This window comes from Cervus canadensis, chromosome 18, assembly GCF_019320065.1.
Source record: "Cervus canadensis isolate Bull #8, Minnesota chromosome 18, ASM1932006v1, whole genome shotgun sequence".
Lineage (NCBI taxonomy): Eukaryota > Metazoa > Chordata > Mammalia > Artiodactyla > Cervidae > Cervus > Cervus canadensis.
Window position 1 is genome coordinate 27,066,486 of NC_057403.1, and position 67,049 is coordinate 27,133,534.

At 53.1% G+C, this 67,049-nt stretch overlaps 5 protein-coding genes across 24 annotated transcripts; 1 reads left to right on the plus strand and 4 right to left on the minus strand.

Moving 5' to 3' along the window:
• Nucleotides 1-710: 710 nt before the first annotated feature.
• FXYD5 (FXYD domain containing ion transport regulator 5) lies at nt 711-12,217 on the minus strand. Of its 6 annotated transcripts, none has more exons than XM_043437486.1 (8): nt 11,953-12,217; nt 11,208-11,268; nt 9,304-9,378; nt 8,598-8,696; nt 5,350-5,463; nt 4,223-4,252; nt 4,071-4,145; nt 711-1,005 (listed from the first exon to the last, which is right to left on the minus strand). In XM_043437486.1, exons 2-8 carry the CDS (start codon nt 11,266-11,268, stop codon nt 956-958), a joined length of 504 nt encoding a protein of 167 aa, XP_043293421.1. In that variant the 5' UTR covers nt 11,953-12,217; the 3' UTR covers nt 711-955. The 6 variants fall into 6 exon arrangements, with proteins under 6 accessions (XP_043293421.1, XP_043293418.1, XP_043293416.1 ...); XM_043437483.1 differs by having other exon boundaries at nt 12,012-12,214; XM_043437481.1 differs by lacking the exon at nt 11,953-12,217 and adding an exon at nt 11,586-11,677 and having other exon boundaries at nt 8,628-8,696.
• A 351-nt stretch (nt 12,218-12,568) lies between these two features.
• Nucleotides 12,569-21,784, minus strand: FXYD7 (FXYD domain containing ion transport regulator 7). 8 transcript variants are annotated; one of them, XR_006263487.1, is made up of 7 exons: nt 21,509-21,784; nt 16,893-16,922; nt 14,867-14,941; nt 14,692-14,725; nt 14,480-14,520; nt 14,147-14,259; nt 12,823-12,959 (listed from the first exon to the last, which is right to left on the minus strand). XR_006263487.1 is itself a non-coding variant. In XM_043437527.1 (7 exons), the coding sequence occupies exons 1-6, from the start codon at nt 21,531-21,533 to the stop codon at nt 14,152-14,154; spliced, it is 291 nt and encodes a 96-aa protein (XP_043293462.1). In that variant the 5' UTR covers nt 21,534-21,774; the 3' UTR covers nt 12,823-12,959; nt 14,147-14,151. The 8 variants fall into 8 exon arrangements, 6 of the variants coding, with proteins under 6 accessions (XP_043293466.1, XP_043293465.1, XP_043293462.1 ...); XR_006263486.1 differs by having other exon boundaries at nt 14,683-14,725; nt 21,509-21,773; XM_043437527.1 differs by having other exon boundaries at nt 14,147-14,237; nt 21,509-21,774.
• A 44-nt stretch (nt 21,785-21,828) lies between these two features.
• On the minus strand, nt 21,829-28,163 carry FXYD1 (FXYD domain containing ion transport regulator 1). Of its 6 annotated transcripts, none has more exons than XM_043437537.1 (8): nt 28,009-28,163; nt 27,665-27,744; nt 24,946-25,010; nt 24,456-24,488; nt 23,804-23,878; nt 23,280-23,316; nt 22,317-22,366; nt 21,829-22,125 (listed from the first exon to the last, which is right to left on the minus strand). In XM_043437537.1, the coding sequence occupies exons 3-8, from the start codon at nt 25,004-25,006 to the stop codon at nt 22,103-22,105; spliced, it is 279 nt and encodes a 92-aa protein (XP_043293472.1). In that variant the 5' UTR covers nt 25,007-25,010; nt 27,665-27,744; nt 28,009-28,163; the 3' UTR covers nt 21,829-22,102. The 6 variants fall into 6 exon arrangements, with proteins under 6 accessions (XP_043293472.1, XP_043293469.1, XP_043293468.1 ...); XM_043437534.1 differs by lacking the exons at nt 27,665-27,744; nt 28,009-28,163 and adding an exon at nt 26,185-26,338 and having other exon boundaries at nt 21,829-21,961; nt 22,074-22,125; XM_043437533.1 differs by lacking the exon at nt 28,009-28,163 and having other exon boundaries at nt 27,665-27,800.
• A 195-nt stretch (nt 28,164-28,358) lies between these two features.
• On the plus strand, nt 28,359-38,970 carry LGI4 (leucine rich repeat LGI family member 4). Of its 2 annotated transcripts, XM_043437387.1 has the most exons (10): nt 28,359-28,646; nt 30,669-30,732; nt 31,133-31,204; nt 31,458-31,529; nt 32,875-32,946; nt 33,053-33,124; nt 33,360-33,529; nt 35,593-35,757; nt 35,841-36,346; nt 37,994-38,970. In XM_043437387.1, the coding sequence occupies exons 1-10, from the start codon at nt 28,598-28,600 to the stop codon at nt 38,306-38,308; spliced, it is 1,557 nt and encodes a 518-aa protein (XP_043293322.1). In that variant the 5' UTR covers nt 28,359-28,597; the 3' UTR covers nt 38,309-38,970. The 2 variants fall into 2 exon arrangements, with proteins under 2 accessions (XP_043293322.1, XP_043293321.1); XM_043437386.1 differs by lacking the exon at nt 28,359-28,646 and having other exon boundaries at nt 29,909-30,732.
• A 1,012-nt stretch (nt 38,971-39,982) lies between these two features.
• FXYD3 (FXYD domain containing ion transport regulator 3) lies at nt 39,983-46,121 on the minus strand. 2 transcript variants are annotated; one of them, XM_043437540.1, is made up of 8 exons: nt 46,026-46,121; nt 42,976-43,038; nt 41,573-41,605; nt 41,443-41,466; nt 40,803-40,877; nt 40,682-40,718; nt 40,324-40,361; nt 39,983-40,190 (listed from the first exon to the last, which is right to left on the minus strand). In XM_043437540.1, exons 2-8 carry the CDS (start codon nt 43,013-43,015, stop codon nt 40,171-40,173), a joined length of 267 nt encoding a protein of 88 aa, XP_043293475.1. In that variant the 5' UTR covers nt 43,016-43,038; nt 46,026-46,121; the 3' UTR covers nt 39,983-40,170. The 2 variants fall into 2 exon arrangements, with proteins under 2 accessions (XP_043293475.1, XP_043293474.1); XM_043437539.1 differs by having other exon boundaries at nt 42,976-43,168.
• Nucleotides 46,122-67,049: the final 20,928 nt, after the last annotated feature.

The window sequence follows — 67,049 nt, forward strand, 5'->3', positions numbered from 1 at the left end:
AAGTTTGTGAAACACTGTTATGCAACCACTTTGAACCGGACCTTGTCTCTTTGCTTTGGCATAATGACCCTTGACCCTGGACAGAGGTCTCCACTCCCAGCCCTGTGATTCCAAGGGTCTACTTTTGACTAACCTGGTTGAGTCCCTCCCCACAGGCGACATAACCCAAGGGTCTTCAGGAAGTGCCCACTGGGGCCTATACCCCTTCTCAACCATGCTCTGGGTCCCCAGGGCCCTGGAATCCCCCACCCAAACTACTCTGAGCCCTAGTGGCCTTCTTGTGGACACATCCTAAACCAAGAGGGAACCAGGAGTGTGGCTGGAGCTTGGATGTGCAGGGTGGAGTGTCCACACTCACGTGCGGGAGGTACCCAGAGTGGGGAAAAAGCCAGTTGCCATGGGTCTGGGGCCTCCATTTGTCATTGCCCAGTTACCAGCACAGCCTCCCAACATCAGGGGCCAAGCTGGCTTTGGCTCTGTACACCGGGGGTCTCCATCTACTGTGGGCGGAATCCAGCACTGACCCTCTCATTGGTCAAATTCTTCTGAGGCCCACCTCTCATCCCTCCCACCTCACCCCTGCTGGCTTGGTTCTCCGTATCCCCCACCTAGGCTCTGGAGTCTGTGACCCCCCCATCTTACTCCTGGGGGCCCTGCCCCAGCCCCCGCCACTGTTCCACGCCCCGGTCAAGAATGATTAGAGACCAAGGGACAGAGAACGCAGGGCTTTACTTCCTGTCTGAACACAGGGGATAAATGGGGGGTGGGGGGCAGGCAGTCCTCAGCAGGCAAGGCTGGGAGAGCAGGGGCTCAGGCCATCAGTCCTGGCTCTGGCTCCATCCACCTCTTCTCTCTCAGGCTGGGCTTTGTTGTAGGTCCTGCAAGGTCACAGCGAGCCAGTGGGGGCTCAGTCTCGGGGTGCCCATCAGGTCGTCAGCCCCTGCTTCCTACGGACTCATCTGTCACGATTCCAGCACAATCTGGGCAACTGTCTGCACTTGCCACCTGTGGGAGAAAGAAACAGTTCCGTCGTGAGTCAGACAATCCCGATTATTACGTGTGATCTGGATGCTGGAGGATGAGGCCCATCCACCCTGCCCCTCGGAAGGCTCCAAGGCAACTCTGAGCAAGTGACAAGAAGCTGATGGGGAAGAGCTGGCGCAAGGGTCCCCAGGGGTCATTCACATGTTCAGCAAATATTTACTGTGCACCTACTCTGGGCCGGGCAGTGACCTAGGCACTGGGAACATGGCCAGGAGCACAAATGGAGGAAAATCCCTGCTCTGGGAGTACTGACTTGCCAGTGGGGGAGATGGACAACAAGAAAAGACCTAAGTCAAGTGTATGGATGGTGATGAGTCAGTGATGAGTGCTATGAGGAAAAAGAAAACAAGGACGGAGGCAGGGAGGCCCAGGAGTTGGGGGCATCCTCATGGCGATGACTAGATGTGCCTCACTGGGGAGGTGATGTTTGAGCAAAGACCTGAAGGGGATGAGAGGGAAGCCACGTGGACATCTGGAGGAAGGGTGTTCCAGGCATAGGGAACAGTCAGTTCTAAGGCCCTGAGTGAGGGAGGAGTAGACAGGAGGGATTAAAGGAGAGCCGGAAGGCCAGGGGGTTGGGCCAAAGGAAATAAGGGGGATCTTAGAAAACAAAGAACGGGGACTTCCCTGGAGGTGCAGTGATTAAGACTCTGTGCTCCCAATGCAGGGGGCTCAGGTTCAATCCCCGGTCAGGGAACTAGATCCTATGTGCCTCAACTAAGAACCTGCATGCTGCAGCCAACTAAAACCCAAAATGTGTGTGTTAGTCGCTCAGTCATGTCTGACTCTTTACAACCCCATGGACTGTAGCCCATTAGTGTCCTCTGTCCATGGAATTCTCCAGGCAAGAATACTGGAGTGGGTTGCCATTCCCTTCTCCAGGGGATTCTCCTGACCCAGGGATCTGCACTGCAGGCAGATTCTTTACCATCTGAGACATCAAAGCAGCCAACTAAATAATTTTTTTTTTAAAAGAAATAAAACAAAGGGAACTTCAGAAAACAGCCCCTCTCCATCTCCCAGCTGCCACCCTTACCTACCCCACCTCCCACCCTGGTCCCTCTGGACTCATCTCCTACTCCTCTTCTCTCACACCTTCCCAGCCACTCCGCCTCTTCCCTTGGTTATTTTAACAAGCTCAGCTCATTCCTGCCTCCAGGGCTTTCCACTTGCTGCTCCCTCTGCCTGGTTTTTAAAATCATCTTTCTCATCATCAGAATCCATTCTGCTTTGACCTCTTAAAAGGAAGAGCCTCTTCTCATCTTTCTCAGTCTCATCTTTATTTTCCTCTTGGCAAGTCTCTTTTTCTGTATTCACACTGCTCATGAAAGCAGTGACCTATTTATTGTGATCTCCCACCAGCTGTGAGTTCCCTAATGGTGGGGACCAGGGTCCCAAGCATCACAACACAGGAGGGCACAGAGAGTGTGTGTGTGTGTTCAGTCATGTCTGACTCTTTGCCACCCCATGAACTGTAACCCGCCAAGCTCCTCTGTCTATGGGATTTTTCCAGGCAAAAATACTGGAGTGGGCTGCCATTTCCTACTCAGGGGGATCTTCCCGACCCAGGGATTGAACCTGTGTCTCGTGTGTCTCCTACATTGGCAGGCAAATTCTTTACAACTAGTGCCACCTGGGAAGCCTGGGCACAGAGTAGGTGCTCACAAATGTCACTGGAACAATTTATAGCCCTAGAGGTAACATTCAGGCTCTGCCTTCACACAGACATAGGTCCAGCCCTTCCCTGATTTGTATGTGCTGTGTGACCTTGGGCAAACTGCAATTCTCTGAGCCTCCCTTTTCCCACAGGGGAGAGAACAGTGCCTGGCACAAAGTCAGGATCTATAAACATGAGTTGAAAAATTGAGGCAACAGTGCTTGACCCCCTTATTCAACACCGATCAGGCACGTGTCAGTGATCTCTTTTTAATTCTATCCACGTTCTGCCTCCCACCTTAAGGCAAAAAAATATGGCTGTGCCCCTTTTCCTGATGAGGCAGCTGGACAAGAGAGGTCATAAAACTTGGCGTGGGTTATACAGTTTAACTGAGAGCTTGCAAACTGGTGGCCCTTGTATTATATTTAATCTGTAGCATTATTAAAAAATTAGTTTCTCTGCTTGAGATCCTCCCTTTGTCCCCCTTTTCTGCCTGACACTGGGCCCTGGGAGGCTGAGCACAGCCTGGTGGGAGAGACAAGGGCACAAAGGAGAGAGAGGTTGAGGTGTCTGATCCTCTCAACCCCTGCCCTGCTCCTTCTGGGGAGCTTACCAGGAAGCAGTGGTTGGAAACCTCTCTCTGGAGCCACAGCTCCTGTTTGGGGCCCCCTCCTCCAGCTCCACCTCTCACCAGGCCCTGGTGCAGCTGCTCCTTCCCCTCACCGCCTCAGGCTGCAGCATCACAGCTCCCAGGTGTTGCTACTCCTGGGGAGTTGCACCACTGCATTCCCCTGCCATGTGAACAAGCCCAGGCTAGTCTGCTAGAGAAGACCACCAGGTGAAGACCTGAGGTTCCCATTCAAACAGATCCCTGCTGACCCGCAAATGCCCTCAGAGGCATGAATAAACCCAGCGGCAACCAGAAGAACCACCCAGCTGAGCCCAGACTATGTTTCCAAAGTGAAGAAATGACAGCTCAGTAAATGGGTATCATCTTAAACCACTGAATTCTGGGGTGCTTTACATGGATGTGCATTCTCAGTCACTCAGTCACGTCTGACTCTTTGCAACCCCACAGACTGTAGCCCGCCAGGCTCTTCTGTCCATTGGATTTCCCAGGCAAGAATACTGGAGTGGGTTGCCACTTCCTTCTCCAGGGGCTCTTTCCGATCCAGGGATTGAACCTGCGGCTCCTGCATTGGTAGGTGGATTCTTTACCACCGAACCACCTGTGAAGCCTGGTTTACATGGATATGTCTCCTTTAAAATGACCTTGTTAGGGGCCTTCAAGTCCCGTCCGGTCAGAGTGTAAGCCAAGGTCTCCTCCCTCCCAGTCCTGATGCCTCTCCCACCCAGCCCCCATTCTCACTGGTGAGGATGACGATGCCTGTGATGAACAACACTGCTGCCACCATCAGCCCCCGTTTCCGGAGAGTGTCCTCGTCTGCAGAGAGAAATGGAGGGGTGTGATGAGAGGGGCCTTCAGCCTCCTTCCCCCACAGCCTCCAAAGAGTAACTTACCATAGAAGAAGGGGTCATCCTCCTTTGAACCTGGAGGGGACAGAAGGGAGCAAAAGTTTATGGAGCGAATCGGTGTGTGAGAGAGTCAGAGAGGAGACACCTGGATCTCAGCCTTGGTGCACTTAGGGCAAAACCTGAAGTCCTCACAAGGAGCACAATCGGGTTCCCATTACCTCTAAACTCTTCTCCTCGCTTACCCCCTTACTCACTGTGCTTTACTCCCACCCCCATTCCCCATGGGTGAACTGTGTGAAACCCTGCTCACCCCAGGGCCTTTGCACTGGCTGCTCCTACTGCCAGAAGCTCCCTTCCCCAGGCATCCACGCGGTTCCCCTTAGCTTCTTCTCAGTGAGGTCTCCGTGGCCTTTTACAGAAAATACTCTCTGACCACTCTCTCACCCTAACTCTGTTGCATCTTTCTTTTTTTTCCCCCCTTCATTTTTCTTGACAGCAACTTAATACATGGTTATTATTAACTTATTATTTATAGTTATTAGGATCCTTATTTATTGTCTCTCTCCCATGAGAACATCTGCTCCATGAAGGGAGAGATTTTCATCTGTCTCACTCACTTCTGTACTCCTGGCACCTAGAGGAGGGCCTGGCCCACAATAAGTGCTCAGTGAATATTGTGTGAATGAATGAATGAATGAACTCTCTATGTGATCCATGGCTGTGTCATTTCCATCTGTTCACTGCGGCTGGCTGCACAGTAAGTGGAAGATAAGGCCAGGAGGGGAAAAATCAAGGTGCCCCTATACACAGAGCTCTCTGCTGACCCCAAACTGATCTCCAATGCACAGGTAAATCCAGCTGAGACCAGAGAAGCACCCAGCCGAGCCCAGACTAGACTTCCAAATTGCAGACCTGAGCACTAAATAAATCTTTGTCATTTTAAGCCACTGTGTTTTGGAGTCATCTCTATGCAACACTCATGCATTCATTCATCTATTCAGACATTTACTGTGTGCCCACCCTTTACTCACTCACAAGAATACCAGCCCTGAAGTCAGGTATTCACCCAACACCTGGTTACTGAGCGTTCTGTGCTGGGCAGCATTGAGGTGCTGAGAACACACAGTGAATAAGAAATAGCCTGTGTCCAGTCTGAGAAGGGAGTTACTGACCAGGCTGTCTGAGGATGGAGTCCCTCCTCTCGTCTCTGCTTGGGGATTGTGTCTTGGAGGGCGTGGAGCCGTGAGTAGGATTGGCAGGGGATTTCGTCTTGGAGGGCGTAGAGCCTTGAGTGGGATCAGCAGAGAGAGCGGCCAGAGAATGGTGGAGGGCAGGAGTGAACCAGGGAGAGAAACAAGAGACACCATTGATCATCTTTGTCTGGGAGTAGCCCCTCTCCCAGACCTACATTCAGTGAGCTGGCACAGGTTTCCCCCCCAACCCACAGAGGCAGCCAGGAATGGCAGGTGCTCACCCTGATTAAGACCAACAGCCCAGGCTAGCTTGCTAACCCCCGAGGAACCCCTGGTCCCTCTCTGAGGACCTTCTGGATGGCCCCATGATCAGGAATAAAGGGTAACGTCTGTCAGACACAGACAAGGGCCTCCAGGATCTTGACCCAGTCACAGAACTTGGAGATACTGGTTAGAAAACATGTTGAATATCACCTCTGCTCCCAGACCAAATACATCAGAGGGTTCCTCTTTGTAAAAACATGAATATCCCCAAGGAAAGTCCTGCCCCTCTGGCACTGAGAGCATCTCCAGTTAAGGTGGTCACCCCTGACGGATCCCCAGATGTGAAGCCAGCAAGCAGAGAAACTGCCTTGTGACTGGCTCCCCAGGCCAGCCTCAGCGTCTTGCTTCCTAAACATTCCTAAAACCAACAGCCAAAGGTTACGAGATGTTCAGGAAAGCTTTTTCCAAGAAAAGGGAGCAGCAAAGTCATGGGCAAAGATGGAAGGATCACAGGAAATGTAAAAGGACAGCCTCAGCAGTATGTAGGGCTCATCGTCCCCTCCCCCAGTGTGAGGGAGCCTGGGCTTAAATTTTGGTTCTGCCATTTTGCACTGTGTGGCCTATGGCTTGCCAAGTAACCTCTCTGGGCTTCAGTTTCCTTCCCTGTAAAATGGGGTACCAACAGCTCTTACCATGTAGGGTAGTGATCAGCACTAAATGAGTGATCATGTAAAAGCTTAGCACAGTGCATGGAGCAAACCCTCAGCACATTGTTGTATTGTCTACTTGGCTCCAGCTCCCCCCTTCTTCTGTGAACAGTCCCCCTTTCTCTAGGGAGAATTGTTGCTGCTTCCCCAGACCATCTTGGTCTCCTATGGTAACCCAGCCACAAGGGGGAGCACGTGACCCAGTCTCATCCTTCCCTGTAGCGCTCAGTGGCTTCAGTCGTGTCCAACTCTGTGCTACCCAATGGACTATATAAGCTGCCAGGCTCCCCTGTCCCTGGGATTCTCCAGGCAAGAATACTGGAGTGGGTTGCCATGCCCTTCTCCAGGGGATCTTCCGACCCAGGGATCAAACTTGCATCTCTTATGTCTCCTGCATTGGCAGGTGGGTTCTTTACCCCTGAGCCACCTGGGAAGCCCCATCCTTCGCTGGGACCTTTCAAATTCCAAGCTAAAATTTTCAGCAGATGCTGGGTGAAACTCAGAAGTTCTGAGCCTGCAGGTGATGGAGCCACTTCCTTGCCAGGTGAAAGACAAGCTCCAGCACAAGAGAACAAAGACGCAGGAGGGAGAGAGGCTCTGTGAGGGCTGGGCAAGCTTGAGGTTCAGCAGTGCCTTTTACCTCTTGGCTCCTTGATCCCCTCGGCCCAGCTGAATTTTCATCATGTATAACCAGGGATATAGAAGAACACATAGAGTAACCTAGGTCAGCAAGGACTCAGAGTAAGAGAATCCAGAAATACGAAGATGTTTTCTCAATTGGAAAATGTGGAAACAGCTGCTATAATCCCATCCCCATGGTTGTACAAAATAAAAAAAAAACTCCCTTCCCCCAAGACACCGTATTTCCATCTGTTGTAAAATTGTTTTAATAGACAGACTCTGTCAGCAAGAGATGCTTTACTGTCATCACTGGGAAGTTGCAACAACGATAATAACAAAAACTATCTACAGGGGGAGGACTTTCCACGTAGTGCTCTTGTGCAGTGCCCAACCTGAGCAACCATGCATGCATTCCAGCCTGTGAGTGGCCTAAGCTATAGGACTTTCCAGTGGGGGCTGCTTCTCAAATACGGACCATCACACAGGCATCAGAAACCACCTATTACCTTTATTTCCGCTCATCTCCCTTCCCCAAATGTTACCTCTGGTAACAGCGACTCACTCGTCCTGTGATGAGTCATCTTTCCCCTTACTCTTGGTCTAAGTGGTTCAGACAGAGTTGACCGGGGCACAAGACTCAGCCCTGACCAATCGGAGCTGTTCATTTCCCAGGTTCCCATTGGTCAGTCATGGGCACGTGACCCCACCTGGGCCAATGAGAGTCAGCTCTAGGCCTTCCAGCTAGAGAGGCACTCTAGTTGCTGAGTTTGTAATTGCAACTTAGAACTAGTGGACCACCTTTGCCACTAAGGGGGTAAAGACCTCTTCAGAAAGAAGACAGCAGAGCTGAGAGGAAGAAAGTCGTGATGACAGTGCTTGAGCTCTTTGACCCAGCTGTGCCTGACATTAGTGCCTCTGTACTTAACAAAGCATATATTGCTAATAATTTTTTTTTCTCAGTTGGGTTTTCTGAATTTTGTAACTAAAAAGCTCCTGCTCTAACATTAAAAAGATCTACACCAAGGATAAACCCACAGGCACATTTCCCGCACCAGCCCTATGAAGGGACCTGAATAAAGAGGGTCTCGGAGGGACTTCCCTGGTTGTTCAGTGGTTAAGAATCCACCTTCCAATGCAGAGAACACAGGTTTGATCCCTTGTCCAGGAAGATCCCACATGCCTCAGAATAACTAAGCCCGAGGGCCACAATTATGGGGCCCAAGCACTCTAGCGCCCATGTTCCATAACAAAAAGAGAAGCCCAAGTACTGCAACGAAGACCCAGTGCAACCAAAATAAAATTAAGTAATTAATTTAATCAAGTTACTTAAAAAAAAAAAAAAGAGGGTCTCTGAGTCTATCAAACTTCAAATTCTGCAAACCAGATAGTCCCTCTTGAGATGCCTGCTGCAAATAAGCTTTATTATGGCTCCGAGAAGTCCCAGCAGATAGAAACGTGTTTAACTCAAGAGTTTCCCAAATATCTTTAACTGCAAACCAAAAAAAAAAAAAAAAAATTGGAAAAATGTATTAATTCCCCAAATGGATGCTCTGAGAAACATACTCAGGGAAATGCTGCCCTAGATAGAGAATTAAACACAACTCAAGTATGTTGCTGTTCTAGTCCCAGGTCTACCTTGCGTCGTGCTCTTGTCTGTCCCCTGACCTGTTGTTAGAAGCACCTCCGTTTCTGTCGTTTGCTGGGTCTGAGTCTCTGTCTGCTTCGGTGTTGCTTCTACTCAGGGCAGAAGAGAAAGGCGGGGAGGGTGAGAAAGGAGTGAATCAGGGACCTGCAGAAAACAGCAAGGGTCCTTCTCCCTGAACCAGGCTGGCTAAAATCAAAGCTGTCCATGGATAAATGTTGCTGTGGGGGTGAGAAAGGGGGACTGTCTCATGTGCTGCTGGTGGCAGGGCAAGTCTGCGTTCCTGCGCCCCACAGGGTCATGGGTAAACTTCAGAGCCAGGTTCCTGGGCCCTCATCCCAGGCGTGTCACTGACTTTTGGTGACCCCTTGGGCCAGTGACTCTGAGCCTCCTGTAAAATGAGGAAAGTGCTCATTTCTTTCTCAGAGGGTTTGTGTGAGGACTGAGTGAGTGAATGCAGGTAGGTATTTAGAACCATGACTGTCCCTTCATGTGTGCTGTAAGTGCTCAAGGAGGAGGGGACAGATTTTTCACTGTGGTGCTGTGAGCAGCAGGATGAACTGAGCCTAGATGGAGTCATGCCTGAAGGTGTATCCCTGGACTTTTCAGTTACACAAAACCAAAAACTCCCATTTGGTTCAAGCTTGAGATTTTTGTTGCTGTGATAGAATGTTGACAGACCCATTCCTTGTTCCTCACCTAGGGCTGGAGTAAGGACATCAATGATTTCAGTTGCTGGATCTGCTGGAGTTACGGCCTCCTTTGATATCTGTCCTGGAAAATCAAGAATGAGAAGTCGGGGGGAGCCTTTGGTCCCCCTTCTCTCACCAACACTCCCACCCTCCCCTTCCTTCTGCAACCTTGGTGGTCTGCTAGTGGAAGTGTTTTAAGAAATGCTAACACCGCACACCCTACCTCCAGCTGCCTCTCCCTGTCCATCCTTGTGGGATGAGAGAGGCAGTTAAGGCAAGTATGCCCAGGCACTAGAGTCAGCCAGGGGCCTGATCTCAAATTCTGTCCCCAATAACTTCCTTGCTGTGTGTCCTGGAGCAAGTGAAACCCCTCCCTCTGAGCCCCTGGTTGCCTCCTCTGCAAAGTGGAGATAATTCTTGAAGCTACCTCTCAGGACTGTAGAGAGGGTGAAATGAGATGGAGGTGGGAAGAGTCTTGCCTACTGCTTAACATGCAGTCAGTGCTGGATATCAGATATCATATCTATCAATCGCCACTGCCCCCAGCCTGGCCCCGCCTCCACCCTCTCCCTCCAGGACCATCACACAGCCTCCTCCCTGGTCTCCCTGCTCCCCACACAAAGCCAGAGGGAGCCTGTGAACCTGACTCAGATCAGGCTGCGGGCTGAGTGCCTCCTCTGGCTCCACCTTGCTCTGAGTAAGAGCCAAAGCCCTCACCTGGCCCATAAGTGTCCCCACCCCCCACCAACCCGATCTGTCACCTCTCTGACCTCTCCTCTTTCCACCCCACCCCTTGTTCATCCCAACCCAGGCCCGGCCTGCCTGCTGTCACTCACACTCTCCAGATAGAACTCATATTCCTCACATACCTGCTTGGCTCATCCCCTCCTCTCCTTGTATCTGCCCGAATGTCACTTTCTGGTGGATGTCACTTTTTGGTGAGGTCTTCCCTGATCACTCTATTTAAGCAAGCCTCATTTCTCTCCTCTATTTTTTTTTTCCATAGCACTTTTCACCTTCTAGCATATAATATTGGGTTGGCCCAAAAGTTCGTTTGGTTTTTTCCATACTATGTTATGGGCCAACCCAATATAAGTTACTGATTGCATTTGGTGTCTGTCTTTCCAATTAGAATGTGAGCTCCTGTTTTATGCCTTGCTGTTTCCCCAGTGCCTAGAATAAGATCTGCTCAGTGAACGCTTGTTGAACGACTGAATGAACACACAAAAACCATTTTATCCCAGAGAAATGGGGCAACTTCAGTGCAGAGTTTGCTCTGGGTTCCGGGGTTAGAGCCCAGCCCCTCCACACACTAGCCTCTGGCACAGGGCACTTTCCTTCACTGACCCTCAGTTTCCTCATCTGTAAAATGGGCATAATAGCATCATCAATTACAGCAGAAGCTGAAACAAGCACCTGCCATGTAGAAAGCACCTGCAAAGATCCCGCATAGATACTGTTTTCAGAAAACACTTCGCAGGCAAGGGTGAGACGTCTTCAACTCCTGGACTGGCCTCAGCTCACCCCCTTTCCCTAATCACATATCACCCGAGGATCCAGGAAGCTCCTGTGCTGTGAGTCGAGGGTTCCTGGTTGCCAAGTAGAAAATCTACACCCATCTCCCCGCCAAATCAAACTCTGTGAGTTCTTCTTGGAAGTCAAACGGAGGATGCTCAGCAGGACAGGCCCTGGCCAGACTCACTGGAAGCAGCCACCCAGGTCTGAGGTATCTAAACAGGGTGTAACCTTGGCCCCCTTACTGGGGCCCCCACTTCCTGGTGCCAGCTCAGTAGAAGACTGAGGACACAGGAGAGAGAACCCAGATTCACCAGGCAGCCACCCAGCAACACATGCACTCGAAGTGAGGCTGGGGGCTCTGCAGCAGGGTGGAAAGAAATGGTTGGGCCTTACCTCTGGTGGGGAGAATCAGGCCAACGGTGATGAAGAGACACAGGCGACCAGAGGGCGACATCTATAGAGCAAGTCAGAGCTGGGGTCAGCCACGATGTCAGTGACACAGGCCCAGGGCAACCCCTGGGACCCTGCAGCCCCCTTCCTTACCCTGAGCAGGCCCCTCTGGCTTCAGAGACCCCCGCTAGGGGCTGATGGTTGGCTGTGGGGAAGGGGGCCAAGGGGAGGGTCTCAGAAGTGAAGGTTCCCAGCCGTCAATCCCTCTTTCCCTCTGCGGGTCCCCAAAAATAACAAAAAGCATCAGTCTACACCAGGCTCCAAGAGGCAGCCACTGCCCGGGGCAGTCCCCTCTGCCCCAGGAAGCGGAGAAGCACTCACGTGGCCGGCTGGGACTGACCCTGCGGGCAAGGAGAAGGCGCTGGGGTGCAGGAGAGGAGATAGGAGGGCCTCGGCCCTCCCTCTGGGGCTGTCCTCAGAGCGAGGAGCCAGCAAGGAGGGGGAAAGAGGAAGAGTGAGTAATGTGCTTCTGATCTCAGAGGAAAAAGTGAGTTGCTGTGAGGGCCTCCCAGCAGGGACAATAGAGCGGGATGCTGGGCAGATCTGGGCGGGTGAGAGGGAGGGAGGCGAACTGGGGAGACTGAGGCAGGAGGAGCCGAGTGGTGCCCACGCGGCGGTGAAGAGAGCCGGACGGAGAGTGAGCATGAATGGGGGGCGGAGAGGCGCCGAGAGGATGGTCTCTACCCACCTGAGCCCGGCGCCTGGGCAGAGGGGAGCGGATAGAGGAGGGTCGGAGGAGACACTCACGTCAGAGCCGGGGGTCCCGAGCCTGCAGCCTCGTGAGGAGAGGACAGCGGCGGCGGCTGCGTCCAGGCGGAGGGTGTGGCCAGGGGAGAGCGCTGGCGGGCGGGGACCGAGACGGGCTCAGTCATTTCCTCTTGGGTTTCCTGGCTTCAGAGCCCGGGGTGGGAGCAGGAGGGGGAGACGTTGAGGGCGATGCTGGGGCCTGGGGTGAGAGGCAGGGCGGAGGCCTCCACCCACCCCGCCTAGGGGAGGCTGGGGGTGGGAACCGCGGGGCGGGCAGGTCTAGGCGGGGTGGGGTTTGGGGAGGCGAGGGCAGCGGGGGGGGAGGGGTCTACTCTGGGGTCTCAGGGATGGGCAGCTGGATTAGGGGGGTGGTGGCGTGGAGGGAAGGGAGGGGAAGTTTGAGGGGTTCCGAGAGAGGAGGAGGCCACTAGGGGGCTGGCAGAGGGGAAGGAGAGGAAGTGGGCAAGTCTGGGGATGGGGTGATAGCTCCCCAGGTTCGATTTTGCCCCCTCCCCCGTTTCCTCCCCACAGATGAGGACACACAGACAGAAGAGGGGGAGAAACCAAACGCAGATTTATTAAGCTCAAGACATAGACACCGAGGGTGCAGGGGACCGGATCTCCTAAGAGGAGACAGGGTGGTCCCGGGGAGCAGCACCCCGGGACGATGGGGGGCTGAGCATGGACTCCAGGACCCCAGGAGATGGAGGCCTGAGTCTCCGGATCTGGGATGCAGACGGGCTCTTTGGGGGGTCGTCATTGCCAAGGCCTAGGGAGGTGCAGCGGCTCCAGCCTTGGAGTGGGTGGGGCGGCTCATTCAGGGGAGTGCTGCCAGGGGGCCAGGCTGGGGTCCCCACCGCCTCCACCCGATCCTCAGGCTCCCGCTCTCAGGCAGGGACTGCAGTGGAGGTGACCACGACTGGTTCTACACGCCGCCACCTCCGGGGGCTGGGAGGCCAGGGGGGTGGGAGAGAGAGAGAGAGAGACAGAGCCGGGGAGCTTCAGTCGGTGACAAGAGGGGTGGCAGTGGGCCCTTCATCCCCAGCATTGAGGTCAGGCCTCCAGATTGTCACCCCTGAGCTAGCCTTCGGATGTTGTCTTGCCTCCCTGCACCCCAATGTCTAGTCCATATAGAGACACTTTGGTGGCATTTGTCCTATCCCACAGGACACCTGTGATGAAGCTGGGGACCCCTGGCCCACCCTGGGCTCTTCTGGGGTGTCCCCCTGCCAGAAGAAGAGTCTCCATCCCTCTGCCAAGCCCCCAACCTCTTCCTACACCCCAACACCCCATCTCTGGAACTTGTGTATACAACAGGAATTCTCCTGTCTCCCACCCACTTGGGACCATTATTCAACTGTCATGGGTCAAAATCTCATATATACTCTTAGACTGTGGTCAGGTGCCTGGGCCAACCCCTCTATCATTCACAAAATGATCCCTTAAAGTTCTTAAATCTCATGAAACAAACATGAAACGAAACACATGAAATTCAACATCAAATCCTCCAAATGTTGATTACCCCAAGGCCCATTTTTTTTTTTTTTTTTTAGTTCTAAAAACAAGAGCCAAAGAGATTCCCATCTCTGGTTTTTTAAAAGTCCCTGGAAAGGACACAGTTCCACCAAAAACAGGTCGAGATATTTTTACATAATTAAAATGAACACCCCCAAGGAGTCACAATCTTTCATTTACATGCTTATCCCTGCTCCTACATCCTACATCTCTCTCCACCTTCCCTTATAGCCTTTATGCACCTGCACTCACTTTCCCCCTCCTCCACCCACCACCCCCTCCACTCTCCACCTCCCCATCCTCCACCCCCCTTCCACCCTGCACCCTCCACCCCCCACCCTCATCCTCCACCACCCTCCACCCTACTCCCTCCCATATTCTCTCTTTTCTTTTCCAATATCAATTTTTAAAATCTGCATTCTATATGTCTCTTCTTTGGTTTTTTTGATACAATTATTCTTAAGCCCTTCCTTCCTTCCTGCCTGCTTGCCTGCCTCCTTCCCTCCCTCCATCCCTTTTTTCCCTTGCTTCCTTCCTTCTTCCCCTCCTTTTTCTCAGTCATTTCATCCTTGATCGTCCTAACTGAACAGGAAAGTCAAGAAATCATTCTATCTTCCTACCTTCTCTAGTGCTCAACTTTGCCTTCATTCTGATTGCCAACGTTCTTTTCCCACGTGGGACCCCTCTCTTCACAGGCTGTGGCTGTCTCCTCTGGGGAATGAGTTCATCCTTGCTTTTATAAGATTAGATACTTGTTTCTGGGCAGCTTCAAGGACTCTATAGGAGTCCATGTCACATCCCACTAACTTTACGCTTTAACAGGTTTGATGTGTGGAATCTTGGCCGCATTGTTGGCGGCCCCATTCTTAGGGACATCCAGCACAACAATCCCCTTGGACTCCCCTCCCCACTCCCACTCACCCTCCCAGAACCACACTCTCTCACATCCTCACCTGAGGAGGGAAGCTCCGACTTACAGGATTTGCATGTTGGGCTGTGGAAGCAAAGATGAGAGAGAAAGGCATCAAGAGACTCAACTGAGCAGGCTTTCTGGGAAACACCTGACTGGCTCTGGGGTCCCTTTGGTTATGGCAGCACCCCTGGGGGCTCCCAGGCTGTTCCCACCCCTCCCCTTCTCTCCCTTCTGCTGCCAGACCTCTCAGACCTGGAGTCCGCCTTCCTGCACTTCACCTTCTTGCCTGTTAGGAGAGACAGAGAACAGAACAAGGAGACAGGACATAAGGGTCTGGACAAAAGCCAGTAGGGGAATTGTAGGTGCCTGGGGACCCCAAGCAGCCCTCTTGGAGGGGCTTTGGAGCCCAGGAAAGGGTCACACTTACTGAGGATAATGAGGATGCCCAGCAGGAACAATATGGTAGCCAGAGTCATGCCCACCGTCTGCACAGTGTCATAGTCTGGGGAAGACATTGGAGGTCATCAGAGTGGGGGCAGCTCCTCAGCTCCCAACCCCGGAGCCTTGGCCTCAGTTCAAGGCTGCAGGTTCCTCCCGTGGGTTCATATGAGGATCAAAGACATGGCCCTCGGACACCAAGTGCTCCCCTTAGACCTCTCCCCACTACCCTTCTCTGGATTCTTTGGCCATAGATATAGATAGGACCTTCTTCTCCTGCAGTGGTCCCCAGCATTTTGGGCACCAGGGACTGAGTTTGTGGAAGACTATTTCTCCACAGACAGGGGTTAAGGGATGCTTTCGGGATTATTCTCATAAGGGGAGGGCAACTTAGATCCCCCGCGTGCACAGTTCACAATAGGTTTCCTGAATCTATTAGAATCTAAGGAGGTGGAGCTCAGGCAGTTATGCCAGCGATGAGGAGCAGCTGTAAATAGAGATGAAGCTTCACTCGCTTGCTCACTCACCACTCACCTCCTGCTGTGTGACCCGGTTCCTAACAGGTCACTGACTGGTACCAGTCCTTGGCCCAAGCATTGGGGACCCTTGTTCTACTGCATATATTTACTTTTTTCAGCAAACAGCCTTTTCTGTGGTCTCTCCATCCCTCATCCCCCAACTCAGTGCCTCAGCCACAGGGATCTTGTTAACACTAGAGTCCAATCAGTGTCCTCCTGAGCTCAAGGCACACCACTCCACCCCCTTTAACCTCCACCTCATGGCAAAGAAAAGCCCAAGTCCCCCCCACAGCCCATGAGGCCCTGTACCATCTTGTCCTGATCCCTTCTCAGACCTCATTCCACTTCATTCTCCTCCTCAATTCCCTGTCCAAGCACACGTGTCTCCCTGCAGTTCCTGGAGCCTATCAGGCATGGTCCTACCTCAGGGCCTTTGCACTTGCTGGGCCCTCTTCCTGAAAGCTCCTCTCTCAAATACCCCTCCCTTACCAACTCCTGGACTTTATTCAAATGTTAGTGATCCCTTCTCTGGCTGTCCTATTTAGAATTTCCCATCCTCTCCTCAACATTTCTTAACTTCAGTCTTTCTTTTATTTTCCTTCATAAGAATTATTCTTATCTAATGTACCATAGTACATATCTATAGAAATATTCACTCTGGACCAGCAGTGGTCCAGGCCTCTGCCCTCAGGGAGTTGTCTTTCATATTGTGATAAACAAAATAAAACCAAAAAACTCAGTCATGGGACCATGCCTAGATCTATGTGTGGCTTCTCTTGTTGGGGACTCAAGAAGGCCTCTCCTGACATACGGTTCCTGACAGTCATTATTTGATCTGAGGCTTGAAGAAGAAAAGGGAGCCTTAGCTAGCTGTGTGGAGAGCTAGAGGAAGCGTATTCCAGCAGAGGGAACAGTAAGTGCAAAGGCCCTGAGGCAGGAGACAGCTTAGAACATGGAGAAGAGTATCAGTGAACAAAGGGAGAGAGCGGGAGGGTATATAGAGAGGGAACTGGAGTCAGGTATGCTAGACCTGGAGTCACTTTTTGAGCTTCAGTGCTATGGAAAGATTTAATGATATCCGAGTAAATCTTTCCCAGAGTCTTTATGGGTGAAAACGTAGTGTTCTTTATTTACAGAAGGGCCCAGAGAGACAGAGTTGCTTGCTTAAGACCACACAGCTAGTGAGTGGATCAGCCAGGATTCAAATTCAGCCAGCCTGGTGTCAGAGTGGTTGGCTTCTCTGATGACCCCAGCAAACTAGCCCAGAGTGCTGGTGAAGCCTGAGGAGGGTCCCTAGAGGGTACCCCCTCCCCAAGTCTGATTCAACCCTCCATAGGCCAAGCTGATGTCAATTATATCCACATGGTCATGTGGCCAGTGACCCAGCACATAACATGTAAGCCAGAGCTGAAGCCACTTCAGCAGTGACCTGTGGGGATCTACATCCACCCCTCCATCCAGCCCCTGGGTACCCTCGTCACAGAATCTGCCACTCACCATAGTAAAATGGGTCAGGATCCTGAGGAACTGTGGGAAGAAGGCAGAGAGAGAGAGAGAGAGAGGGGAAAACATTTCAACACTGGGCTTTTTAATTATTTGAGGATCCTAATGGGGCCACTGACCCAGTGGTTTCTGTGTAGAAATCAGATCATTGAGACCCTTTGCTCTGGACAATGTAGCCTCATGGCAGGACACAATACTTAAAGACTGGAGCATAAGCTGGATTCCAGCCCCAACTCACTCCATTTGTCTATACCTTCCCTTATACAATGCCCAACCTACCTAACTGTACATGGCAGTCCTGATCTTAGACCCCTGTGGAAGTCTAAGGCAAGCATGGACTCATTTCTTGAGAAACACATATACACTCTCTTTTGCATATGATACTGGGAGTATGAATCCCACTGGAGAACCGCTCAGCGTATCAGCTTCCCCTCAACACTCCCTACAACTTCTCGGTCTTCTGAGAGCTCCAAAAAGTGGGCACTGTGACCGCTGCTGTCTTCCACTTGTTCCTGCCACCAAATCCAGCAGAGAGGGACTGTCCAAAAATTTATATTGTATTATTCCTATATTACTTATTTCTTGGACACCATCAAATTAAAGATTCAAAGTTGATTTTGTGGTAACTTTCCCAGTGTGTGCATGTATGCATGTATATGTATGTAACTGTACCACATAAAAACATACTGATCCACTGGAAGACTCACCCTAATTTCTAAATGTTAACTTGTGGATAACGTCAATGGCGGCTTCCTTGGTGGCTCAGATGGTAAGGAGTCCACCTGCAATGCGGGAGACCTGGGTTCGATCCCTGGGTCAGGAAGATCCACTGGAGAAGGGAATGGCAGTCCACTCCAGTATTCTTGTCTGGAGAATTCCATGGACAGAAGAGCCTGACAGACTGCAGTCCATGGGGTCGCGCGCAAAGAGTTGGACAAGACTGAGCAACTCACACTTTCACTTTCACTAATATGTGTATGTATGTGTGTGTCTTTGTGTGTGTGTGTGTGTGTGTATTTACTTTTCCCTATCTCCCACCTCCCTGTCTCAAATAGTATTCTCCTCCAGGAGAACTCAGAACACCTTTCCCATTCACGAAACCCATCCTGCTGCTTCCCTAATACACTGACAGCTTTTAGTACACCTTGCCTTGTTTAGAGTGAAATTCTGCAAAACATGCCCCACTAGGAGAGGAGGGTGTACTGGGAATGCAAGGGTGACGCCAGATGTTGTCATTAGTGTCCTTCCCCCAACCAGGCTCAGGAAGGATGGCTACCTTGAGGTTGGGAAGGAGAACATGTGACTAATTCTGGCCAATAAACTGTGAATTTGTTCTGCAGCATTAACTGCCCATGCAAGAGCTCTCTTTTGCCTTTGGCTTGGTGACATGAATGCTCAAGAGTGTGGCTGCCCCAGTTTTCTTTGGGAAGTAGAGACCCCTAGTCAACCCATGGTTGGACACATGGTCTAAGTGAGAGATTTACTTTGGTTGTCAGAAGTCACTGAGATTTTGGCACTCCGTTTGCTGTTGTTTAGTAGCTCAGTCAGGTCTGACACTTTTATGACTCCATGCCCGCCAGGCTCCTCTGTCCATGGGATTTCTTCAGGCAAGAATACTGGAGTGGGTTGCCATTTCCCTCTCCAGGGGATCTTCCCGACCCAGGGATCAAACCTGTGTCTCCTGCATCTGCAGGCAGATTCTTTATTGCTGAACTACCGGGGAAACCCTTGGTACTGCATACTGTAGCTTAAACTGACTGATGCAAGACCCTGAATAGCACTGATTCACCGTAAGTTCACCCGCTTCAGTTCCCTGTCCAGTTTTCAATGAGACAGTCTTAAAAAGGAGCTGATATATCTCTACACCTTCCAACCCTTGTTAATCTCTCAAGAGAAAACAGGCCTTGGGCTCAGGGTCTTCAGCAGGTAATAAAAATATCTAAGTAGACTGTTATGACATTATTTGATTTTCTCCTTTATTTATTTATCTAAGTAGCATTTGATAGCACTGATTCCATGCCAGGCTCTCTTCTAAGCACTTTACAGATATTACTACACTTAATCTTCACAGCAGTTCTCTGATATAGGCACTATCTTCATTCTCTTTCCACTAAAGAGGAACACTGAGGCCCAGAAAAGTGAAATCAGTTGTTTAAGATAATTTTAATACTTGCTTTCAATGTAAGACAAAAAAAGTCCTGATTTTCCATTTGTGGAGGTGATATAAAATAAAGCTAACAACGTTTTTTAAAAGTTAATCCTTTGAAGGAAAAAATGTTAAATGTCAGTGTGGGGAACATTTGGACAGAGCAAAAATCATGAAGGTGGTACTCATAAGCATCAGGATGGGAAAATATTATTTTAGAGTCATCTCTGCTCTGTCTTAGCTCCCCTACCAGATGGAGAGCAAATTTATTTGACTCATCTCTGCTGTTAATCCTGGCATTTATAAAGTTGTTCAAAAAACTTTTCTAGAATGAATGGATGAATGAATGAATGAACCCCTGTTAGGCAGCATCAGAGATGGAATGCTGAATTATCCTGCTTTTGTCTCCTTTTTTTCCACACGTCCTGCTTCCCCAAACTTTCTGAGAAGCCCTGCCCCAGAAGGTGAGCGCCTGCCCCAGAATCCTCTCTGGTTCCTCTCTGGTTCCACCCTCCTGGGGTGCTCCTTGCTCCATGCAGAAGTTCTTCTCTAGTTCCTGCTGTCCCAGCAATCTGGGTCCTCAAGGCGAGGCTGAGCTAAGGGTGGAGCCAGTAGGCAGGAGAAGGAATGTGCACCACTCCTGGCCAGTTGCCAGGGAGAATCAGGAAGGAGGTGGTTACTATGGCAACTGGAGCATCTTGAGAGGTGAGGAGAGGTGATGGATCCAGGTACCCCAGGCTGGATGGGGTCCTGTGTGGGACTTGAGGGTTGGGTTTCTAACTCTGGGGCCAACCCTGATTCCCTCTGCTCCCTTGTTACCTCCTATTGTCGCCCCTGAACAACTGGCTTGTGGCCAAGCTGAGGGTCCTTCTTAAGGATAGGGACCCAGCCCCAGTTGTGCCTTTCCATCTCCTTTCTATTTGCCCCCAACACACCCTCCTGCTCTCTGACAGGGGGAAGGTGGAGGCTAGGGGTGCAAGGGAGCCGTCCGCCTCCCTAACGATCTGTTAATTAATTTCATTAAGCGGTTTACGACAGGCAACATGCAGTTTCTCCACCCCGGGTTTCCCCAGACCTGCGGTCCCCTCTCCTGCTGTGACTGGGGAAAGGGTGTTTGGGGGGGAGGGGAGGCAGGGCATCTTCCTCCCACTTCTGCCTGTCTGCTGCCATCGATCCTGCTAACCACCATCTCTGCAAAAAGAAGTGCTGGGCTCCCGCCAGGGCTGCTGGCTCAACCCTGCCCCCTCTCCCTAGGGTGGCTTCCAGCCTCTGCAGCCGCCCCCCCACGGCCCCCCCTCCCCGCCCTGCTTCAAATTCTGCAGATATGGTTCAGTGCAGCAGCCCCCGCCTGCCGGGAAAGGGAGTAGGGAAGGAGAGAGAGTGGAATTGGGGTTCCCTTCGGTGCCAGAGGCTCCTCAGCAATGACGGCCTCTTGCCTGACCCTGCTCTCAGGGCTGGAAACCCCCTCCTTGCCCACCTCTCCCCCACCATGAAAGCATTCTGCCCCCTTGTTCCTCTGCAGAAGTAAGCTCAAGAAAGGGGGACTGTTGGGGGGAGCGAGTATTTCAGGGGGTGCCTAATCGGGCTAATGTTGTGAAATGTCCATCTCTGTGTGGCTGGAGGGAGGTGGGAAGGCATCTGTGTGCACACCCAAATGCACCTTTTGGACAACACCCTTGAAGAGGGCTGGGAAGGAGGGTCCTGCCACCCATCCCAGCCCATGGGGGCTCACTGCAGTGGTGCAGGCCCCACCCTGTGCCACCCCCCCTTCTTTTTCCCATTTCCGTCTCATGCTGTGGGTCCTTCTTTCTCTCTCCCCCTCGTGTCTTTACGCCTCCCTCTGTCTCTCGGTCCCTATCTCTTTCAGGCTCTGTCTCAGTCAGTCTCTTCTTATATTTCTTACTGTCTCCCTCTCTCTTGCTCTCTCCATCTCTCCATCTCTCACTTCCTACAGCTCCTGTCTTTCCCTCTTTCTCCTCGCTTCCCTCTGAACCTGCCTGTCAGAGATTTCAGGAAACACCCACCACAGGTGCCAGCACTAGAGAGGGGGGGTGGGAAGAGGGACATGGACCCCGTCCCCTTACGTTCCGCAGGGACCAGGAAATCTGGGCGAACCTCTGTGGCTGCAAACCCAGCGGCTCCCACCCTCGAAGCCCATTTCTCCGAGTCCACTACCACCGCTGTGCTGGACCAGCTGCACGGTTGCTATAGCTACCGGTCCGCGCATCGTTTCTCCCGGGACTGCCGCTCTCCAACCACGGGTCCCGCACAGGAACCGAGATCACCGGGAGAGGGTGCCCGATGGGGTACCGAGGGGTGCAATGCAGGGGCCTCCGCCCATGTGAGGAGGGGACATCCCCTTCCCCATTCCCCTCCCCTTTCAGTACTGGGCTCTCCCCCAGATCCTCTGTCAAGCTCTAAGATCCCGGAGCCCCGCTGCGCCCTCTCCCCAGGCGACGCTCACCCTTTGTGGGGACCTGGGTCGCCATGCCGGGCCGGAGCAAGGGGTGGCTGGATGTAGAGGCGGTGAAGGAGCGCTGGCTGCAGCAGCTGGAAGCCGGACCGACTGTTGTCAGGGGTAGATGGTGGGGAGCCCTGGTGTTCGGGGGGCCGTAGCCAATGGGGACCCGGAGAACCCGCCCCCGTCCAGGCCACCCCCGCCCCCGCCCCCGCCCACTGCCGACGTCCCCGCCCCTTCCCCAAGGGTGGGGGCGCCCTCTGCCGGGGCCAAGGGGGCGCCCAGGCTTTCCACCGCGAAGGGACTGACAGATTCGCACAGCACTGTCAAGAGAGAAAAGCACGTTTTATTGGAAATCTGAGCGGCAGAGTCTGTGGGGGCAGGGCTAGGGAAGAGGGCAGTCCGGGTGGCGGTGGGAGTGCAGAAGGTGGGTGGGAAGCGTCAAGTGCCAGGGGAATCCTGTGGGGGTGAAAAGGGTGAGGGGCAGGAGAGCCCTCCAGACCCGCTACCCCAGCCCTTTGCCCCCTCCTCCTCTCTCCTCCCTCCCCCAGCCTAGTTAGAGCTGCGGGACCTGGCTGGTGTCCATCGCGCCAGGTGTCTCTACCGCCGGCGGGTGGACAGACCTGAGAGGGAAGACAGAATCCGGAAGTCAAGAGGGGCACCCCAGCTCCTCTGAAAGGTGGGGGCACGGCAGGGCAGTTCAAGCCCCGACCCCCGACCCCACCCCCCCGCGCCCCGCGCCCAGGGAGGGCCAGCAAACGGCTTCTTGGAACCAACTCGCATTCCCAAACACCCGATGTCTCCCCAAACTCACGGCGGATTGAGCTGCGGAAAGTTCCCTCCTCTTCATCAGGTTCCCCAGTCCTGGGAAAGGAGATGCATCAGGAATTGGGGGTGGAAAAGGAGAGAGACAGCTACACTCGGAAGACCCCAACGCCGGCCCCATTTCACAGACCAATCCACTGAGACCCACAGATGAGCAAGGAGCTGGTTGGAGCCGCCAGAAAATCCAGTGCACCCCAGGAGCAGTTTAAGTGTTTGGCAGGAGGCGCTCCAAGCCGATAACAGCGAGTACCTCCCAGAGTGCTGAGGAAGGAACTAGAATTTGGAAGAGGAGGTATATAGCCAAAGCGACTTGAGGGCAGATTGCCTGGAGACAGCCTAGGTTAGAAACCTAGAGCCCTCATCTTCCAGTTGAATGACCTGGGGCGTGTGAACACCTTCCTATGTCTCGGTTTCCTCATCTGTAAAATGAGGTTAATAACAGCACCTACTTTATAGAGATGGTGTGAGGGGTAAATAACACATAATGAAACAGCATCTTGCACGTGGGACACAATAAAATACTACCTTTATTTAGAATAACATCTACAAATCTTAATAGGAAGAAGATATTCATACGTTGCTTGGGCTTTAAAATTTTATTTAACGATGAATCAAAGAGCTAGGAACAGGACTCTGAGCTAAACTGGGCCGCCAAGTGAGGTGATCTCATTTCGCCGCGACTCTTTCACAGCACTTATCACGCTTTGTGGTTTTATATTTGTGGGTCTGTTGGAACCCATGGCCACCGCCCCCACTTGGCTGGAAGCTCAGGCATACAGAGAGGGCAGTTAACTCGTGGCTTGGTGCCAAGGCCTGGCTTGGGGCTGGGCACGTAGTAGGTGCTTAATACATATTTGCCGAAGGGTCTGGCTGTGGATTGAGTGGACTTCTGGCCCCACCCCCAACTCTCCTTTAGAGCGGGAGGAGATGAGGGTCCAGAGAGGCTTCTTACCTCTGTTGCTGGTTGAATTTGCACCGGCATCTTCTGCCTGTGGGTGGGGCCGTGGAGAGGAGTGCGCTGAGATTCCGCTCTAAGCCTCACAGCGAGCCACAGATCTTGCTCGCCCGGGCTGGAGTGGCTGAGGATAAGGGTGGGGCAGGGACAGGGGTAGGGGCGGGGCCGGGGGCGGGGATAGAGGTGGGGGCGTGTCCGGGGCGGGGATAAGAACTGGGCGGGGCCGGGGCGGGGATAGAAATGGGGGCGGGGCCGGGCGGGGGTAGAGGCGGGGCGGGCCCAAGGGCAGGCAGGATAAGAATGGGGCGGGGCCGGAGGCGGGAATGGGGGAAGGGCAGAAACAGGGACGTGGCTGAGGGCAGGGGCAGAACAGGTGCAAGGCCGAGGGAGGAAAGTGGGGTGGGTAGAAACAAAGGCGGGGCCAGTGACACAGATAGGGGCGGGGTTGAAGGCGGAGTGGGAGGTTGGGCGGGGCTGGGGCAGACACCGGAAGCGACTGAAGGCAGAGTAGGGGGACTCACTCAAGACGATAAGTATGCCCAGGATGAAGAGAATCCCGGCGATTATAAGGCCTCCGATCCGCAGGGATTGGTAGTCTGTGGGCAGCAGGGAGGCGGGTGAATGCAGGGAGGAGGGTGAATGCAGGGAGAGGAGGAGGAAGGATAGGAAAGGGGCAGAATGGGGAGGAAGGGGCCAAGAGGAAGGATGGGGAAGAGGAGAGAAAGGACATCAGTGAGAGGAGGAGGGAGCGATGTGGGAGAAGGGGGACCAGGGAGAAAAGGGAGGAGGTGGACAGGGCAAGGAGGAGGGAGGAAGCAATCGAGTAAGGAAGGATGATGGAGCGGGTGAGGGGGGCAGGGGGAGGAGAAAGGCAAGTGGCAACAGAGAATGGGCCGTGGGATACTAAGAGGTAAAAGGAGAAAGAATCAGAGAGACAGAGAGGGACCAAATAGAGAGACAGAGACCCACAGAGAGACAGAGACAAAGGGAGATCGAGACAGAAAGAGTCAGAGAGCCAAATCAAGAGAGAAAGACTAAGAATGACAAAGATATAAACACCGAGAGTCTAGAGAATGATGGAGACAGAAGCAGAGAGAGGTGGGGAGAGGGGAGGAATGAGGAGAGGGCAGGCTAACCAAGCCCAGCACCCAGAGAAAGATGCCCCTCCCTCACCATAAGTGAATGGGTCATGTTCCTGTGGTGCTTCTGGAAAGAGAAGAAGAAATCAGGGTTGGATGCTTCCTAGGACCCTGGACAGAGAGTGGCATCATGAGACCCTGTGGGGATTTTACATTCTCGGGGCTGGAGTCTGGGGACTGTTGGACTCAGTAGGCTGTCCACCCTCTCTGGGTCTTGGCTGCCCCTCTGCACTGTCCAGGGTGGGGCAGGAGGCACCTGACTGCCTCAGCTCTCCATCTCATTCCAGGTTGTCTATGATTCCATCATTCACGGGAAGCCAGTCTCCATCCCACCCTCCTCCTTTGCCCGACCTGGGGCATCCTCTCCTCTCCCCCAGATATCAGCCTGTGACTGGACCCCACGTGAGACCCCAGTGAGACTCAGTTCAGACTGGAGGCTCCAGCTTGGTTCTCTGGCAGCATTTTCCCCTACCCTTGCCACCCCTGGGGCTGAGGTGGTAGTGGGCTGCCTCCCCCAGACTCACCTGCGTTGACCATGGCAAGGAGACCCACACAAAGAACCAAGATGTAGCTGAGAGATGCCATTGTCCTGGGGAATACCAAAGGTCAGGAAATGCGTGCCCTCATTCTCCCACTACTGGGGCCTGAACCCAAGCGGTTAAGTCAGAGACAGTCCAGGGACTTAATTCCAAAAGCATCTATCATCCGGCTTGGTCACCCTGAGAAACAGAGGCGCCCCCTGCTTCACCAGGACACAGCGTCACCAAAACAACCCACACAACGGGGGTCACCCAGCAGCAAGGACAGGGGTGAGGCACATACAGTCCACAAGGATCTCCCGCAGGCCGGGGCCTCCCCCACTGCAGGCCCCAGGTTCCCCGCACCTACCCTGGCAGGGGAGAGCAGATGCCTCACCCCACCCAGGTGGAGAGACAGACACTGCCAGGGACGAGACAGCCAGGAAACGCCCAAGGGCCACCTGCCCGCACACCACGGCCTCGCTGTGTCCGTAATAGCCCGGTTCTCCTGCCCTCGGCCGCTGGCCCGCTCTCTGCCTGACCCTGGGTATAAATATCTCCCACTTCACCCTGGAGGAATTTGCCTCACACAGGCCACCATGGCAACAGCCTTCCTCCCCCCACTCGGGGGTCATGCACAACCCTGCCCGGGTGAGGCCGGGCTGCCACACTGCCACCAGCTGCCCCCGTGGGAAAGGCCACCCCTTCTCCTCTTCTGGAAGCAATGAGAACAGGGAAAACATCCCCTGGCCTGCCTCTGGGTGACATCTTTCACCAGCGGACAGCACCAGGCGAGTGACATGAGGCCCAGGCCGGTGGGGCTGAGATAGAAGACAGATGCCAGGGGCGGGGACGATGCACGCATGCGCACATGCACACAGACGCACAGTGGGGCTGCAATGGGGACGACGCCCGCTCCCCAAACTTCTGGTTGGAGCAAGGCGTGGGGTGGAGACACAGGCACATATTTGTCCCCATCTGGACCTTCGGTGCCCTCAATCAGTGACGCAACCCGACCTACACCCATGAGTGTGCGAAACCCACACCCAGCCAGTGTGCACGCGCCACAGCAGGGGCAGGGCGGCGCTGCACCCACACTTCCACCCCTGAGGGAACCCCAACGTCCCAACCACACTCCCTTCCTCTTGGGTCTGGCCTGCCTGGGAAGCGGCTCCTGCTCCCAAAATAGGCGGCCCAGCCAGGCCAGGGGTGAGGCCCTGGAGGGGAGGGGCGGGGGACGCTCACCCCAGTCAGACTGTCCCCTGCCGAAAGAAGGCCCCCAAACGTCCGGCTGTGCCCCGGGGCCGAGCACTTTGGACCCCCTGGCCCAGAGCTGGCCGCGCTGCCCTCAGCGGTCTCCCCTCCCAGCCCCACCCCACCCCTACCCTCCCCAACCCGAGGCTGTAACTGGAGCCGGGCTGGAGGGGGGCCAGGGGGCGGCCCCCAGCCCAGACCGCCCTGGCCCGCTAGGTTAACTCTCTCAGCTCGGAGGGAGGAACAGTAGGCAGTCAGCGGTGGGGAAAACTGGGGAGAGGAGGTGCTGGCAGGCAGGCTGGATTACAGGCAGGCACACACACACACACACACACACACACACACACACACACACCCCAGCCTCACACACACACACACACACACACACACACACACCCAGCCTCACAAACAGCTCAGAGAGCTTCTGAACTAGGATGAGACGATGGGTGTCACTGATTTTCTGTGCTGCTCCCTAGGAACTGGGCCCAGCCTGGGCTTAAGGTCACCTGTCCTAAGAGCTTAGGAGTCCACTGACCCTTGACCCCAGTACCCTGCAGGGCCCTCATCAGCACCACAGGGCTGTCTGGGGGGCATTTCAGCGTGTGCGTAACTTGTCTGCTGCTGACTGTGAGGTCTCGCAAGGATACACACACACACACACACACACACACACACACAGAAACCCAAAGACCCAGATAAACAGGCACAAAACAAGACAAATACATGTACATAAATACATACTCAGAATTACACACCCAGGGAGAAGCCCAAAGACACACACACACACCAGCACTTCTTACACCAGTCACAAAATATCAGGACAGACACATCTGGATACACACACAACACATACATATTCACTAAGGTGGTGCCCATACAGAGACACAATCAAAGACCCAGCTGGCCACACAGCTTTAAGCACACTTAGAAATGGTCACAAAGATACACACTGTCTGTACAGAAATACACCAATGCGCACACACTACACTTGAATACATTCAAAGGTGTGCTACAGCTTCTGAGCTAGGGTGAGAGGGTGGGTGTCAATGATTCTCTGCGCTGCTCCCTAGGAACTGGGCCCAGCCTGGGCTTAAGGTCAGCACTCCTACACAATCTCAGGCATGTGAAGGCACACAAACTGCGTCCATTTGTACACACACACACACACATATTTATGTGGGCTCACAGAGAAGCAGAAACACTGTCAAGGACACAGCCATACAAGCAGCTATGCTGTGGTTTCATAACCATAAAAACAGACACACACACACACACACAGATGTTTGTGTTCACATCCTCATGCATGGGCAAACAGGCACACCACTGGCCACACAGTGACACGTGAACTGGCTGACGCACTGTGCTCACGCACTCAGAGACACCACCAAACCTGCGTTGATCTGTTTAGCCCCAAACCACCCTGTCCCTGAGCTCCTGTGGCACCCCCAGAATCCCGTGGAGGACATCGCACCTGGCATCCTCATGGGTGGGCTGGGCTCACAGGCTCTGGTGACCGAGAAATCAGGGAGCAGCTCTGGACTCTGCCATTCCCTGTGGAGTGAGAGAGTTTGAGCAGTCCAAGAGACTATTCCATGCCTCGGTTTCCCATCCTACAGAAAGGAGACGTCACTAAGGCCACACGTATCACTCTGGGCCAGGCTCAGAGGTCTCTGAACCCGACCTTGTCTTATTATTAACCCCATTTTAGAGATCTGCAAACCAAGGGTTAGCAAAGTGGAGATCCTTCTCCCAAGGTCCCTCTGGTGGTTAAGGGTAGAAGTTGCCCCTGCATGAAAGAGACCTGGGCTCAGGTACCTCACTCTGCGGGACACAGATCAGCAGCAGGTAGATGTACTCACACTCAGGCACAAGTGGCCCTCACACACACACAAACACACACACGCATGCCTGTGCACATGTGCATGTGGCCTCACAGGACCCTGGCAACTTCAAAAAGCTCTCTCATCCCCATCTGTCTGGGCCTCTGCCCCTGATGGCGCTGTACCCCAGGGTCACCAGCAGCCCCGGTTAATGATAACCCTGATGTTTACGTAGCCTTGGGGAGGGGTGGTAGAGGAGTCAGGGGGACGGGGGTGGGGAGGGGACACCTGGCCAGCTCTAGCCAGCGCCCAGTTTCCTCCCCTCTCAGAACCAGCTGCTCCAGAGAGGAGAGGCCCTGCTGCCTTCTAGCTGGTGATGGACCAATGACTTAACTTCTCTGTGGCTCAGTTTCTCCTTCTGTAAAATGAAAATAATAAGTGTATACGACTCTTATATATCCGGAGGGAGGTCCAGATGATTATCTGAAATGACCCATGGAAAACATTTAGAACACAGTTAAGTCTGGCACACAGTAAGTGATCCATAAAAGAAAAAAAAAGCTCTCACCATCATCATCCTTGTGATGCTTCTTATCGTAAACAGGAGTAAGAACCCAGCTGCGCTGAAACTCAGTGAGTATGGATTTAAGCCTGTCTGTCTTTACTCTGTGTCCCTGGCCCTAAGTTCTTTATTTAGCTTTTCATAGACCCTGTACAGAAGTTTCTCATCCTTGCTTTACATCTGAAGTACCAGAGACTTGAAGGGCCTTGCTCAAATCACAGAGCTCCTCGGGTGCTGGATAAGTGCTTGGTCCAAAATTCACCCCAACCTGTTGGGTGCCCACTTTGCTATAAACCCTCTCTGTCCTCTCCCTGAATTCTCACACATCTGAGAAGTAGGTGCCACTACTGCCCCATTTGACAGATGGGCAAACTAAGGACTAGGGGCCCAGATCTGAGTGGCCCCGCCAGAGCAGATGCTGCTAAGCCCCTTGTCCTCCAAGCGTTCTGGGTGTGTGCAGCAGTGCCAACAGAGGCTGTGTTCTCCTCATGCCTTAGTTTTTCCATCTGTAAAATGGGGGTTAGTAATACTACCCACCTCACAGGCTGTTGGCGGGGGCGGGGGGCGGGGGGGGGGAAGAGCCGAGTAAATTTGTGTCAAGACTGATGCACAGCAAGCTCTCAATGAGCATTATTACTGCGATTTCACATTGCTTGTTGAGTAACAGCGGCCATTTATTTCCTTTTTTTATTTAATGGATAGAATCTATCCAGACTGCTAAAAAGTCCAAAATGAAAACAGCCAGTATCCATAAGTTCTGACCTCCAAAGGAAGAGAGGCCACAGAGCCAGCTGCCTGGGCTTGCTCCCTGGCTTTGCCCCACTTAGATAACCTAGATCGCAAATGACTGGACCCCTCTCCTCAGTATTTCCATCTGTAAAATAGCCGTATGATCGTCTCAGCCTCAGAGGGTTGTAGTGAGGCAGCATGAGCTAACAGATGAACTGGTAGGACAGGGCGTGGTACAGAGTCAATATTAAAGAAAGGGGTGGTATCCTCATCCTTTTTTTCCTCGGTTTGACTCCCTACCCCTAGGGGGTGGTGGGCACTCAAGGGGTTAACTCCGGGAGGGGCAAGAGAGGTTGTGGGTTTGGAGCAGGGTGGCTGTCCTGCCGAGCATCGCCACCAGAGGGGGCAGCTGGACCTGAGCTGGTCCCTTGAAGCCTCAGGGCCAGCGCCCACCACACCCTCCTGGAGCCAGGGGAGGGGGCTGGTTGGGAGTGGCCTGGACGGCTCCAGCCCCTAGGGGTCTCTCCTTCCACTCCCCCTCCTGCCGACAGAGCCATCCGGTCCCCACCCTGGTGACATCCTTCTCACCCTCCGTGAGTGGAGTGGAGTGGGGTGTCTGGGGAGGGGGCTGGCTGGGAGGAGCCAGGGCAGCTCAGCCCCCAGTGGCCCCTCCCCTCCCATGGGGCCCTCCGGCCCCTTCCCCAGGGGCTGCTCTTCCTATGGCCTCTGACCCCCGCCTCCTTTTCCTGCTTTGCCTCGAGCCCGGTGCCCAGAGTCCCTTTCCCAAACCTCCTGGGAGAAGGGGCGTGGGAGGAGGGGAAGAAACTTCCAGGGAGCTGGAAGTGGGGGCGCGCAGAGGAGCAGAAATAAAGACACCAGACAGACACACACACACACACACACACACAGAAGGAGAGGCCAACAGACAGACAGAGACAGAGAAAAAGAGAAAGAGAAAGACAACTCAGATAGAGAGACAGAGGTAGAGAGTGGGAAACGGACTAACAGAGTCAGAAATACAGAAAAGGAGAGACACAAAGACAGGGAAAAAGGCATTAACAGAAATTTAGACACCGAAGACATACAGGGAGAAAGATAGGCTGAAGAGAGACTGAGAAAGAGGAGAGAGAAGCCGGGGCAGAGCGTGCCAGCTGGCGGCATGGAGGGTCGCCTGGCATGGGAGATGTAGTGGCCAAGACCTGGGCCGAGCTGGGAGGGCAGAGAGAAGCCGCTGCCTCGGCAGGGGTCAGGGGGCATGGGAGGGGTGGGAATTCTGCTACTGCTGCTGCTGGCTGGGCTGGGGGTGGGGGAGGCCTGGAGACCCCCAAAGGGAAAGTGTCCTCTGAGTTGCTCCTGCTCCAAAGACAGTGCTCTGTGTGAGGGCTCCGTGGACCTGCCCGAGATCCTCTCCCCGACCCTGCTGTCGCTGTGAGTGTCAGCCCTCTGGGGGCCTGAGGCTGGGGATGGGACCCCGGGGAGCTGGAGGGCCCATCAGGATCTTGGGAGGGGGCAGCAAAGGATGTCGGGAGTCCTGGGAGGGGGCTACTGGGATTTGAAAGGGAGCAGGAGTGGGGATGGGAATTCCAGAGGGCAGGGGCATCTTGCTGGGGGGGGGGCTGGGGGGAGGGAGAACCATGGGGTGCGCAGAGTGCCGCCAGGATCCTTGCCAAGCGAGGAGGGCAATTGCCCGTCTCCCCTGGAATGCAGGGGAAATACACACACCCAGGGTCAGGTTCCCTCCTGCCCCCCTCGGACAGGAGCCGGCTCTGGGATGGGAGTGGCGCACTGGAGCGGTTTTCTCCTCACCCACCATTGCCCACGTCCCCAGCTCATTCGTTAGGACCCGAATCACCCAGCTGAAGGCCGGCAGCTTCCTGAGGGTGCCGTCACTGCACCTGCTGTGAGTGGGGTCCGGCTGAGTGAAGAGCTCCTGGGCCGGGGGCTGTCCATGCACGTGCATGTGGGGGGGGGGTGAGTGTGCACACTTACGTGTTTGTGCATGTCGTGAAAATATCTGTGTGATCCACATCCTCACACTGCATGCCTGTGTGTGTGATCATGCCCACATGGGCTGGGGTTGGGGGGAGCCAAGGTTAACATGTCAGGTAGGGAGGAATGACTCTGGAAAAATTTCTCTCTTACCTCCTTGCCAGCCTCTTCACATCCAACTCCTTCTCCGTGATTGAGGATGATGCGTTTGCGGGCCTATCCCACCTGCAGTACCTGTGAGTGAGGCCAGGAGAAAGGGGCAAGGATGGGGGCCTGGGAGAGGAAGGAGGCGCCCCTCCGTGGCTCCTAGAGTGGGGGGAAGGGAGGAGCTTGTTGCCCTGGGGAGGAAGTGTCTGGACAAGGGATCGCTTCGGAGGGGCAAGACGGCCGGCCTTTTGAATGGGGCTGGGGCTCCTGCTCAGCTGTGTGATCTCAGCCTGCCTCCATGGCACGCTCTGTTTCAAGATGCACAAAGTCCTGGGTAACCCATGATTGTTTCTGGTCCTACCTGACTTTCAGGAGACCGGGCAGGGTACAAAGAGGCCAGAGATAAGGAAATGTTTCAAATTAAGAGACAGAGACTCTGAGTTAGTTGGTGATGGTGGTACAGATGGTGGTGGTGGTGGTGTTGATGGCCCGACAACACCAGCAGTAATGTTGGCGGTGATGATAACGGGGATGGTGCTCACAGGGAAGTGGTGGCATTATTGAGGATGATGGAGTAGGGATGAGTTTGATAAAAATGGTGGACCCAATGGTGATGGTGCTCTTGGACCATCAGACGGACACTGATGATGAAGTCTGAAGGGTTGGGGTCAGTAATAATTATCAGTGTTGTGGACATTGGTGATTATGATATTGGTGCTGGTGGTGGCAGGGGTTTGGAGTAGGATGTTGGTGTTATGGCAGTGTTGGTACTGGGTCTGGCGGTGATGGTAAAGGTAGATGTACGTGCAGAAATTGGGGCAGTAGTGGTGCTGGTGGCAGGTGATGATGTGAGCGCTGAGGGTAATGGTGATGTTGGGACTGGCAATGCTGGTGCTCGTGATAATGGTGGCAGGGTTGGTGGTGATGGTGGCAGTGGTTTTGGTGTTGACTATGAAGGATGTATTCTTGGTGATGCTTATCAGTGTTGCTGCTGTGAGGCCGGATGATTAGCTATTGATGTTGGTACTGATGATGGGAATAGTGGATGATGTTGGTGTTGGTGATGGTGGCAGTTTTTGGTACTGGGGGTGATGACGGTGGTAGAGGCATTAGACATAACAGATGATGGTGCAGGTATGAGTGGTCATATTGGTGTTAGTACCGGTGTTGGTCATGGTGGCTGTGGTGGTGATGGTTCCTGGTAAGGCTGGCAAGGACCATAGGGTCAGGTTCTTGGCTCCTGGGATTGCAGGCTGGGACCTTGGTGAAGAGAGAGGCTCCTGGGAGGTTTTTCCCTGGGATTATGCAAGCTGTTGGGAGAGAATTCCACATGTTGCCGTGACCTGTGGCTACCATGGGGTGAGTTCCCCAACCACTGTGGGGCTACAGCAGGGAACTGGGGGACCTTCCCCTGACCCCATCTTCCCTCCACAGCTTTATTGAGGACAATGAAATTGGTTCCATCTCTAAGAACGCCCTCAGAGGACTTCGCTCACTCACACATCTGTACGTGCTTCCACTGCCCCAGCCCACCTTGGGAGGCACCCCACACCCTTCACCCTGGCATCATCCTAGGAGCTGCTGATGGCTTCTCCTTCTGTCCCTCCACCAGGAGTCTGGCCAATAACCATCTCGAGACCCTCCCCAGGTTCCTGTTCCGGGGCCTGGAGACCCTGACTCATGTGTGAGGCCCAAGGGGACTGGGAGGGTTGGGGGGATTGGGGAACGTGTGGGTGCGGGAAGGGGGCGTCTGTGCCCACTCCTGGTTGGCACAAGTGAGTATGACTGCGATGGTTTTTACATAGTTTCCACACCATGGTGGGGCCCTATCCTGAGCCCTTGCCCGGGGAGGGGCGGGGAGTATGGCCCCCAGCGGGTTGGAAGCCGGGTCGCAGCCCCTCCCCGGCCTCTTGCCCCAGGGACCTCCGCGGGAACCCGTTCCAGTGTGACTGCCGCGTGCTCTGGCTGCTGCAGTGGATCCCCACCGTGAACGCCAGCGTGGGGACCGGGGCCTGCGCCGGCCCCGCCGCCCTGGCCCACATGCAGCTCCGCCACGTGGACCCCAAGACGTTCAAGTGCAGAGCCATAGGTGGGGGCTTTCCCGGCGGGGTGGGAGGGACAGCAGGGGCGGCCAGGGCTGAGGGGCTCACCTCCCTCCCTGCCCTGCCAGTTCCTGGCTGAGAGTCTGCTGAGGAGGCGTCTCCCCGAGCCTCAGTTTTCTTACCTGTGAATAGGGGTAATACACGGTGACACAGGACTCCTGCAGGAGACTTCAGTGATGCCCTTGGCGTGAGGTCTGGGAGGGGAGGCCCTCATAAATGTTCATTCTCGTTGTTGTTATTAATATGAAACTGACCATGTAAAAAATATTTCCTCCGATCACTTTGCTTTTCTGCAAATATATTCTGGTACCTTTATGGGTACTGGGCAAAGCAGAGAGCACAGGAGTGATGAAGCCAGCCCTGGGTCTTGTCCTCACAGAGCCCACGGCCAGAGGCAGGCAGAGAGCGCTGGCCTAGAATGACCAGAGCTGAGATGGGGGTAGCACAGAAGGGTCAGGGCCAGGATTGGTGGGGGGGAGATCCCATGGAGATGTGGGAGCCCCGAGCCAGAGTTGGGGCCAGGCGTAGCTGGAGGGTCTGGAAGGAGTGAAACTTTGAGTTCAGACCTGAAGATCATCACTAACGTCATCCTCCTCAAAATGTAAGACAAGTTTTTGGTCTTCAGAATTCATAGAACAAGGAAATTTAACTTAGTCACTCTTGGTTCAGTTATTCAACAAACACCGACTGAGGTCCACTTGGTGCCCAGCCCTGTGGGAGGCCATGGGCACACTGTGGTGACCAAGATAACCCGGGGCCTTTGCCTCACGGGGTCACAGTCCTGGAGGTGGGGAGTCAGACATCAAATAAAACATTGCACAGGAAATGTATGGTACCCGTTATGATAAACACAGAGGATGATGAGGGAGTTTAGGGGGTGGTCCTACCTTTCCTGGGGCATCGGAGAAGGCTTCTCCAAAGAGGTAGCACCAGCTGTGGCTGTAGCGAAGTGGAGGACAGAGGACGAGGTCAGCATGTGCCGTGAATCCCCCAAGGCATCACAGAGCTTGTCCTGACTGAGGATGGAAGGAGGAAGGTCTGGCCTGGAGGAGTGAGGAAGGGAAGGACACAGATGAGGTGTCTCACCTGCAAGGGCCTCACTCTGCAGAACTTCGAAAGTCACAGAGAAGAAGGTGGACTTTATCCAGAGGACTGTGGGAAGCCATAGAGGGAGGGTTTTGAGCAGAGAGTGACATGGTTTGATGGCCATTTTTTAAAAGATCCCCTTTGGATGGGCATCCTTAGCTGTTTGGTTCGTTGATTCAACCCGGGCCCCTAGAAGTAGGTCCTGGCATGTAGAATGAAGTATTGTCAGCTGGAGGCCACCGCCACCACACTGGGCAATCTGGGTGCATCATTATCGTCAACGCTAAGTTGCTGTAACAGAGAGGTTCTAAATACCATGAAACAAAGAAAACAGAAGGGTCTGAGGTGAGCAGTTCAGGCCAGTGGGGCAGCCCCTGGGTGTTATCCTGCTTTCCATGGTTGAAACCGAGTCGTGATCCCATTCACCTGCCAGTTCACAGGAGTGGGGGAAGGGACCTAGTCTAGGACAAGCCGTCCTCCTAGAAGCAAGGCGACTAGAACCATCACTCTGCTCTGGTTCATGGCCACGTGTCAGGAGGTGGCATGGGGGCAGTGCTGGGCTAACGGCCTCTGATTGGGTGGCTTTGTGGCCAGATGCAACCCTGTGTGATGGAAAACAGGAAGGATGGATTTGGCTGGACAGCTGGCTGCCTGGGCCTCAGTTTCCTCCTCTGCAAAGTGGATATAATAACAAACTATACCCCACAGGGATCTTGTGAAGTTAAATGAATGATGGAGGTGCTGTTTCTAATTATTTGATGATGCCACGCAGCTTAGAAAATAAGAGTATCACCGTGTGGTTGTGAGTTAATACGTCCATAGATAAAAAGATTCCACCGTGCATCCCCATGAAGTCAGCACCATGGCGGTCCTCACTGCAAAGATGCGCAAGCTGAGGCTAGGTGATGCAGACCCTTGGGGGTCCCCTTGGCCTGTCTGACTCTCTCCCTCCCCCCACCTCCAGAGCTGTCCTGGTTCCAGACGGTGGGAGAGTCAGCGCTAGGTGTAGAAGCTTTCTCCTACCAGGAGGAGCCCTACATCGTCCTGGCACAGCCCTTTGCCGGCCGCTGCCTGATCCTGGCCTGGGACTACAGCCTGCAGCGCTTCCGTCAGGAGGAGGAGCTGTCTGGTAAGCCCCCTCCCATCCTTCCGCCTGCCGGGTAGCCTGCCCAGCTGGTCTAACAGGGCCCCCTGCCCCCCTGCTCCCCACAGCACCCTCGGTGGTGTCCTGCAAGCCGCTGGTGCTGGGCCCCCGCCTCTTCGTGCTGGCTGCCCGCCTGTGGGGAGGCTCGCAGCTGTGGGCCCGGCCCGGCCCCGACCTGCGCCTGGCCCCGCTGCAGGCCCTGGCCCCACGGCGGCTGCTGCGGCCCAATGATGCCGAGCTCCTGTGGCTGGACAGGCAGCCCTGCTTCGTGGTGGCCGACGCCTCCAAGGCAGGCAGCACCACACTGCTGTGCCGGGACGGGCCTGGCTTCTACCCGCGCCAGAGCCTGCACGCCTGGCACCGGGACACGGACGTCGAGGCCCTCGAACTGGACGGCCGGCCCCATCTGCTGCTGGCCTCTGCCTCGCAGCGGCCCGTGCTCTTCCACTGGTTCGGGGGCCGCTTTGAGCGGCGGACAGACATCCCAGAGGCCGAGGACGTCTATGCCACGCGCCACTTCCAGGCTGGCGGGGACGTGTTCCTGTGCCTGACACGCTACATCGGGGACTCCATGGTGAGGCTGGGCGCAGTCCTGAGGGGTGGGCACAGGTCCCACCTGACTGGCAGCAGCTCACTCCCACTCCAGGCTGGCCTCTCAAGCACTGACCCAACCTCACATGCTGGCCTCTGAAGGCTGACCTGCCTGACAGCTGATCTTCCTAATATGCTGATCTTTGAGCTCTGACCCTGTCCCAACGCAAACTCCAAGACTGTGATCCCTCGAGACTGTTGCTGTTTGGTTACTCAGTCGTGTCCGACTCTTTGCAAACCCATGGACCGCAGCACGCCGGGCTTCCCTGTCATTCACTATCTCCTGGAGTTTGCTCAAACTCATGTCCATTGATTCAGTGATGCCATCCAACCATCTCATCCTCTGTCGTCCCCTTCTCCTCCTGCCCTCAATCTTTACCAGCATCAGGGTCTTTTCCAATGAGTCAGCTCTTCGCATCAGGTGGCCAGGGTTTTGGAGCTTCAGCTTCAACATCAGTCCTTCCAATGAGTATTTAGGGTTGATTTCCTTTAGGATCAACAGGTTTGATCTCTTTGCTGTGCAAGGGACCCTCAAGAGTCTTTTCTGGTGCCACAGTTCAAAAGCATCAATTATTTGGTGCTCAGCCTTCTTTATGATCCTACTTTCACATCCATATATGACTACTGGAAAAACCATAGCTTTGACTAGATGGACCTTTGACCCTAAACCACTCTCCATCTCCCAACACTGACACCGGCCCCAAGATTCTGATTCTACTCCCAAACTGACACAGTCCAGTACTTACGTTTTTTTTTAAGTTTTTATTTATGGCTGTTCTGGGTCTTTGTTGCTTTTTGCTCAGGCTTTCTCTAGTTGTGGCGAACAGGGGCTGGTTTTCATTGCAGTGCACAGGCTTCTTATTGCAGTGGCTTCTTTTGTTGCAGAGCACAGGCTCTAGGCGCATGGACTTCAGTAGTGGGGCACACATACTCAATATTTGTGGCTTGTGGGCTCAGTAGTTGTGGCTTGCAGGCTTAATTGCTCCACAGTGTGTGGAATCTTCCCGGACCAGGGGTCGAACCCATGTCCCTTGCCTTGGCAGGTGGATTCTTATCCGCTGTGCCATCAGGGAAGTCCCCAGGACTTACATTTAACCACAGCCACCACACCCTGAACCCCCAGGGCTGATGGCCCACTCCCTCCAGCACTCTCTGGAGCGAGATATAGCCACAGGCAGGGCTTTGAGCCTGAAAGGCACTGATATGACTCAGAGGTGCACAGGATGTCTGTGTGGGGAGCAGACTATAGGCACAGGGGCAGGAACAAAGAGACCAAGAAGACCAGGGAGGAGGTTATATGATGGTCCAGGAGGCAGGTAACTGTGGTTGGGCAGGAGTTCGGCCAGAGGAGATGGGAAAGTGCATACCATCATAGGTGAAACTAACTGACTCCAGGGCTGACTGATTCTATGTGGGGCTGAAGGAGAGAGAAGGGTCCAGAGTGACTCCAAGTCTGTGGGCTGAGCAGCTGGTTGGTGACATTTAGAAAGATGAGAAAGCTGTGGGAGTTTGTGGACTTACAGGCCTCTGTTCCTGAGCTATTCCAAGTCCTCTGGGGCCTAGGGGATCACTGATAGGCAGGCCTGGCCCTGGGGACCCCAGCCCTAATGAGCGGCCCCCCCTCCCACAGGTCATGCGCTGGGATGGCTCCATGTTTCGCCTGCTGCAGAAACTTCCCTCTCGAGGTGCCCACGTCTTCCAGCCACTGCTCATTGCCAAGGACCAGCTGGCCATCCTGGGCAGTGACTTCGCCTTCAGCCAGGTTTTCCGCCTTGAGCCTGACAAGGGGCTCCTGGAACCACTGCAGGAGTTGGGGCCCCCGGCGATAGTGGCCCCTCGGGCCTTTGCCCACATCACCATGGCCGGCAGACGCTTCCTCTTCGCTGCTTGCTTCAAGGGCCCCACACAGATCTACCAGCATCATGAGTTAGACCTCAGTGCCTGAAGCTGGAAGGGATGCTGGACATGGCCGACAGGGGGCTGGCATGGGGATTCCTGGGCTTCAGGATGTCCCCTTTACTGGCCTCCTGACCCGACTCAGAAGTGACAGTTGGTCCTGTGAGATGCTGACCACAAGCCAAGTTCGAGGCAAGAGCTGCCCTTTCAGTCTTAAGCAACATCTTGCCTGGGAGATGACACCCAGGAGATGACACCCATCAAAGATGACTTGGGGGCTCAGGCTGGGAGACCGCTGCATGGAGCCGGTAGACAAATCATGGTGGGAGGGTAACGTGAAGAGCTCCATGAGGTCTAGAAAAGTCCCCCTCAACCCACTCCCGCCCCTTCTGTTCCCTGTAAAAGTACTGAGAAGGCGATAGCTTTCCTTTTCCTTCTAAACTCAATCCGGCCAATCGCTTTTAGTGCCCGCCTTCATGACGTCATCAGTCGCTGGGCAGTTTTCCACGCCGGGCCTGCTAACTTCCTCTACTGCTTGTGCGCACGCCTGCTGCCGAGGCGGAAGCTCAGAGTGTTGTTCCTCTTGCGCGTGCGCGGGGAATAGGTGGGAAAGAGCGAGATTTAGCCCGGAGCCAGGGGTGCCTCTCCCGGGTCGGTGACACGATCGCGGAAGGAAAGTGCACGGGCTCAATAAACGCGCTGTGCACCCGCCCCACCGGTGGTTGAGGGGTTATTGGGAGAAGGTGTCTCCTGTGGCATGGGGTTGGGGTAGGGGAGGAAGAGGAGTATCCCAGGAGCTATATTAAGGAGAGGGGAGGTGTCCCAGGGTGCATTCTGGCTGCTCTTGGTGAGCTTTCACGAGGTCTCTAAGGAGTGTGGGCTCATATGGGGGGGGGGGCCTTGTGGGGTGTTCAGGGGATATAAAAGCATTGTTAGGGGGTTAGATCATGGGTTTATTGTTGGTCTGTGTGTCCCAGGAGATATTTGGAGGTGTTTTGAAGGGTTTTAGGCATTTTTGTGGCTCTTGGGGACTTTTTGAAAGTCTTATTGGGTATTGGAGACTGTGTAAGGGAGTTCCAGCCTGGTTGGAGGTTCTCACACCATGTAGCCATTATATTTTATTAGGGATATTGTGGGGAATAATTTAAAGGTCTCATAGGAACATTTGGGTGTGAGGAAGCATCTTTTATAATGAAATGGGATCTGAGGTGAGTGGGAGGGTCATGCATGCATGCTTGCTAAGTCACTTCAGTCATGTCCCACTCTGTGCGACCCTATGGACAGCAGCCCACCAGGCTCCACTGTCCACAGGATTCTCTAGGCAAGAATACTGGAGTGGGTTGCTATTTCCTTCTCTGGGAGGGTCATAGGGCCTCACTATTATAACCATAAGCTGTCTGGGTACTCCGGGGTACTGGGATCATTCCACATCCTAGCTTTCCTGGGATGGTCCCAGGGTCCAGTATTTCATCTGGCTGGAGCTCCCTTTCACTCTCAAAAATATCCTCCAAGTAGAGCACTTTAAATTGCATGTGTGGTTCCCATGGCCACAGAGGCAGAGGTCGGGCCCCTTGCCATCCATCAGGTCATGTGGAGGCAAGCCTGTGGTCTCATCCCAGTGAAGAGATTCAGCTGCCAGCTTCCGTGCCAGCCCCCATGCACGTCAACCTTCTGCCCTTCCCACCACAAACCCCAGTGCAAATATAGGGAGTCTCAAGGCTGCTTGGGTATGAGGCAAAATCATTTTAGAGTAAAAACTGAACCAAGACCCCTCCAGGGAGAGGTGAGATGGAGCCCTGGCCAGGCGGTCTGAGGAGGGAGTGGAGAATTCCATCCTGGAGTTCAGGCTCCCTTGCAGAGCCAGAACTTGGGGGAAGAGTAGTCCTTGGAGCTCTTTCTGCTGATCCATTCTCAACAGTTTTGGGCAGAGCCTGGGAGAGGTGACAGGGTCAGCTTTTGAGAGTGGATCAAGTTATTTCTCCCCAGGGTGCCGTCATACACACATACACCCCATCTCCCCCCACCCCACCATGTCCCTCTCAGCCTACTCTGTCCCTGTCTTACCTGGAGTGATGAGAGGTGGGGCATCTCCTGAACGGTGGCTAGGGAAAGAAAAGCGGTGAGATCTCTGATCCCTCCTGTTTCTCCTCTCCCTCACGGCTAGAGGAGTCTCAGCTTGTCCTGTGGTAGCTCCCTAGCTATTTTTTCACAGGGTTATACCGTCCCAGGGACCAAAAGCATTTCAGGATTTGAGGCCCTTTGAAGATTCATGGCTCTGAAGAATGAACCTGGAAAAATCTTAGGAGCAGGAATTTTCCGGGGCAGGGCCTGGAGGCCTGGCTTTTTCCTGTGAGATTTAGCTCTTTACCCCAGAAAGGCATCTCCAGCGTGAGGCAGGCACGCTGCCGGGAACCCATCTTACCTGGGCTTCTGTCGGAACTTGCATTTGCATTTCCCACCTGTTAGGGGGAGGGGAATGTCAGGGGAGGACACCACCAGCCCTGCCCAGTCCCGCCCGCCACCCCGCCAGCCCCTGCACTCACTCATGAGGACAATGATGCCCATGGCACACAGAATCCCTGCGAAGATGAGCCCGCCGACCCGGAGGCCATACCAGTCTAGGAGAAACCCAGAGGGGGCCCTTGGTGCCAGCCCATGTCTTCCCCATCCGAGCCCTCAGCTACTTGACAATATCCCTTGGGCACCTCTCACGTGGGCTGTAGCAGTGGAGAGAACGGACGGCTCCCCCAGCCCCCTGGGCTAACTTTCCAGTTTGCACACAGCAAACAACAGAGATTTAATGTGGTATCAGGTAGAGAGAAGAGGTCTGAAGACAAATAAGCAGGTCCAGGAGACAGAAAGTCAGAGGGGAGGTCTTTGAGGGAGAGTGGCCAGGGAAGACTCCTCCAAAAGGGCACATTTGAATAGAGACCTGAGGAGCGGAGGGAGGGAGTGTGGAGCTATGTGGAAGAAAATGTGGGGAGTCCCAAGGACCAGACTGGCACATCTTATTCCCTTAATCCATTGTTTTTACTGTTCAACAGGGGCATTGAACAGTATCCCGTTAGTCTCACCCCCGAGGTCACCCCCATCAGACCCTCACCCGACCTGTGTGGGACCCTTGGCACAAAATAGGTATGAGGGGTGGGTGGGGGATGCAAAGGGAGGGGCAGGGGCTCTCACCATAGTAGAAAGGACTGTTTTTATCTGCAAGGAAAAAAATAAAGAACATGAATCCAGGACAAGAGCTGGGATGCAGGGCTCGTCGGGGAGACTTTGGAGGTGGACTGGTGGAGGAGTCAGTCTGGCTCACCTTCTGGGTCGTTGGCGTCCAAGGCAGGCAGGGCTGGTGGGGAGAAGCGGGGAAGGAGAGAGATGGAGGTGCTGGCCTTGGCAAAGCTGGGAGCAAGGCCATGGAACCCTTGGCCTCAGCAAAGGGTCCCCTGATGGACAGTTCCCCACTCTTGAGGGCACAGGGTTTCAACCCCAAACTAGCTATCTCTGCACATTCCACCTTGAAAGTGAGGGTTTCCCCCACTCAGCCCCACCCCTGAAGTAGGTTTTCATCTGGGTGGCTTTTGATCACCTAGTCAGCCTTTGGCCTGATGTTGCAGACACCTGACTAACCCACAACCACTGTAGAAACGAGCAAGAGTCTCGTGGGGATGACAGATGGCTTCCACTCCCAGGTGTTCTCAGCCCTCATCTCCTGGGTCTGCCACATCCACATCCCAACCCCCATTTCCCTGAAAGTGACTTACTAATTATGAACTTAATTTGTTGTTCAGTTGCTGCGTCATGTCCGACTCTGCGACCCCATGGACTGTAGCACGCTAGGCTTCCCTGTCCTTCACCATCTCCCTGAATTTGCTCAAAGTCGTGTCCGTTGAGTCAGTGATGCCATCCCACCATCTCATCCTCTGTCACCCCATCTCCTCCTGCCCTCAATCTTTCCCAGCCTCAGGATATTTTCTTTGCATCAGGTGGCCGAGAGTACTGGAGCTTAATAAACTCCATACACCTTAAACTTAATAAACTTAATACACTTTATTTAAAAAAGAACTTTACATCACTATCCTGAATGGAATACCAGTCTCGCTTGATATAATGGATAAAAACAAAGACAATGAAAGCAAAAGACTAGGACTGAATTCTGGCTAGAAGCAGTCAGCTGTTTAGCTTTGGGCCTAAGCTCTATTCACCCTTTGTTAAAGGGATATTCATATTTTTAAAATTATATTTAAAGCATAGACACATGGTGCTTATTCTGTCCCAGGCACTACCCTTAGTGCTCTGCATATTGTAACTTTAGTTTAATCCTCATAGTGACTCTCTGAGTAGGTGCTGCTATTGTCCAGATGGGGAAACTGTGGCCCAAGGGGTTTTTGGTAATTGCCACATAACCACGAAGCTCTTCCCACTCGTGATAAAGTGTTTAGGAGTGTTAAAGATATGGTAGCCCAGGGCCGAGCCTTCTCCAAGATGTCATCACGGAGACATCAAGACGATGATGAGCTGTATAAGCCTTGGCTGTAAGAGGTCCTCCTTTATGTGTCCCTTGAAATCACCAGTGTGACACACCCTACCCTCTAGGAGATACTGTCCTGAAGCTCCCCACCCCACGGGGGAGGCAGAAAGCATGAGAGTAACACGCACACATGGTCACCACCCAGCTGAGGGGATGTGAGGAGAGGCAGTCCAGGAATGGACACTCACCTGCCAGAAGGCTGAGCAGGCTCAGGACCACCTCTTGCATGTCGATCGCTGGCCTGGTGGGGTCTGGGGAGAGCGATCAGCTTCAGCAGGGCCCCCCGGAGGCCTCTGGTTCCCAATCTCCTGCTACTCTGCTCCCCACCCAGGGTACACAGCTCACCCCAGGGCAGGAAGCCTGGCCTTGAAATTCACTGGGCTGAGAGATAAGGAGTGGGAAAGTGCAGTGGGGGCTGGGTGAGAACTCAGACCGGAAGAGGGAGGAGCAATAATAACTCACTGGATGTGGACTGGAGGCTTTAAGCGAATCACCCTGGAAACCAAATGAAGAAGGTGCTGCCCACCGTATCCCCATCTTACAGATGGGGACATTGAGGCTCCAGAGGTGAAAGTGGGTGCTCGAGAGGTCACCTTGCCAGAAGGCGGGATTTAAACCAGACCTGGCTGACTCTCTGAGGGCCTCGGGGTGTTGCGGGGAATGGAGCATTGGGAGCCAGATGGTGGGAGGCCCGGTCCCCAGGAGTGTCTCCCATAGACAGTTTGGAGCCTGCCTGCCCTGCCCAGACTTTGCTGGGCCAGGGCTGGAGCCTGGGCTGGGGCCTGAGCTGCTCAGGGCAGGATGTTGGGGTGGAGAGAACTCAGGGAGGGGCGGGGGGCAGGCCTGGAAAAGAATCGCCTGGCTGCAGCCCCAGCCTTATCTTCTGTCCCACACTGCCAGCACCCCACCATCCTGCTTCTGCCCCACCCATGCCCATCCCACCCTGGTCCTTGGGTCCTGTCTCTACCCCAGTCCCAGCCCCAACCCCTGTCCCTGCCTGTGTTCCCACCAAGCTCCTGGGGCAGCACATGCTTCCTCTTTCCCCAGGTAGGTCTGCCCAGGACGAAGAACACTCCACTGCCCCCTTCCTCATCACGTTCAGTCCCCTGTGCGTCCCCCGTCCCCTCCCCCACCCCTGCCCCACTGCCATAGCACAGCATAGCTTGTCCCAATCTTGATAGCAAGAGCTAACACTTAGATCCACCCGCTGCTGGGCTCCGCCAAATGACCTTGCTGGGTCTTCACTCATGGAACCTCCCAAGAATCCTGGAGACCCCATTTCACAGATGGCAAAGCATACCCCCCGCCTCCCCTGAGCCTGGCAGGAAGCCCATTGCCATCCCCTGCTCTGCTCCTGTGCACACCTGGAGATAGTGCCCTGTTTATCTCTCTCTCTGCGTGTTCAGTCGTGTCCGACCCTGCCACTCCAGGCGCCTAAGTCCATGGAATTTTCCAGGCAAGAATACTGGAGTGAGTTGCCATTTCCTTCTCCAGGTTATCTTTGCAACCCAGGGATTGAAACTGCATCTCTTGCTTGGCAGGCAGATTCTTTACCGCTAAGCCACCTGGGAAGCCCCACCCCGGGCCCCACTACTTCCTTTAGCCTCCATAGAACCCCTACCCTGAGTTTCTTTTTCTGTTTCCAGAATGTTCTACAGATGCCTTAATCTCTCTGTGCCCACCCCAGATCCTGGGAACCTTCTTAGCGTCTTCGTGTTTGTGCTCAGTCGCTCGGTTGTGTCCGACTCTGCAACCCCATGACCATAGCCCACCAGGCTCCTCTCTGTCCATGGGATTTCCCAGGCAAGAACATTGGAGAGAGTTGCCATTTCCTTCTCCAGGGGATCTTCCCTGCCCAGGGATTGAATCCATGTGTCCGGCATTGGCAGACGGGTTCTTTACCACTGAGCCACCTGGGAAGCCCTCTTAGTTTCCTCTTTCATTCTGTATACCAGACCCACAATGTCAATCTGAAAATCCATTTCTTGCAAAGAAAGGGCCTATCACTTTGGGAAACATTATTAAGGGGTTTAGGACCCCCCCCCCCAAATAGGGGGCAGGGGCAGAGCTGGATTGGGTGTGTGGGCAGGACAGCTTAGGGGGTCCCAGCTCAGGTCTGTGGAAGGACACTTGTTGTCTAAAGTGAACACATGAGGCTTTGTCCCCCCATGGTAACATTAATGCTGGTGATAAGAGCTGGTCTGATTGAGTGTTTACCCCACGCCGGGCACACTTCTCAGCTCTTTGCCCTTATTCATGCCTATAATCTTCGCAGCTTGATGAAATTGGCACTATGATTAGCCCACGTTGCTGTCACAACCCTAGAAACCCTGTGAACTGAGTTTAATGCTATATTCTGTCTTGCAGGACTCATAGTCTCAGGGCTTAAACTTCTTTCCATGGGAGCCTCCAACCCCCCTGGCCAGTCGGGGGCTCCGTAGGCCCCATCCCCAGGCATCTCCCAGCATGCCCAGCACAGGGGGCACTGACGGGTGGTCTCAGCCACACCCCAGCCCCTGCACGTTGCCACCTGACTGTCCCACACTGCTGGCCGCTGGGGGCTGGCGTCTGGGCATGTGCCCTCCCTTGCCCTGTTCAGGCTGTTGTGGAAAGAGGTCTCCCCAGCTGCTCCAGAACCGACTGTGGTCAGGGTGAAGACTCAGAGAGGAAGGTAGCCTGCAATGGAGGCTGAGCCCACCCCTCTCTGCTCTCTCCCAATCCCAGAGATCCCAGTGGTGGTGGGAAGACCGTTTCCGCCACCCACCCCCTACTGTCTGTCCCTCTATTTCTCCATGATGGTGGCCAGGCCCTTCAGGCATGAGCAAAATGACTCCCTCGTGTCGCTGAAATCTCCTCCCCAACCCCCAGTTTTAGAGCTTCCTCAGGAAGCCTCCAGACCCTTTCCCTAGAGGTCTTCAGGACCTGCATATTCCCAACATGAGGACACCCTGAGTCCACCATCATCCACCCATCTCCTCTGATCCCCCAATCCAGTTCCAGATCTACCCAGACCCACCAGTCTTCCGGACACCCTGTCCCATCTGTGGGCCTTACCCTCACCCCAGCTGGCTCACCCAGCCCCCTGTACAGAGATTGATGGGGACGGGAGGCGTTCTCTAATCTGCTCCCCCAGAGAAGGACCTTGATGTAGGAAGGTCCTAGGGGTCTTGAACAGAAAGCAGTAGAGAGAGGGGCAGAGCCAAGAAGGAGTCAGAGGGAGAGGGCCCCAGCCCCTCACCTGTATGCTTCCCAGGCTGCGCAGAGGATCGGGTTCCGGGAGAGTGGGCTGCTTAGCCTGAGTCCTGCCTTTATCCACAGCCACCACGCCCTAAGCAAACCTGGGCAGGTAGAGAACTAGTCTGACTCCCTAAAGCTCAGGGGTTCTCTCACCTCGTGCCTGTTCTTAAAGAGACAGTTCCCACTCACCCCCGCCCCCACTTCCAGTGGCAGGGAGCTCCCCTGGGGTCTCCAAGATCACAGCAACCTTGGGCAGGGCAGAAGGAGAACAGGATGAGGGCTGGGACTCGGTCTCTCACATCCAGGAAGGGTGCGTTCTCCAATCTCCTGCCCCTCACAAAAGGACAGGAAAGGGGGAGATGTTCCCGTCTTTAATAGCAAAGCTGCTGCCTGGCGGGGTGATGGGGGAAGGCCATGCTTTGGTTGTAATAACGTAATCTCTCTTACTTAGACTGGGTGTTGTCCTTGGAGGAAGGATTGGTGGCCATTGTGGGAGATCTAAGGTCCTCCTCCGGGCTACTTGTTGCTGTTGACACAGTTGGAGAGTCAGCAAAATGGACCAATAAGCCCAAGGTCATGAGGTGGGGGTGGGATGCCCAAGGGGTAAGGGTGGTGATGGGGTGGGGGTTGTTGGGCCTTAGACCATAATCTCTCCCCTATCCTGCCCATCACAGCCTAGGGAGCTGGACGCTAGGTTCCCAGCTCAAGACAGACCTTCCCAGCTGGGGCTTTTCCCTAGGGTGCTGGGGGCCACATGTCTCTGCAGTGGGCATTGGGGTGGGGGCTGCCTGTTACCCTGGATAAGACCATTGCACTGTGCCGGCCTCCCTTCCCCCCACCTCCTGCCCCTCCTCCTCATGGCATTCCTTCCGGCTGGGGTCTGTGCAGGCCCCCACTTGGTTCCCGTTGGGGTGCCCCCTCCCCCCAATTCCTCCTTTTTAGACAGAGGGACTTTTGTTTGGGAGCTGGATGGAGAACAAGGTGCCTTTGAGTGGCTGGTGGAGGATTGGGGTCACGGGGAGGGGCAGGGCCAGGAAAGGGGTGGCTCTGCTCTGGCCACCAGGCGACCCCCAACACCACTGCGGGGGTGGGAGGAAGGCCGCCGGAGCCAGGCCAGGGAAAGGGTGCCAGGGCGAGTGCTGGAGGGCAGGATGGGGACGGGAGGTTTCGAGGTCAAGGCTCTGCTGGAGGCTGTCTGCTGGGGGCAGGGAGAAAGGACCCCCCCCACCCCCACCACCACTTCTCAGCAGGGAAGGACGAGGGTGGGGCAAGGAATACCCGTCCAGATACTTACGTTCTTTATGTGGGTCCCTCGGGCAAATTCTCAATCCCAGGACCTAGACTAAGACAGGGTCTCCTCCCAATTCCTATCAAGGAGAGGCCCATCCCTACAAAGAGTGGGGCTCAGTCAGGATGTGGCTCAGTCAAAGCAGGAGGTTCAGAGGGAGTTAGGAACAGAGAAGGGGAGGCCTGATTTGGGGAGGATCCCAGCCCAGCTAAGGAGGTCTTTGTGTCTGGGCAGACAGCATCTCTTTCCCAGACATTTCAAGATAGCCACGTCCCATTTAAGACCCCTTTGGTGGTCTTGGGGATGAAGTGGTGTCTCCCTCTGCTGGGAACTCAAGGAACTGCATGCACCCGAACTTGAGTGGGGACCAGGGCTGGGTGACTAGGAAGGATGGGCCATCCTTCACCTGTGCCAGAGTCTGCACACTCAGTTGCCAAAAGAGCCAGACAAGAATCATGAGCAAGTAAAGCAAGACAAGTGTGAGACTACAAGTCACGATGGCAACTTGGTGAACAAAACTGAAGTATCTCCCAGACATCTTGTTATGGGGGAAAAACAGCAAGGTGTTGAGAAGTATGCTACCATTTGTAAGGGGGAAAAAGAATGTATATTCATGTACTTAGGAGTGAATGAAGTATCTTTGGAGATTGGCACCCATGGTTGTTTCTAAAGAGGAGGACCCAGAGGCTGGGGGATGCCTGGGAAGGGAGACTCACTAATCCTCATACACCCTCTTGTACCTTCTGAATTTTATATCCTGCAAATGTACTACTTTGAGGAAAAAATTTATTTAAAAGAATTTCAGGATAACCTCTATACAATTCTAGCCAATTGCTTCTATGCTTTCAAAAGATGTCAGCACCCTGGATCTTTATGCAGCCCTCTCTATATTAAAAGTTAGCTCCCATTTAAAAAAAAATTATGCAGGTTAGACAAAACATGTCTAAGGGCTGGTTGCAGCTTGAGAGGACCACCGTTAGAGTCTTCTGCCAGCTTCGTTCCCTGAAGCTTTAATCACGTGGCCTTGCATTTGGATAGACAGATGTTTATAAGGCTATACCCAAAGCAGGCTGGACTAGAATGTGCCCCATCCAAGTGGGTGTTGGGCTGGGGCTGGGGCTTAGGGCGGGGAGAGGCAGGACTTGAGACCCCTGTGTGGTTGGAACAGATGTGAACAATGAGAACCTGGGGAACCTGCAGGGAGTGGAGTGCATGTAACCACTTGCATCCTTTAGGGTTTGAATTTTTTGGGGATGAGTCTTCCAGGTTGATTTGACTTCAGTCATATTGAAAGTGTGTCTGCTTATTTATATATGTGTATGCATTATGCATGTACGATTATATACAAGTACGTTTATGTGTGTGTGTGTGTGTGTGTGCGTGTGTACTCTTTGTGACCCTGTGGGTTGTAGCCCAGCAGGCTTCCCTGTCTATGGGATTTCCCAGGCAAGAATACTTGAGTGGGTTAGAAGATTCCCTTCTCCAGCGGATCTTCCCACCTCAAGGATCGAACCTGAGTCTACTGCATTGGCAGGCAGACTTTTTTACCGTGGAGTCATGGGGGACGCCTGGGATCAGAGATACCCATGTACAGATGAATGTCACCTCCTGGGGCTTTGTGGAGCTGCTCCCCATGACATGAGAATTCAGTACCTATGGGAGAAAAGTGGGAACTGTCAGGTCCTGTCCTGCCACTTTGGGGGTGTGGCTGTGGGCATGTTGCTGTCTGCCTGGCCTCCAGGAGTCACGTGAGGTGCCAGACAGGGTAACTCATGGGCTTCCTGGTGGCTCAGTGGTAAAGAATCTGCCTGAGATGCAGGAGACACAAGAGAGTTGGATTTGATCCCTGGGAAGATCCCCTGGGGGAGAGCATGGCAACCCACTCCAGTATTCTTGCCTGGAGAATCCCCATGGACAGAGGAGCCCAGCGGGCTACAGTCCATGGGCTCACAAAGAGTCACATATGACTAAGCAACTGAGCACACACACACATATTGTTACCTGGAGGTTTGTACTCTTGCGTGTGTGCGTGCACGTGCGTGTGTGTGTGTGTGAGAGAGAGAGAGATCTGCACTCTGTGTTTCTCGGATGTCATCTCCCACCAAAAGAAGCCGGAAACATTGATTTTTAGGATGAAACCTCTTGATATTTAAGTGTTGGTAACTGACTTTTAATTTCCCTAACACTTTGTGGAGTAAGTGAAATGTGTCCAAGGTTGGATCAGGCCCTACAGTCAGTAGAGTGAGTCCCCATCTTAGGGACTAGGCAAACTGGGGAAGGGTCAGGGACCACTACCTGCCACCCTGTCTCCCTCCCCAAGTATGTTTCTGCCTCAGGGCCTCTGCAACAACTGCTCCCTCTGCCTGGGATTCTTCTGCCTGTCACTAGGTAAGAGCTCATTCTGATACCTTCTTCAAGTCCTGGCTGAAGACGTGGACTTCCCTGACCCTCTTGCCACCTTTCATTAAGATTTTTTTTTTTAATGTGGACTATTTTTAAAGTCTTTGTTGAATTTGTTACAATATTGCTTCTGTTTTATGTTTGCAGTTTTTTGACTACCAGGCATGTGGGATCTTAGCTTCCTGATAGGGATTGAACCTTGCACCCCCTGTGTTGGAAGAGAAGTTCCAACCACTGGAGCACCAGGAAAGTCTCCACCCTTGCCCTTTCTACTCCCTTCTTTCTTTATTTATTCATTTATTTATTTTTGGCTGTGTTGGGTCTTCATTGCTTTGTGCGGGCTTTCTCTAGTTGTGGCAAACGAGGACTACTCTTCATTGCGGTGTGTGAGCTTTTCTTTGTAGTGGCTTCTCTAGTTGTGGAGCACAATCTCTAGGCCGTTGGGCTTCAGTAGTTGCAGCTCATGGTCTGTAGAGCACAGGCTCAGTAGTTGGGACTCACAGGCTTAGTTGCTGCATGGCATATGGAATCTTCCTCGGACCAGGGATCAAACCCATGTCCCCTGCACTGGCAAGCAGACTCTTATCCACTGTGCCACCAGGGAAGTCCTTCTATTCCTTCTTGACTTATCTATCTTCAAAGCATATTCAGGAAACTTCTCTTTGCTTTTTTGATTATCTGCCTCCTCTGCTGGCACATCAGCTCCCCCCCTCCCCAATTTTCATCTGAATTATACATAGAGCATATAGTGGTGCTCATGAAGTATTTCTTAAATGATAAGAGAAAGGAACTCATATGACTCCCCTCACCATCACAGAGGTCTTTCTGGACTGAGGTGGGGGTGGTGAGGGCAGCGCTGCTAATGGAGGCAGGTGAGCAGACAGACCATGTTTGCTGACGGGCCTGGAGCAGTTTCCTCATCTCTGGGGGTGACGGTGTGGGCCGATGGCTAGAGGTCCTGAGTGTGAGTAGGGGTTATCGTGTGAGAGGGGACTGGGTGTTCAAGGGGGGCACCCTGCAGCCTCCCCCCAGCCTGTCTCTGTCCCTGAAATGAGGATCTCACATTGGCGGTCCCTGGGCCAACCCAGCTATTGTACATGTTTGCTTTAGTTCCAAAAGTATTGCAACTATTTATAGTTGCCAACATTTAAACAGGATATTTCAACGTCAAGCTACGTGTTAGGCTTCTCGTGGAAGATCTGGCTTAACTGAACCACATCCCTCCTTGACACTAGTTGTTGGAGGGACAGGTCTGTCTTCTCGGGGTGACCCTGGCCCCATCTTCCCCTGATAGGAGGTTCCATAGGAGGAAGAGAGGCAGTGGGTGATCCACGGTTGCTCCGGCCCCAGGCCTGCTCCTATCACCTTCCATCTGAGCCCCACCCTCTGCCTACGTGACCACTATTTCAGCACTGACCCTGGACACACACGTCCAGGTGGTGGATCCCTGGGGAATGTAATGGGAGCAGTCACGCAGGAAAGATCCCCAGGGCTGTTTGCCTGCTGTCAGGGGAAAAGGCATGATTAGCAAAAAGCCTGGTCTTATTTTGTGACTTCCTCCTGAAAAGCCTTTGACAGGCAACTAATAGCGGAAGAAACCGAGGCTTGTGAAATGCCCGCACGTGGAAGGGGCTGGAGAAGACTTCTGAGATGCAAGAGCTCAGAAAGAAATCATAAACATGGGCAGAGACAGGGAGAGCTAAAGGAAATGAGCCAAACTACTAAGAATAGTGAATCTCTCTGAAGGGTTTTTGGGTTCATTGTACTGGTTTATGTAACTTTTCTGTAGTTAAAAATAATTCAAAAGAAAAGTTGGGGGAAATCAGTAAAAAAAAACTTTTAGAAATAAACATTTACACAAAACAATAAGACACAAGGTCAAAAACAACAGCAAAAGAATGGAGGAAAAAATAAATTCAGAATTGGGTAACCTACATGTCAAACAGAATTTAATTGAACTTTGGATATCATGTATTTATGTATATTTGTTCTTTGTTTGGTTGCTAAGTTGTGTCCAACTCTTTTGCGACCCCATGGACTGTAGCCTGCCAGGCTCCTCTGTCCATGGGATTTCCCAGGCAAGAATACTGAAGTGGGTTGCCATTTCTTTCTCCAGGGGATCTTCTCAATCCAGGGATTGAGTCTCCTGCATTGGTAGGTGGGTTCTTTATCACTGAGCCACCAGGTAAGTCCATTTATATATATATAATAAAAATACATACATTATATATATATACACACATATTTTTCCCCTTTTAGATAAAAGCCTGTGTTCATTTTTTGCCCTCCCCCAATAGCTTCGTTTTCCTTCTTTCGGATCAGTTCCCTGACTTGTGGGTACTCTGCTCTGCCTCTCCCTAGCTGTGGTTGCCTCACCCTGCCATGGCTGCCCAGCCCAGGCTGGTGGGACCCCTGAGGCTCTGAGGCAGATTCTAGGGCTGATAGACTCCTGCTTTGCTGCAGATGCAGAGAAATGAGTCTGCAGTTCTAAGAGCTTGGCCGGTGCCCACGGCCCTGGGGAGGCATTGACCAGGCAGCCCGCTGGCAACCAGGGGCCCTGACATCTCAGCCTTCCCATCCCCCTGCCCCCTGCACCTTGGCATCCAAGACAGTGCGGAGAGCCAAGGGCACGCCCCTGTACATCCCTGAATCATCACCTACTATTGCTAACCGCCTCTCTATTGTCAACTAACAACCCTGCAGCGTGTGGCTGCAGGACTCACCACTTGCTGGGCAGAAAACTGGTGCAGAGGGGTTCAGTCAGCTCCCGAGTCATTCAAGGGTCAAAGTTGGAATTCCAAGGCAGGTTGTCTGGCTCCACACCCTGTGTGTGGGGGGCAGGGGAATGGTGACAAAAGGGCCACGGGCCCCACATAACTTTGAGGGTCCCAAGAACAGACAGCAGGTTAGAAGAGGGAATTAGACACCAGAGAAGACTGCCAGAACCAAACCCCACTCCCCTCCCTGCCCCCACCCTGGCCCTGCCTCTATCCTCTCCCTCCTGGACCATCACACAGCCTCCTCCCTGGTCCCCCTGCTCCCTCCCAACCCCTACAGCCTGCTCCTCACACTCAGAGAAGGGCACCTGTGAACCCCTGAGTCAGATCAGGGCTCCCCTGGCTCAGAGCCCTCCTCTGGCAGCATCTTTCTCCTGGCAAAAGCCAGATCCTCGCCAGGACCCACAACTTGTAAGTCATTCCCCTACCTGGCCCCCCATCACCTCTCCTCACCCTCAACCCCTTACTTATTCACTCACTCACTCCTCGGCTCCAGTCCCACTGGCTGCCCTATTGCAGGAAGGGGGGCTGCTTCCAGGGCCCGAGAGTGGACTTCTGTCTAATGCTTGGAAATGAACTGTCTGAGGAGACACACGTGCTCATAAAGCAAGAGACTTAATTGGGGAGGGACGCCCAGCGGGGAGAGCAGGAGGGTAAGGTGTTAGGTAGTTAGAATAGGGAAAAAGAGTCCAAAATGGCGGTGGCTAAAAGACCTGGAAGGGAAAGCCCGCGAAAATAGAACAAAGGAAGGTCCGAGGACCGGAGTGAGAACCTCAGGTAAAACAAACAACGCTCCTGCCTAAGCCCAATTTACATAAGACAGGCCCAGGGACAGAGAAACATATAAAAAGAGGAGCCAAAGCCCTCTTCTCTCCCTTTTCTCTCTCTCTCGCTCTCTCCCCTGCGCGATGGGGCGCTCTTCTCTTCGCGTCTTTGGGTCGACGTGCCCTCATGCCTCGAAGATGGATTTTCCTGCTATTATCTAAATAAACAGAGCTGTAACACTGAGCTGTAACACTGATTTATTTAAGAGCTATAACACGGTCTGTCCTCCAAGAGCTATGACCCGCCAAGGGGCTTTAATGTCCATCACTCCAAATTTTTGTTGTGACGAGACAAAGAACCGAGGAACATACACTCGCGTGACAAAGGGAACCCAGGAGAACTGCTCTGCCACCTGACTCGCAGTGCCAGGTTTTACAGTGATAGGATTAGCTTCCCGGTTGTCTCTGGCCAATCATTCTGACTCAGGGTTCTTCCTGGTGGTGCATGCATTGCTCAGCCAAGATGGATGCCAACGAAAAGGATTCTGGGAGGTAGAAGGACACATGGGGTCTTCTTTTGACCTTTCCTAAACTCTTCCAGTTGGTTGTGACTTATTAGTTCCAAGATCCTTACCAGGACCTCCTGCTTTAAAATAACTCACGGCCGAGTAGTTACTACGGTGCCCGGCCAGGGTGGGCGGTTTCAGTCTGTGTGCCTCCCCCTAACAACTCTGCTGCTCCTCCAACCCACTAGGTGCCTTTCTAGCCCCAGGACCTTTGCACTTGCTGTTCTCACTACCAAACTCATCCTTCTCACGGATGTCACGTGGGTCACTCCCCTCACCTCTTTCCTTCAGAGCTTTGCTCAAATGTCACCATCTTCATGAAGCTTTCATTGGCTACTGGATTTAAAACCACTTACTTTTTCCATCTGGAAACCACCACACCCCACCCTATTCTCTCTTTTTTTTTTTTCTGTAGCACTAGCATATGTCACCTCCTGCCATACTGAATAGTTACACACTTATTGGTTATATTTATTCTCCCTCCCACTTCTGTAATGTTAGCTCTGGGAAGAAGGGGCCTTCTTAGGCTGTTCCATTCCCTGTAAGTCTCTAGCACTAAACACAAAGTCTGGTACATAATAGGTGCTCAATAAATATGTGCTGAGTGAATGAATGAAAACTAATTTTTTTTAAGCTTGATAGTTTATTTATTTATCTATTTGGCTGTATGGGGTCTTAGTTACACCAAGCAGAATCTTCACTGTGGCATAAGAACTCTGAAGTTGCGGGCTCAGTAGTTACCCCACATGGGTTTATTTGCCCCGAGGCCTGTGGGATCTTAGTTCCCCAACCAGGGATTGAACCCATGTCCCCTGCATTGCAAGGTGAATCCTTAACCACTGGACCACCAGGGAAGTCCTGAAGATTAATTGAGGCTGATTTTTCCCCCCTTTCTTTTGTTGTTGTTGTTTTGGCCACGTGGCTTGTGGGATCTTAGTTGCCCAACCAGGGATCGAACCCAGGCCCTCGGCAGTGAAATCACTGAGTCCTAACCACTGGACCACCTGAAAATCATTCTTGAGAGTTACTACATCCCAGGCCCCATAACAGATGAATCAGGTACCTCCCTTTCCTTAAGCAGGTCACATTTAGGAGGCACACAAACCCACAAATGGAGAAGAAAGAAACTCAGAGCAGAGGTTCAAAGCTTAGGTTCAAATCGTAGCTCCACCTCTTTTTCCCTGTGTGACCTTGGGCAAGTAATTCTTCCTCCCTGGGCCTCAGTTTCCCCATCTATACAATGGGGTTAAAAATAGAATTCACCCTGTAGGCTGCCCTTTGGATTCAATGGGGTTGTTGTGTGGGATGCTGACTGCATGACTAATTCTGAAAGCGGGTTCCTTTCTTGGAAATTGGGGGGGTGGGTAGTGGGAGGGGCACAGCTGTGTGTTTTCCAACAGGCAACAATGGAACTCTTGTAGGCATGGGCCCTCAGGCATGGAAAACACATCCACCCCTGTGGGTTTCAGACAAAAGTCTCAGGTCTCAAACGGGAGGTTTTCCAGGGCATTTACATTTTTTTTTAAGATTGTTGTAACAAGAAATACTGGTTTGGAAATAGGAGCCCACTGGAGTGGGCTTCCATAGCACCCTTCTCTCTGCAATGAGCCGCTGTGAGTGTTGGAGGGACCTCTCCTACCTACAGCTCCTGAGGCTAGGGCCGGATAGGCTTAAGACAATCCCTGGGCCACAGTGATTGGCTCTGTGTGATCCAATTAGAGTGAAGCACAGGAATTTTGTTTCATAGTTGAGGGTAGGAAAGATTTAGGTTTTGCTATGGACAGTGGAGGAAGCACATTTGCGACCTGGAAGTTGCTGTCATTTTGCCACCACCATGGAAGCCAGCCTGAAGACAAAGCTAACACTATGGAGGACCACAAGCCAAGAGAAATGCTGATAAACAGAGTCTGCACCCTGATCAAGCCTTGCCTGCTCTCCCTCTGGAATTTTATGCAATTTAAATTTCTACCTGTTTGAGTTAGTTTTAATAATATTTCCTGTTAATTGTAAATAAAACCAACAAAACTGTTATACAGAAAAATTCTGTGGACCCAGAATCACTGCACTTTCACTAGGATACGTCACATGATTTTTACTTAGTTTGAGCCAAAGCATTTCTTTTAGCTTAATCAGTTTGAGTGTCTCCAGGGGGTCAATGAGTGCTTACTTCAACCAGACCAATGCCCTCTCTCTGTAAACAAATCTGCATCTCATTCACTTGGATAGACATCTTTGAAATGGACCTGTCCTCCTTCCCAACTTCCACTTTGAAAAAGGGCAATGAGCTGAAGGAGCCACAGGACTTGGCAAAGACAGAAACACAAATTCCTGGGAACTCGGCAGTCCTCCCATTGAAGGTGGTGATGTTCGAGTGCTCAAAGGCCTGGCACGTGCATGGGGAGAGCAGGTGGCACCCCAAGATGCCCAGGCCCTCAGGAGGAGGGGGAGCAGTGCAAGTGGAAAGCTTACAGTGGCAAAACTGCTCACAGTGCTCCCCAGCCGGGTGGTACCTGCCCCCTCCCCGCCATGGAGCAGCTGCCCTGCACTGCATGAGGGGGCAGGGGCATGCCATCAGTGCTGCTGAGCACAAATCCTGTGTCGCAGCTGTTAGGCTGGGCGGGCTCAGCGCAGGAACTGGGACATGAGGAGCCACAGAGCTCAAGTGGCTGTGGGGAGGACAAGCCAGCTCTGGAGGAAGATGGATGGGGGCTAATAACTAGCCCAGCATTACTGTTCTGGAATACATCCAACCAGAAGACAACCAAGGGGGCAGAAAGAGAGTTGAGGGGGACAAGGGCAGGTCATAGGGCAGGGAAGAAGGTGGAGGCATCATCCGGAGGTAATGTAATGGTGAGGATGATAATGTGATGGTGAGGATGATGGGGATGGTACCAGTGATGGTGACGTTGATGATGCTGATGAGAGTGGTGGTGACAGTGATGATGATGGTACCTCTGATGGTGATGATGGTAGTGGTGGTGATGGTGATGAGGGTACCACAGTGATGATAATGGTACGAATGATGGTGATGATGTTGGTGATGATGGTGGCGGTGGTGATAATGATGGTGATGATACCCATGCTGATGATGATGGTAGTGGCAGTGATAGTGATGATGATGGTACCAATGATGGTGATGATGGTAGTGGTGGTGATAGTGATGAGGGTACCAATGATGGTGACGGTGATGGTGTAGATCATGGTGATGGAGAGGAGGACAGTGGTGGTAATGATCATAATGGAGGTGATGTTGGAGATGATCATGTTGGAGATGATCATGTATATGATGATAGGGTCATTACCTCCTGAAGATGGTCTGAAATAACATTTCCTGAACACTTACTGGACACCAGGCTCTGCTCTGTGTTTCCTCAGGGAAAACTAATGTTAATATTCTTTTCCTGAATTCACTGAAGAAAACTGAGTTAGCCAGAAATTATGCAAGGTCATTATCATCTCACTGGTCAAAAGAACTACCTGTAATTGAGCAGATAGCAGGAGCTTGCTTTTCATATGGCATGCTGCCCACAGGAGACAGGACTTTCATCACCCCCTTTCACAGATAAGGAGACTGAAACCAAGAGAGGTTAAGTGACTTGCCCAAGGTCATATGACTACTGAGCGTCAGAGCTGGAATTTGAGGGCGACTGGGTTCCCCTGAGCCCGGACTCCCACTTAGCAACAATCATTAATGCTTTTGAAAGCAAGTTCCTGGAAAATAAGTTTTGAGTAATTTTTTGAATAACATTTTTCAGGATCTGACTTGTGATTTTTAAAGGATTCAGTTGGATGCTACATGGAGAGCAGATCATGGGGACAGAAGCAGGGGGCCCTGGGGGGCTGGTGTCTGGGCAGGACTGCCTGGCACAACCTGGGTGCCCGGGTTGGTGAGTGCAGCACCAGCCCTGTAGGAAGGACACCCTCCCACATTTGCCTGGTCTCCCCTCATTATTACATCTGCTTCAGCCATTTGCTGCCTGGCTCCTTGGGCATTTGGGTTTCTGAGCCCCGAAGAAGCAGCAAGAAACTGCCTGGCGGATGTAGACACACATCAGAAATGTAAAGAGAGGTGACGGGCAGCTGTCAGGGGTCAGGAGTGTCAGTCCACGTGAGGGCTCCGGTGCTCGGTCAAGGGCTGGCACTTCATCCTAAGGAGAGCAGGAATCAAAGCAACACGCATCTTGCTGACTCTGAGCGACCTCGCCCAAGTTACGGAAACTCCTCCTTGTGCCTCGGCTTCCTCATCCATAACACAGAGGTAATTCTAGCCCTCTCCCTGGCAGGTTGTTATGGGGACTGAATGAGCTAATGCATATTGTAGAGTCACTGATGGTCACTGAACGCCCATGTGCTGCCCCATCCCAGCCCCACTCTCGTAGGGGAGTGGGGCGGGGGGAGGGAATCGCGACACGATCTAGCCAAAGTGCTATGACTTCCAAGGTGAGGGTTGAAGAGTGAGGGGGCGCACCTGTGACCGGGGTGGTGTGACAAGATGGAAATGGACTTGCATGGTGCCCTGGACTACTCTGTGGAATTTGTAGGAGAGAGACTAACCCTTGGTCATGTTCAGGAATGCAGATGTCAGGTGGCTTGGTTACTGCAGCGTAACTTAGACTATCCTGGCTGATTCGATGTCACTCAATGTCTGCCATCATTTTTAATGAAGCAGTCTTCCTCAAGGGGACAGTTACCAGCAGGGTGCACAGTGACTTTATTTGAGTGGCATTGACCTAGGAGGACTTCCTGGAGGTGGTATTGGGCCAGCTGGTGAGAGCAGGCTGAGAAGGACCCTCCCCTGGCAATCCCCACTCACCGCAGGCCACCAGATGTACCCAGGGCTGCGCCGGGAGGCCTGGCTCCTGGCATTCCTGGGTATAGCTCCTCAGCACAGCACACAGTCTGTCCCGACCACCGTGCGGCACAGAGCTCGTGGACACAGTTCTCCACGTGGACCCAAGGCTCCATGTCCTCACTACAGGGCCCGTTGCAGGCGCCCAGCAATCTGCAGACGGCCTGGAACAGGGCTGCCTTGTCAGGTCTGTGTCTTGTGGATACAGAGGGGTGTAGGCCCATGGCGGAGCTGTGGGCATCAGAGAACCACGTGCTGTTGGAGCCATGGGAGCTGTACGGAGTACCCATGTGAAAGTCCCCGGCCAGGCCACAGAAGGTGCTGGCCATCTCGGAGATCTCAGAGGACGTGGGATTCATGGAAGGCCACAGAGAAGCCGGGGGCTACCTGGACTGTGATGGCTGAGGATGGAGAGAAGGCTCAGAGTGTGCCCCCAGCCAGCATCACGGGGTAGGCCAGCCTGGAACCCGGACACCCAGGTTGTGTCAGGCAGTCCTGCCCAGACACCAGCCCCCCAGGGCCCCCTGCTTCTGTCCCCATGATCTGCTCTCCACGTAGCATCCAACTGAATCCTTTAAAAATCACAAGTCAGATCCTGAAAAATGTTATTCAAAAAATTACTCAAAACTTATTTTCCAGGAACTTGCTTTCAAAAGCATTCATTGTTATGCCCAAAGTTTTCAGTTCGTACTTTGTCCCGAGTCTAATTTAGAACCTTCGATAAAAATACTAAAAGGTACAAAAGGCAATTTCACCTCCCTACCCTGCCACATGTTCAGAAAATCTTTTCATATATAATCAAATTAAGGGAATTTAATCTTAATAAGAATAAAAGCAAACTGGAAATGGAAATTATAATGGCAGTAAATTGAGAACATTTCTTGTTTGTTCATTCACCAAATAAATTGTTGCTTCAGGCAAAAAAAAAAAAAATCAGATCCTGTCCTTCCTTTATTCCAAACCCTTCCGTGGCTCCCTAGTACACTCAGATAAAGTCTAAACTCCTCCCCATGGCCTGTGCAGCCTTATGAAACCAGCCTCTGTCACCCCTCTTTCATCATCGCTCACTTACCCCCTTGTCCCCTGCCCCAGAGGTGGGCCGCATTCCAACCTCTGGACCTTTACACTGGCTGTTCCCTCTGCCTGGTTCCCTTCCCTGCGGTGTCTACCTGACTCCCTCCCTCATCTCCTGCAGGTCTCTGCCCCAGTGCCTCCCTGCCTTCTGTCTTAAAGTGTAATATCCCACTGCATGTTCTTGTCTCCTTTCTTGCTTAATTTGTCTCCAGGACAAACTGTATCTTCTGTAGTTTCTGACGTACTAGAAGTTTACTTTTGTGCTTGGATTTTTGTCTATTTATTCAACAAAATAAACGAAGTCCCTGCCCTTGGAGATGTCTTATCCAGTCAAGAGGAACACAGACAGGAAACAGAGAAGTGATTAATAGAAAGGATGATTTAAGATGCTGACAAATTACTTTGAAGGAAAGAAAATGGGGGATTATAATAGAGACTTGGGAGAGGTGGCTCCTTTAATGGGGGTTAGCGAGGAAGGGCTTCTCAGAGGAGGTGACATTTGAGCTGAAACATGAAGAATAAGAAAGCGTCAGCTATGTGAGGCTCTCAAGGAAGAGTGTTTCAGGCAGAGGGAACAGCCAGTGCAAAGGCCTTGAGGCAGGAGGCTGCCTAGGTGTTGGAAGGGCAATAGAGAGGTTGGTGTGGCTGGAGCAGAGTGAGTAAGGGGGCAAGTGTGAGAAGATAAAGTCAGAGTGGTCTCAGAGGCCAGTTTTGTGGGGGTCACATGGATCACAGTTATATTCCAGGTAAGATAGTGCCATGGGAGGGCTTTACGATAGGACCTCTGTGACCTGACTTGGGAGTTTCAAGGATTGCATTTTACTCTGCCTGTGGTGGGGGGCAGGGCACCACTAGGAAGCTGGTTTGCCCTTGCAGTTATGTTTTATTTATTTATCAAACATTTTATCCCCTTACTAAATACCCTATCCTAGGCAATTTATACCTTTTAATGCTCACATACAGGTAGGCACTCGTGACATATTCAGAAATACATACAGTAGGTCCCTTACACACAAATGAGTTCCGTTCCAAGAGTGTGTTCTTAAGACCAATTTGTTCGTAGGTCCAACCAAGTTAGCCTCGGTACCCAATAACATAGTGGGCTATATAGTGCCATACTGTAATAGGTTTATAAATCTTCTTGCACAAATAATACATAAAAGACAATCAAGAAAATATATTTAACCTTACAGTACAGAACCTTGAATAGTACAGTAGTATAGTACAACAGTTGGCACACGGGCTGGCATTGAGTGAACAGGCAAGAAGAGTTACTGACTGGAGGAGGGAGACGAAGTGGGAGATGGTAGAGCTGAAAAATCGTCAGAAAAGGAGAGTGGAGGAAGCTGCAACTTCCCTCACTCCTGATGTTGATGGCCCAGGTTCTGGTTCCTTGCTGGGTTCAATTCTATCTACCCTCTTGGAAAAAATGACCTGGTGATGTGTGGGTAGTAGCTCTTCTGTTCGAGTCATAGATGACATGGTAGCACGTGATTGCATTGAATGGCAGCTGCAAACTTTGAGTCCCATTCTACATTCGGGTCCTATGCCTCAAAAGCTAACAGTGTCTGCTCAGATAGAACAAACTTACGTGACTGGGCGTACGAACACACGGTCACATCTTTCAAAGTTTGCAACTTGAAGGTTCATATGTAGGGGACTTGCTGTTTGTTGTCTCTGCCCCCAGTTTCTGGCGCATGGCTCCTAAAACACTTGTATTTCCTGAGTGACTGGGGTGCCAGGAGCGTCTTTCGTCCTGCTATTTTGTCCTTGACCCTTGTTCCTGGTACGCAGAGCTCCTAGATCCTCTGGAATTCCCGGGGCACTAGGGGTGTCTTTTGTTCTAACGAGGCAATGCTTGGTGGGCTCCTGGATGACTTCCGGTCACTTGAAAAATCAAGCCAAGATCAGGAGCTTTTGTTGTTATAGTTAGAAGCTTGGAACTTTCAATCCCATCCCTACCTCCTTCCTCTGGGGAGAGGTGAGGGGCTAGGGATAGAGTTAATGATTGATCACGCCTACCTGGTGAAGCAGCCATAAAATTTCCTCAACTACGGGCTTTGGGAGGGGGGCACTTGTGGGCTGCTGAACACATTCACACGCTGAAGACACAGCCCAACTCCTTAAGGGCAGAAGCACCCACATTTGGGATCCTTCCGCAGACCTCACCCTGTGTACCACTCGCCTCTCCATCTGGCTGTTCAGCTGTGTCTTTGGGGCTTCCTTGGTGGCTCTGAGGGTAAAGCGTCTGCCTGCAATACGGGAAACTTGGGTTCGATTCCTGGGTGGGGAAGATCCCCTGGAGAAGGAAATAGCAACCCACTCCAGTAGGCTACAGTTCGAGGGGGTCGCAAAGAGTCGGACATGACTGAGCGACTTCACTTTCACTTTCTTATAATAAACCAGTAAATGTAAGTGTTTCCCTGAGTTCTGTGCACCAATATAGCAAATTATTGAAACTGAGGATAGAGGGTGTAGGAACCCCTGATTTGTAGCCAAATTAGACAGAAGTGTGGGTAACATGGGGACCCCACTAATTTGGCATCTAAAGTGGGGATAGTCTTCAGGGGTTGAGCCTTTAGCCTGTGGAGTTTGCTGACCCAGGTAGAGAGTGTCAGAACTGAATTGAATCGAAGACACCCAGTCGGTGTCCAAAGAGAATTGTCTGGTGTGGAAAACCCCACATCTGGCCACCAAAGTGCGCACAGCACCATTATCACTCCTCCTACAGATGAGAAGACCAAACCACAGACTGTAAGGTCACCAGGCCAAGTTCAATAGCTAGCGAATGGCACAGTGGGATTCGAACTCAGGCCTCCAGGTCCAGCAGCACACTTTTCACCACTTTGCCCCATTGCCTGCTAGAGCATCAACGAGCTCCAGGTGGGCCCAAAAGGTGGACCCAGAGTGGTAGTCATTCAGTGGTGTCCAATACTTTGGGACCCCATGGACTGTAGCCCACCAGGCTCCTCTGTCCATGAGATTCTCCAGGCAGGAACACTGGAGTGGGCTGCCATTCCCTTCCCCAGAGGATCTTCCCAACCCAGGGACTGAACCAGGGTCTCCTGCATTGCAGGCAGATCCTTTACCTTCTGAGCCACCAGGGAAGCCTGTGGACCCAGAACAGCCATGTAAATGGAGGCTCACAACTCCTTTGTGTTCAGGCTGCCAAACTGCCAAATGGAACATGTTCTAGCCTCTTGCCTTGACACCAGGACCTTCTTAATGGCCGAAGGCCAGGTGACACCTTAGGATCCCTGGGTAGGAAATGATGCCCGAGCACAGGCTGCCCCTGGCCCACCTCCTGTTTCCCGCCCTGGTTTCACCCAGCTGCAAGGGGCCCTGCACGTTCGTATGACCCAGCCTACCCCTCTCTCAGTCCAGTCGGGTCTCACCCTTCCTGCAGGGGCCTTTGGCTGTGCTCACTGCTGCTGCATGGTCCATTCTCGGGAGCAAGGTCTAGAAGGGGGTCAGGGAGGGGGTTGGGTAGCAGGCTCCAGGGGGCACGTCCCAAAGGGCCTGGGACTCCACCACCCGTGGGGAGAGGGTGCAGTCAGAGGAGCCCAGAGTGGGATCTCTGAAGTGCAGGGCTGGGGCAGGGACTGTCTGCCCAGTTCTAAGGGCATCAGAACCCCAGTATTTCCATCTCCAAAGGGGACACCCTTGGGCTACGCTTTTGTCGGTCTTCTGTCACCCATGCTTGTTGCAAGTTGGCTGATGCCTACCTGGACTGCCCCCAGCTGTCCCTCCAACAGTGCCAGCACCACCCTGCCAGTTCCACACCCACCTGCTGAGCCCATGTGGGACCCCAGGGCTCCTGATGCCTGACCTACACCCAGATGGTGCAGGGGTGTGCTGTGGCAGCAAGCTGAGGTCAGTGCCCCCTGGCCAGGCCCTCGACACTGGTGGTGGGTTCTGCTGAAGGTGCGTGGGTGAGGGTCTCCCTAGGGCCACAGCACCCTGCGGTACATGAGGTGGCAACCCCCAACACCTCAGGCTGGTGGCACAGTTTGGGGACCCACAGGCACAGGAGTGGCTCTCAAAGGGGGGGTCTACACCTGTAGCACACATACCTCTGGTCACAGGTGGCTCTGGGTAAACCTCAGTGCCCAGAGGGCTGTAGCTGGCCTGCAGGCGGCAGCCACAGTGAGGGTCCAACACTCGTCTGCCCACTTCCAGGCCAAAGCCCTCGTGGCAGAAACAGCCCACTGTGCACGGGCAGGCTCAGGGCATGGAGGAGTTAAGGCTGGCCAGGGGGTTGGGCACGGGGGCCCAAAGAAGTCATAGTGGCTGTGGGCTAGACACATCCAGCCAGGGGAGGGGTGCCACCCTGAAACCCCTGAATCAGAGGGGAAAACCTAGGATGGTTGCAGGACAGGGAAAGGGCAGGGCTGGACCTCAGGACACTTCCTAGGTCACCACTGTTTTGGGTTAGTGCTTTTCCTTCATGGGTTTATTACCATCACACCCATGGGCTGCTTAAAAATCATGGCAGGTGATGAGCAATGAGAATGACTCGGGATGAAGTGCAGAGAGGAGGGAGGGGGGATTAGAACAAGGGCTGAGAGGAGCCCTGACTCTGGTTTTTTAATACCTTTTTTAATGTATTTTCTATTTTTGGCTGCACTGGGTCTTCGTTGCTGCACCTGGGCTTCCTCCAGTTGAGACAAGTGGGGGCTACTCTTGAGTTTCGGTGCTCGGGAGGCTTATTGCAGTGGCTTCTCTTGTGCAGCACAGGCTCCAGAGCGCAGGCTCAGTTGCAGAGCACAAGCTCAGTTGCCGCGTGGAATGTGGGATCTTCCCAAACCAGGGACTGAACCCATCTCTTCTGCACTGGCAGGTGGATTCTTAACCACTGGACCCCAGGGAGGTCCATGAGTCTGGTTTGAGGTTTGGGTGGCCATCCTGGGGAGCAGGGCTTGGGGTCTCCCTGGGGGAGACCAAGGAGGGGGGCATCGAAGCTGCCCAAGGGGTGAGGTTTTCATCAGCAGTGAAGAGGCACCTACTGCATCCCAGGGTGGCTCGCCACTCAGGCAGGCAGACGCTGCACTGGGTACCAGGGCTCAGCGTAGGTCTCCAGTGAGGCACACAGCATGCAGTGCCAGGGCCTACTGGTAGAGGTCAAAGACGCAGGCCTGCATGCAGGACAGGGGGTCCTCACGCCATGGAACTTGGTGAAGGGCCCGGAGCAGTTTGCCAGAATTCTACAGAGCTGCCTGGCAGCCTTGGCAGATTTCCAGGCCCCCTGTGTCTTGCTGACAGCTGGTGGGAGGGTAGGGGTCACAGGGACTCAGCACAACCACCTCCAAACCTCACATCCTACCCCCTGGCTGGCCAGCTCTGCCAGCCCTAGTCCTCCAGTCCCTGTCTGCTCCTGGCAGAGTTTTATAAACTTAAAAAAAAAAAAAAAACCCAACCCAGACTTCCCCGGTAGTCCAATTGTTAACACTCTGTGCTTCCACTACAGTAGGCACAGGATCGATCCCTGGTCAGGGAAGTCCCACATGCGGCTCATTACGGCCAAAAAAGAAATCCCAACCTATTCATCTTAGGGTGGCTGTAGTTCTGTAGTCTTGTTGGTTTCAAGCCTGTGGCTACTGAGCACTTGAGATGCGGCTGGTGTGACTGGAACAAGAGGTTTAATGTAATATAAACTAATTCCTTTTTTTTTTTTCTGGCCCCACGTTGCAGCATGTGGGATCTCAGTTCCCTGATGAGGTATCGAACCCATGCCCCCAGCAGTAGAATCACAGAATCTTAACCATTGGTCTGTCGGGAAAGTCCCTAAATGAATTTACATTTAAATTTACATGGCACATGAGGTTAGTGGCTGCAGCATGGGGAATCTCAGGACTAAAGGTTTGGTGAGGGGGAGGATTTTCTTTCTCCTTTTGGTGAGGTGGTAGTGTGGAGTATTTAAGATCAAGGCCTCTGGATCCAGGCTGCCTAGATTCTACTCCCTGTTCTATCATTTACTACTGTGAGAACTTGGGCAAATACCTTCTGTGCCCCAGTCTCCTCATCTGTAAATGGGTACAACAATTGTTCCTGGTACTAAGGAGCACCATGTGTTTGCTATCAGTGGCCTCTGTTTCAGCCATCTGTCCTTGAGGCATCCCCTGCTTGCCTGCTGTTTGCCCCCAGCCTAGCATTTCCCCCAACCCAGGCCTCCCTGGCCCTGTGTGGCCACTCACCCAGGCCGGCTATCATGGGTCTGCCAGGTGCTGTCAAAGTCAGCATCGCTAGGGGCGGGCACCCCACTGGGGAGCACTTTGGCATCACCAGGGTCACCTCTGAAGCCACAGAGGCTACAGAGACGGCCCCAGTGCCTGCCCTTGGTACTCAGGCCGCACCATCAGGAATAGCCTGTTGAGGCTGTTGAAATGAAGTAGGAGCTGGTACCCACCTGCAGCACCGTGATGCCCTGCTCCCACCACACATGAGTCCCGGGGCCCAGCTACACTGGGAGGCTCACTCCCTTGCTGCCCACCTGGGCATGGGGGGCGCTCAGGGTCTGACTCCTCCCCCCACCTCCTCCCCCCGCCCAGTGTTGCAGGTGTCAGGGAAGGGAGGGAGCAGTTAGAAACGGACATCTCCAACTCCACCTGTCCAAATGTGAGCCCTGTTCCCCCCCACCTTCTGCATCTCAGGCAGGGACCACTCCACCTTTCAGGATACAGAGGCCCCAAACCAAGTCATCTTGGACCTCGCCCTCTCTCTCACCCCACATCTGATCCTTTCAAAATATTTCAAAATCCCACCACGTCTCCACACCCCCTCCTATCCTTGCCCTGATTCCAACCCCTGTCACATCCTGCCAGGCCTTTCACATCAGCTTCCTGCTCCCAATAATAGTCTTTTCCCCACAGGAAGCCAGAGGGAATTCACCCCATTTAAAATTGTAATCCCCTCCTCACACACATGGACTCCCAATCTTCCTTTCATGTTTTGTTTTTCTAGGACTTATTACCATCTGACGTGTATTTATTTTTACTGTCTGTCTCCCACTGTTATAATGTGAGCCCCAGAGGAGCAAGGACCTGTCTGTTTTGATCTCTGCTGTGTCCCCAGAGTCTAGAACAGGGTCTGACACGAAGTCTCTGTAAAGTTTTGTTGAATAGACGAGTGATGATTGATGGATGAATTTAAAGATGGGTGGATAAATGGATGGATGGAAGGATGGCTGTATAGAGGGAGGAATGAACTGAAGGATGGAGTGATGGATGAATCAGTGGTGTGCTATATACTAGAGATGATTTGATGCAGGGGAGTTTCAATAAAGTTTTATAGAGGGGTAGATAATTGAA

Bases quoted from the DNA above. Each gene is read 5' to 3' on its own strand.
- FXYD7 (XM_043437526.1), bottom strand. From the start codon at position 21,533: ATGGCGACCCAGGTCCCCACAAAGG. The intron at 14,521-14,682 runs GTCTGGCAGCAG...TTGCTTCCACAG, and splicing joins GCGGACTCCAGGTCTGAGAG to CCCAACATGCAAATCCTGTA. The intron at 14,238-14,479 runs GTGAGGATGTGA...CTCATTCCCCAG, and splicing joins GTCGGAGCTTCCCTCCTCAG to AGGAGACAGCCACAGCCTGT.
- LGI4 (XM_043437386.1), top strand. From the start codon at position 30,560: ATGGGAGGGGTGGGAATTCTGCTACTGCTGCTGCTGGCTGGGCTGGGG. The intron at 30,733-31,132 runs GTGAGTGTCAGC...CCACGTCCCCAG, and splicing joins TCCCCGACCCTGCTGTCGCT to CTCATTCGTTAGGACCCGAA. The intron at 33,125-33,359 runs GTGAGGCCCAAG...CTCTTGCCCCAG, and splicing joins CTGGAGACCCTGACTCATGT to GGACCTCCGCGGGAACCCGT.
- FXYD5 (XM_043437486.1), bottom strand. From the start codon at position 11,268: ATGTCGCCCTCTGGTCGCCTGTGTCTCTTCATCACCGTTGGCCTGATT. The intron at 4,253-5,349 runs GTCAGTAACTCC...TGTCCCCTCCAG, and splicing joins CTCCATCCTCAGACAGCCTG to GTTCAAAGGAGGATGACCCC. The intron at 4,146-4,222 runs GTAAGTTACTCT...TTCTCTCTGCAG, and splicing joins GGATGACCCCTTCTTCTATG to ACGAGGACACTCTCCGGAAA.
- FXYD3 (XM_043437540.1), bottom strand. From the start codon at position 43,015: ATGCAAGAGGTGGTCCTGAGCCTGCTCAGCCTTCTGGCAG. The intron at 41,606-42,975 runs GTGAGTGTCCAT...TCTCCCCACCAG, and splicing joins CCTGCTCAGCCTTCTGGCAG to CCCTGCCTGCCTTGGACGCC. The intron at 40,191-40,323 runs GTAAGACAGGGA...CACCTCTCCCAG, and splicing joins CCCACCTCTCATCACTCCAG to GCTCTGCCCAAAACTGTTGA.
- FXYD1 (XM_043437537.1), bottom strand. From the start codon at position 25,006: ATGGCATCTCTCAGCTACATCTTGGTTCTTTGTGTGGGTCTCCTTGCC. The intron at 24,489-24,945 runs GTGAGTCTGGGG...TTCTCTTTCCAG, and splicing joins CCTTGCCATGGTCAACGCAG to AAGCACCACAGGAACATGAC. The intron at 23,879-24,455 runs GTGAGGGAGGGG...TGCTGCCCACAG, and splicing joins ACATGACCCATTCACTTATG to ACTACCAATCCCTGCGGATC.